The sequence below is a fragment of the Leucopleurus acutus genome, assembly GCF_964270905.1.
Source record: "Leucopleurus acutus genome assembly, chromosome: 12".
Taxonomy (NCBI): domain Eukaryota; kingdom Metazoa; phylum Chordata; class Mammalia; order Artiodactyla; family Delphinidae; genus Leucopleurus; species Leucopleurus acutus.
Window position 1 is genome coordinate 79389935 of NC_139154.1, and position 60948 is coordinate 79450882.

General features: G+C 37.6%; 1 protein-coding gene across 1 annotated transcript; it reads left to right on the top strand.

Moving 5' to 3' along the window:
• Nucleotides 1-27495: 27495 nt before the first annotated feature.
• On the top strand, nucleotides 27496-60488 carry REL (REL proto-oncogene, NF-kB subunit; the record flags this gene model as incomplete). Its single annotated transcript, XM_082851363.1, has 10 exons — nucleotides 27496-27570; nucleotides 37554-37696; nucleotides 40078-40226; nucleotides 43720-43811; nucleotides 55705-55845; nucleotides 56951-57055; nucleotides 57154-57366; nucleotides 57947-58015; nucleotides 58525-58596; nucleotides 59698-60488. Exons 1-10 carry the CDS (start codon nucleotides 27561-27563, stop codon nucleotides 60486-60488), a joined length of 1785 nt encoding a protein of 594 aa, XP_082707489.1. The 5' UTR covers nucleotides 27496-27560.
• Nucleotides 60489-60948: the final 460 nt, after the last annotated feature.

Below are 60948 nucleotides of genomic sequence, written 5' to 3' on the forward strand. Positions count from 1 at the left end.
CGTCCGGAGCCTGTGCTCCGCAACAGGAGAGGCCACAGCAGTGAGAAGCACGTGTACCGCAAAATAAATAAATAAATAAAAATAAAATAAAATATTCAGGGATGTAACCTTCAACTTTGGTAGCTTGAAACCTTCCACAGTGGGAGTATTTACACCAAGGAAATTGGCAAGTGCTATCAATCAGGGCTTTTTTTTCCTACACAGAGCTGGTTTACCAGCACACCATTGCAATGACTGCTCACAAGAGGAAATGTGGCTGTGTCCTTGGTTTGACAGGGACACAGGGGAAATAGAAATTAAGGGGGTTTTAAGTGGGGAAGAAATAAGCCTCCAATAAATCCTGGAGAGTCATTAAAAATTTCTAAATTTTGCAAGAGGCTGGGAAGGTTTCAGTTTCCAGATATGATATGGTAAATCTCGGCCATAATTAACATCTTGATGAAAGACTTCTCCCAACACCATGTAAAGTTAACAGGTCAAGGGACTTCCCTGGTGGCACAGTGGTTAAGAGTCCGCCTGCCAATGCAGGGGACACAGGTTCGAGCCCTGGTCAGGGAAGATCCCACATGCCACAGAGCAACTAAGCCCATGCGCCACAACTACTGAGCATGTGCTCTAGAGCCAGAGAGCCACAACGACTGAGCTCACGTGCCACAGCTACTGAAGCCTAGAGCCCGTGTGCCGCAAGAGAAGCCTCCCTGATGAGAAGCCCGTGCACCACAACAAAGAGTAGCCCCTGCTTGCCGCAACTAGAGAAAGCCCGCGCGCAGCAACAAGACCCAGTGCAGCCAAAAATAAATTAATTAAAAATTTTTTTTTAAAGTTCACAGGTCAAGAACTATAGAAAAGTGATATATAGACGGAGAGGCATTCAGACAAGGCTAATATCAATAAGGTTTTTTTTCTTTCGTGTTTTTTCAGCCTTCCCTCCTCCCCTCAGATTCTGCTGGACCTCTGCCTGGGTCTTCAGTTGGTGCCAGTACTATGTGTGTGTTCTGGGATTTCAAGAACTTTATTTTGACGGAAGTAGACATTCATCTCGATTTTTAGGTGCCCATCATCTACACCTCTTCCCACTCCTTAAGAGTCTTGGTTGGAGGCAGAGTCTATCTCCTTTTATAGAAGCAGAAAATGCTACTTACTCACATTCCCAGCTTCCTTGAAGCCATATGACAAGAGTGCGGCCATATGACCAAAGCTTATTCTGTGAGACCCACCCACCTTGGACTTTGAATCAGGAGTCAGTGACACACAGCCCCAGCCCCAGCAGAGAATTCCCCAAGTCTGTGGGTCCAGGGCTCAGCTGCTGACTACAGGGTCTTCTCAGGACCAGTTCATAGGTAACACCAGGTTTTCCAGTCTTCCCTGTGATTCCGCCAACTGCCTGAAGAACTACTAATACATTCCTTCTCTGCTTAAATCAGGCAGAGTTGATTTCTGCAGCTCAAAACCTAGAATCAAGACTGATACAACTGGTCTAAATGCCAGGTAGGGCCAGCAGATTTGACCCTGTTTTCTAAGTTTCTTGGGTGTGGGACTGGTGCTGGGAAATCTATGTCCTGTTAACCCTTTGGACTCTAAAAGTAGAGCATATAAGAGACTTTGCCTGCAACCGCTGAGGGAACTCCGCTCTTTCCAGGCACTGAATGATGCCCCTGGGCTGAGGCTGAACAGGATGAGAGTTTGTGTAGAAGATAACTGTGGACCTGAATGTCTGTGGTCTTTACCTTACCAGAGCAAGGAGATTTGATTTGGGAGCTTTTAGTCCTCTATGGGGATGTAATACTATGTTTCATAACATTTAACACACTACCAAGAGAGGGGGAGAAAATGCCCACTAAAGTTTGCACAACACTTGTCACTTAAAACGTTTATCTTATACTTTCTTAATAAGCTCTTTTAGACTTAGATCTTTATCATACATTGTTCTCATGCATATATTAAAAAGAATATGAGCAAAAAAAACTTAAAGTATTCTTAGAAGCTCTTTATATTCAGAATTCAAATATTCTGAATCATGCTTATTTTCAAAGTTGGAAAAGAGCTTTTGTTGAATATCCTTTTACTTTTTTCCCCTAAAAGATAGTTCACATGTCTATAAGCAGACTCTGAATACAGATATTTTTTCTCTTTCATATTCTTTTCCATTATAGGTTATTACAAGATATTGAATATAGTTCCCTGTGCTACACAGTAGGTCCTTGTTGGTTATCTATTTTATATATAGTAGTGTGTATCTGTTAATCCCAAACTCCTAATTTATCTCCCCTCCCCCCCCACTATCCCCTTTGGTAACCATAAGTTTGTTTTCTATATCTGTGAGTCTATTTGTTTTGTAAGTAAGTTCATTTGTATCATTTTTTTAGATTCCACATATAAGTGATATCATATGATATTTGTCTTTCTCTGCCTGACTTACTTCACTTAATATGATAATCTCCAGGTCCATCCATGTTGCTGCAAATGGCATTATTTCATTCTTTTTTATGGCTGAATAATATTCATATATATATATATGAATACACACACACACACCACATCTTCTTTATCCATTCATCTGTCAATGGACATTTATGTTGCTTCCATGTATTGGCTACTGTAAATAGTGCTGCTATGAACACTGGGGTGCATGTATCTTTCTGAAGTATGGTTTTCTCTAGAAATATGCCCAGGAGTGAGATTGCTGGATCATATGCTAACTCTATTTTTAGCTTTTTAAGGAACTTCCATACTGTTCTCCATAGTGGCTACACCAATTTACGTTCCCACCAACAGTGTAGGAGGGTTCCCTTTTCTCCACACCCTCTCCAGCATTTGTTATTTGTAGACATTTTAATGATGGCCATTCTGACCAGTGTGAGGTGGTACCTCATTGTGGTTTTGATTTGCATTTCTCTAATAATTAGCAATATTGAGCATCTTTTCATGTGCCTGTTGCCCATCTGTATGTTTTCTTTAGAGAAATGTCTATTTAGGTCTTCTGCCCATTCTCTGATTGGGTTGTTTGTTTTGTTTTGTTTTGATACTGAGCTGTATGGGCTGTTTGTATATTTTGGAAATTAATTCCTTGTTGGTTGCACTGTTTGCACATATTTTCTCCCAGTCTGTAGGTTGTCTTTTCATTTTGCCTATGGTTTCCTTTGTTGTGAAAAGCTTTTGATAAAATTTAATATTATTGAACTGAATACAGATTTTTAAAAATATAAGACCTCCATATTGGATGGTATTCCAAAAGGTACTTTTTAAAGCTTTTCACTTTGAAATAATTTTGGACTCACAATAACTTGCAAAAATAGTAAAAAGTGTTCCCATATATCCATTACCCAGCTTCTCTCGATGTTCTGGATCACTTTTTTAAAATAAGATACCATTCATATACCATAAAATTCACCCTTTAAAAGTGTACAATTCAATGGTTTTTAGCACATGCAAAATGCTGTGCAACCATCACCGCCACCTATTTCAGAACATTTCCATCATTCCCCAGAGAAACCCTGTATCCATTAGCAGTCACTCCCCAATCCGTTCCTCCCACTCTCCCAGCCCCTGCAACCACCGATCTACCTTCTGTCTCTATGACTGAATCACTTTTTAACTCAGAGTGGCCTGAATGATCTCAGATGGTATCACCATCTGTGTCATCAAGAGCACCTCGTGAGGGAGCATTTTATAACAACACTCTGCTCTGTCTGCTGGGTTTTCTTCCAAGCTGCTGACACCCATTCTGCCAGTTTTGATGCACATGGCAGGCAATGACACCTCCAACATAACAGCTGCCTGGCTGAGGAGACTGTAATATGACTCCCAATTTTAGAGAGGTTAAAATGTGGGAAAAAATTCACATCCTAGAATCAATGAGATTCTGTAATGGAAGAACGTTATTTGAGACATTTCAATTTTATTGGCATTGTATCATTGTCAAACATCATATTATCATAAGTTTATACTGTCATTTGATCCCATTGCATATCTTCTGGTAAACCAGTTGGACAATACAGCTGAGCAAATATGGGATAGGAAAGAGGACAGTGATGAGTTTTCACCCTAGGGTGCAGTGGGCATTGAAAACTTTATTAAATAACTGTTCTGCTCCCATTTCAGAGCCTTCTTGGAACAAAAGCTAAACGACCTAACAGTGGTTGAAGGAGGGACTCCAAGGAGCAGTGGATGGTAGGGGGCAGGGTATGGAAGTTAGTCTCATAAAGGTGAGGACAGAACCATGTGCTGGTTCTTTTCTTTTTCCTTTTCCTTTTTTTTTTTTTTTTTTTAAACTTCTTGGCCCTGTTGCCCAGCATGCAGGATCTTAGTCCCCTGACCAGGGATCGGGCTGCACCCCCTGCAGTGGAAGCGCACAGTCTTAACCACTGGACCGCCAGGGAAGTCCCTGTGCTGGTTATTTTCTGATTGCCCATTCCCACCCTTTTCTGCCCTACTTTGTACCTGGGTAGGCTGACTGCTTAACAGACTACATTCCTGGTCATTATAGTTCTCTGCGTTTTCCTGCGTTTCTGGTTCTCTGCGTTTCGTCAATGGGAGGGAGTTTAGACGGTGGGAAGAATGAGTAGGCTGGATATTTTCCCCCCTCACCGCCCCCAGCCCATCCTTACCGCTGGCAGTCAAGGGCACACTTTGGGCACTGACTCCTTCCCTCTGCCACATTCCTGTTGGGCAGCGCCTCTGCCTCAGCTACAACTCTCCTGAGTTCTGTACGAGCTCCCTCCTCTTGTCCCTAGAACTAGAACTTCCATGTAAATCCTGGATGCTTCCACATCACTTTTTTGTACCCTTAACCTTGCCCACACCTCTGCAAATAATCCCTTTGCTACATTCCCTTAAATTACCTCTTTAAGTATACCATTTATTTCCTGCTGAAACACTCAGTCCTTCCCCCAGGGGGAGTGACTCACCGACAGCTTGGGTGCTTCTTTCTCCTCTCCTCTCTCTCTCTCTCTCTCTGGATCCGTGCCCCCTGCAGCAGGCACCCAAGTCCTCTCTCCTACATGATACAATCTTACTGGGGCAGGCTCTATTTCTGAAATAGGGAGATAAGCAGTGCGGGGCAATAGGTTAAGTCCTCGGGGAAGATATTAAAAAGTCCAGTTTTGTCTACAGATCAAAACTATACTCTATAATCTAGCTTAATCAATTAACAAAAGTTAAGGTTTTGTTCCCTAAGGTCTATTTCTCAAGTTGCTTCTGAACTCAGAAGTTAGGGGGCATTATTCATTGGTCCCCTTAAATCCCAACAACCACTCTCAAATGTATATCTCCAGTTTCAGACCCATATAGACAGCTGTCCTGTCATTTTGCTCTTCCTCTTTCTATCCCAACCTGTTCCAGGTTCCCTATTTCATTCCATCTAACCACTCTCCACCCAAGTGCTCATGCTGCAAGTCATTCTTTTTTGTTTTCTGAGGGCCCTCTTCCAGGTTTATTTTATTTTTTAACATCTTAATTGCAGTATAATTGCTTTACATTGTTGTGTTAGTTGCTGCTGTATAACAAAGTGAAATCAGCTATATGTATACATGTATCCCCATATCCCCTCCCTCTTACGTCTCCCTCCACCCTCCCTATCCCACCCTTCTAGGTGGTCACAAAGCACCAAGCTGATCTCCCTGTGCTATGCGGCTGCTTCCCACTAGCTATCTATTTTACATTTGGTAGTGTATACATGTCCATGCCACTCTCTCACTTCATCCCAGCTTACCCTTCCCCCTTCCCATGTCCTCAAGTCCATTCTCTACATCTGCGTCTTTATTCCTGTCCTGCCCTTAGGTTCATCAGAACAATTATTTTTTTTTAGATTCCATATATATGTGTTAGCATACAGTATTTTTCTCTTTCTGACTTACTTCACTCTGTATGACAGACTCTAGGTCCATCCACCTCACTACAAATAACTCAATTTCATTTCTCTTTATGGCTGAGTAATATTCCATTGTATATATGTGCCACATCTTCTTTATCCACTCATCTGTAGATGGAACTTAGGTTGCTTCCATGTCCTGGCTATTGTAAATGGAGTTGCCATGAACATTGTGGTACATGACTCTTTTTGAATTATGGTCTTCTCAGGGTATATGCCCAGTAGTGGGATTGCTGGATCATATGGTAGTTCTGTTTTTAGTTTTTTAAGGAACCTCCATACTGTTCTCCATAGTGGCTGTATCAATTTACATTCCCACCAACAGTGGAAGAGGCTTCCCTTTTCTCCACACCCTCTCCAGCATTTATTGTTTGTAGATTTTTTGATGATGGCCATTCTGACCAGTGTGAGGTGATACCTCATGGTAGTTCTGATGTGCATTTCTCTAATGATTAGTGATGCTGAGCCTCCTTTCATGTGTTTGTTGGCAATCTGTATATCCTCTTTGGAGAAATGTCTATTTAGGTCTTCTGCCCATTTTTGGATTGGGTTGTTTGTTTTTTTGACATTGAGCTGCATGAGCTGCTTATATATTTTGGAGATTAATCCTTTGTCAGTTGCTTCGTTGGCAAATATTTTCTCCCATTCTGAGGGCTTTTTGTCTTGTTTATGGTTTCCTTGCTGTGCAATAGCTTTTAAGTTTCATTAGGTCCCATTTGTTTATTTTTGTTTTTATTTCCATTTCTCTACGAGGTGGGTCAAAAAGGATCTTGCTGTGATTTATGTCACAGAGTGTTCTGCCTATGTTTTCCTCTTAGAGTTTGATAGTGTCTGGCCTTACATTTAGGTCTTTAATCCATTTTGAGTTTATTTTTGTGTATGGCGTTAGGGAGTGTTCTAATTTCATTCTGAAAGTCATTCTTGACACCTTCTTCTCAACCTTATATACACGAATTTTCAAATACTGCAGATCCTGTCTATGAACAAATCATTAATCCATCCAACGCTCTCCATCAACACTGCTACAACCTTGGTACAAGCCACCGGTAACTCTTGCCCAGACCTTAGTAATAGCTTTTCTTAAAGTTTTAAGGGGGAGACAAACTAAAGAGACAAAAATTTGTCCATAAAGTTTCAAATGTATCATGAAGCTTCCAGGAAGTCCAAAATAATAGCTAAGAAATATTCATTCTAATACAGAATGAATTCTAGTCCTTTTTTCTAATAGTAAGTGACATATTTTTAAATGAAAGTGACTAACTAATATCTAAGGGCCTTAAAACAATAAAAAAATAAGTGTCCCAGGGTTTGGAGCTGTGGGAACCGTGAAGGGTGGTGCTCTCTATTTGCTCGATGTTTGCAAGTGCTCCCTAGGATGAGACCTGAGCCAAATCTGGTGGTCATCAGTAGCATCACTGTTCTAAGAAATACATGATAAGGAGGACATCTTTGACCCAAAGATCCTCCAGGGCTCTCTGCCCAAATCCATTGCTGTTGTGGGTTGAATTGTGTACCTCCAAAAGATATATTCAAGTCCTAACCCATAGTACAAATGAGTGTGATCTTACTCAGAAATAGGGTCGATGCAAATATATTTAGTTAAGATGAGATCATACTGAATTAGGGTATGACTGGTGTCCTTATAAGAAGAGAAGAAACACAAACACAGATACAGAGGGAAGAGAGCCATATGAAGATAAAGTCAGGGTTTGGAGTTATGCCGCCCCAAGCCAAGGAACACGTAGGAATACCAGAAGCTAGAGGAGGCAATGAAGTATCTTCCCTCAGAGGCTTTGGAGGGAGCAAGGCTCTACAACAGGTTGATTTCAGATTTCTGGCCTCTAGAACTGTGAGATAATAAGTTCCGCTGTTTTAAGCTACCCAGTCTGTGGTACCTTGTTACAGAAGCCCTAGGAAACTAATACGTCAGCCTTTAGGAACTTAGTCCTCTAGAGCAGGGGTTGGCAAACTGGCTCACTGACTTTTTATTTGGCCCATGAGCTAAGAACTTTTTTTTTTCAGAGGTACAATTTGCAATCAATTTGAGGATAGGAAACATTAACTTTGAACCTCAATTAAGTGAAATGTCATCTCCTAAAAAAGAATTCCGTTTTTCTCATTAGCAGACCTGTATTACAAAAAATACATATACTCAATTATTATTATATTTTTAATATCATTTTGAAATGTGCAGAAATTTGTTTTCTCTCTTATTATATGAATTCCTACATAGTATTTATGGTTTTGCCTCCTGGCCTGCAAAGCCTAAAATATTTTCTATCTGGCCTTTTACAGAAAATGTTTGCTAAACTCTGCCCTAGAGGAATCTCAGCAACGTCTTCTCATTTAGCCAAGGAAATTTCAAGCATCAGTGAAAACATTTTTTTAAAATATTTATTTAGGGGCTTCCCTGGTGGTGCAGTGGTTGAGAGTCCGCCTGCCGGTGCAGGGGACACGGGTTCGTGCCCCGGTCCGGGAAGATCCCACATGCCACGGAGCGGCTGGGCCCGTGAGCCATGGCCGCTGAGCCTGCGCGTCCAGAGCCTGTGCTCCACAACGGGAAAGGCCACAGCGGTGAGAGGCCCACGTACCGCACAAAAACAAACAAACGAACAAAAAATATATATACATATATTTGGCTGGCTGCGTTGGGTCTTAGTGGCGGTACATGGGCTTATCTCTAGTTGAGGCAAGTGGGCTCCAGAGTGCGTGGGCTTAGTTGCCCTGCGGCATGTGGGATCTTAGTTCCCCAACCAGGGATCAAACCCGCATCCCCGGCATTGGAAGGCAGATTCTTAAGCACTGGACCACCAGGGAAGTCCCAAAAACATTTAATTATGATTTTTATCTGTTTTCATTTGACATAAACTTTTTTCCCTTGTTACTTTTTTTTATAACAGCTTTATTGAGATATAATTCACACAACATACAATTCACCCACTTTATTAAAGTGTACAGTTCGATGGTTTTTAGTATCTTCACAGTTTTGCAATCATCACCACAATCAATTTTGGAGCATTTTCAGCACCCCATAAAGAAATTTCGTACTCATTGTACCCATTAGCAATTAGCCCCCATGTCCCACTAGCCCCACACTCTCCAGCCCTAGACAAGCATTAATCTACTTTCTGTGTCTATGGATTTGGACATTTCATACACATTTTCCATGTTACTTTTCTACATTTTCTTTGGTTGATCTTAATTTTTATTCATTTTCTTTCAATCCTTTAAACCAAGAACAAGAAGAATTAAGACCAGAGGTGTGAACCATAAAAAGCTTTTACTTCTCTGACATCCATCTTTCCCATCCTGATATTTAGCTCACACATATGGTCCCACTGGCAGCATGTCCCATGTAGACTAAAAATGTCCTGGACTTTACCCTACAGAAACATTACATGATTGAATGTCCTGAGGTCAGGAAACTGGAACTCAGTCCATAGAGTTCCTAAACCTCCCAGCTTGTAGCTTTTTGAGCTGCTGAATTGTGACAAGTCAGGAATCACCCCAAATATCTGTCATAGTTTGTTGATAATATGAATCTCTGAAATAGGAAGAAAAATTGGTAAAAAAAGAAAATTACTTACACAAATTGCCTTTGAGAAATACAACACAATCTTTAAACATTTCATGTTTACATAAAGTGAAGTTCTTTCAGAGTCAAGGTTTTTTAAGAATATTACTTGGCCTCACCAATTAATTATTTGCTTTAATTATCGGTAACAGATCCTCTGACTGGAAACCACCAGTTCATCTAGCTCGTTATAGTAATTAGCTATAATGACTTCTAATGGTCCTAGAGTTTTTTCCTTACTTATTAAAGAGCCATAGCATTTAAATCATCTCATCTATTGTTCCGGCTATCTATTGCTGCATAACAAACCACCCCAAAGCTCACTGGCTTAAAATGACAACAATCATTTTATTATCTCTCGTGGTTTCTGTGGGTCAAGAATTCAGGAAGAGCTCCACTGGGTGGTTCTGCCTTAGGTTCTGCAGTTGAAGTCATTCAGTGCCAGGAGCTGGAAGAGTGAGCACTGGGAGAGCTTGGGCTGGCTGAGCACCTCTCTCCATTTCAGAAGCTCTCTCCATATGGTCTGTCTGCAAGCACAAGCATGGGTTAGCTTATGCTTCCTCATAGCACGGTGGTCTCAGGGTGGTACTGCTTCTTACACAGTAGTTCATGTTTCTAATGCAGGGCCCAGCAAACCAGGTAGACTCTGTACCACCTTTTATGACCTACCCTGCGAAGTCACATAATATCAGTTTTTGCCACAGTTTACTCGTCAACCAGTCACTAAGGTTTAGCCCAGATTCAGAGAGGGGCCACAGAATTCACCTCTTTATGGGAGGTCAAAGGATTTGCAGAAAGTTCTTAAAGCTGTCATTGTCTATGCAGAAGACATTTTTTGGCTTATGCAATAATTACTCCAGTGAGAGACATTATTTCTCTCTTCCTTTTACTTCCTTGTGTTTTTTTCCTTCTTTCACAATCCCCTTAAAATGTTTCCAATTTAAAGATTTCAGCTCCACATACTTTGCTTGGTACTTCTGTGTTCTGCAGATAGACTAATTCTTGAGCCAGACCCAAATATTTCTGGCTGTTCTGTTCTACTCTGCCTACTTCCTGTTTGGTTGACTTTTATTTCCTGTACTCTTTGTCAAGGGCTTTGTCAAAACTGTAAACTTCCATTTTGGCCTAGGCACTGTGTTCTATTTCTGAATCTGCCAGTGGTCTTGAGCAATAGTATGCATACAGTAACTGCAAGTATAATACCAGAAGTGAAAATTAAAATACTATGTCTTAATATAGATAGAATTAAATACCCACTTTAAGGAAATACATATTTTAGTGGAGACCATTTTCCAGGAGATCAGACCTCAAAGAGTCAGCTCACCTTCTCAGGGGTGAACCGCTTTGAGCCATTGGTTGGACCATCGACGATCCAGCCCCAAAGATCTTACTTCCAAGGGATTACAAGGCTAGCTAGAATTCTTTCTTTTAGAGACAGTTCTATAGCTTTTAAATTGTTTTGGGCTGCAAACAACAGGAACCTCAACTCAACTGGCTTAAACCATAGGAGAATTGTTTAAGCAGCTAACCATGTCATCAAAAACTCAGATTTCCTCTAAATCTTTCTGCTGTAACATCTTCAGTATGTCGGCTTTATTTTTAACTCATGGTCTTAAAATGGCTTCTATAGTTCACTTGTCACTCGCAGACACAGCAAAGTCCAGTAAATTCCTAGATGTCTCTTTTTATTATGAATGAAAAAAAATTATTCCAGAATCTCCCTAGCAAATTTCCCATCTTGTTACATTGCTCAGAAATGTATCATTTGCCCATTCCTAAACCAGTCTGTGGCTCAAGAATGGGATTACCATGATTGGCTTAAAGATGCACTTGGCATTTGTAGCACAGTGAATTACCCAAACAAAATCAAGATTCTGCTAAAAAGGAGGAAGAGAAGAAAGAATGACAGATGGGGAGCTTTCTAATATTTGGATTTAATGTAATACAAAGGGAGAAATTCCCCTCCCGTGGAGTTCCTAGATCATTGAATGGGACCACAATTAATACAGTTGCTCAAAGCAGAAAGCTGGCAGTTCTCTTTACCTATGTCTCCCAATTATCTATTCCCCAAAGCCACTGTCTTAATTCAAGCACGTATATTCTCTCCCCTCCATTGTTACAATTATTTTCCTTACTGGTCACCTGCCTCTAGTCTTCCACTTCCCTTAATCCATCTTCCACATTGTTGAGAGGCTGAGCTTTCTTTCATGGATTATCAGGGTATTCTCAGTGGAGCACAAATGCTAAAAATGGAGTGACTTTCACCGTCCACTTCCTCCACACGAGTTGGTGAAATGTATTTTGTGGCTGCAGATGTATGAAACAGTTCTGGTGCAAGGGTGTTCAAGAGACAGGTGGGGAAGCAACAGAGGAGATGGGATGGCATTCGTTGCTATCATCAGCCTAATGATGGTATGGAGTCACAGAAGGGGTTAGAGCCGAAAGATAAAGATACTGTATTCATAGTAGATTCTGTGAGACTTCAGGCACAAGCAGTCTTTTGTGAGTCCCAGGTGACTGTGATACAGTGTTGGACAGAAGGGAAGGTCTTCTGAGCTCAGCAAAGCAGGAAAGAATATTTCATGATCTATTGTACTCTGTCCCTCCTATTTCAGTGATATACCAAGATCATATCAAAAGTCTAAGGCAACATGGATGGACCTAGAGATTACCATACCAAGTGAAGTAAGTCAGAAGGAGAAAGACAAATACCATATGATATCACTTATATGTGGAATATAAGTATGGCACAAATGAGCCTATCTGTGAAACAGAAACATACTCACAGACATAGAGAACATACTTGTGGTTACCAAGGTGGATGGGGGGTGGGGGAGGGATGGACCGGGAGTTAGGAGTTAGTATATGCAAACTATTATATATAGAATGGATGGATAACAAGGTCCTACTGTATAGCACAGGGAACTATATTCAATATCCTGGGATAAACCATAATGGAAAAGAATATAGAAAAGAATGTATATAGTGTGTAACTGAGTCATTTTGCTGTAATCAAAAATTAACACAACATTGTAAATCAACTATTCATCAATAAAAATAATAAAATTTAAAAAGTCTAAGGCAAAAAAATACTCAAAATATACCCAGTAATATGAAAGAAAACTTTATGATTTTTAATATTGATCTATAACATTGAGTAAGTACTAAATAAAAATAAATGTGTATATGTTTACTATGAAAAGGAAAAAGTTCCTTCTGGAATATCCAAAATTAGGTTTAATATAGTTTGAACCTCATTAGAGATTTTGATAGCTTGCTGTAAATATTAGATGAAATATTAACAATTATTATTAGATGAAAATTATGCTTTCTTCAATTTCAGTTGTTAGATAACAAAATACAAGTCTTTCTTATGCAATAATTTAAAAAGCCCAAATTTCTGCTCATAATTTCCTATTTTTCCAACTTTCCCACTCCATGGTCACACAAAATCTGTTTTTTAACCTCAGTAAGACCTACAAACCTTGGAACTATTCTCAGTTTGCTAGGACATCCATTTTCCAGCCAGCTTCCTTCCTGAAAGAACTTAGTATAAAAACTATGTAGCAACACAAGACAAAGTGGATGGTATAAATATCAAGTGGGAAAAAAAAAGGCTACCAAATTTTATGTATGCATAGTATTCATCGCTGTAGCTATATAAATTATGTAATAAAAGTTATCTGAGGATATACTCCAAACCATTACTCTTGGATAATTTTTTCCCAGGGTTGGAGGTAAAGTCAGTTTAACTGATTCGCATTTTCTCTGCTTTAATTTTTTACCATAATCAAGTAATAGCAGAAGAAATCAAAGTCTGCATATGAAAAAGTCCTGGAAGGAAACACATACACACACTCACACATGCACATAGGTGATATCTGTATTAGTAAGATAGAATTATAGGCCATTTTTCTTCTTTTCTATAACTTTTTTTAATGTTTTTTATATATATATATATATATATATATATATATATATATATATATATATAAAATTTTTGTTTCGACTGCACTGTGCAGCATGCAGGATCTTAGTTCCTCGACCAGGGATCAAACCCACGCCCGCTACAGTGGAAGCACAGAGTCTTAACCACTGGACTGCCAGGGAAGTCCCCTATATGTATAATTTTGATGGAATTTTAAAATAAAAATTTTAGCAAAAATTTAAGAACTTTGCATATTATTGAATAATTTAACTGGTTGGCTCAACTTGCTTCTATGATATTAATCCGTGATTTTGGTATTTGTCTTAATATAATCACTATTATGCCTCTCTGTGGGCATGGTTACTTACCTCTTCGGGGAGGGAGAGTTGAAGCCTTGTGTGTGTGTCTCTTTCTCTTTCTTTTTTAATAGTATCTCATGCCCAGTGGTAATAAATTGTTACTCATATCAATACTGGACTGATGCAATGTATAACAATTTATATTTCATTAGATATTTACTGAGCCTCTCAATACTCAGGGCACTGTACTGACCACTGTAGGGAATAAACGATGAATATGATTTTTACTTTTCCCATGGAGTTCAATTGAGGACTTTTGGGAAAACAGCATGAGGGTCTTCTTTTTTTTTTTAATTGAGGTATAGTTGATGTACAATATTACATAATGAGAGTCTTAAAAGATACAGAGCCTGTGAATGCTAAGAACTCCATATGTTAACATTTTTATTAGTAAGATTATGGCTGCTAAATTTTTTTTATATTGCTTTATATATTAGATCAGATTTGGAAATGCAATGTGACATACAGGACAAAGATCCAAACTATTAGTTTGGAGGTCTAGTTTCAAGTTCCAACTCAGCAACTAACTAGCTGTATGATGTGGGCATAGTACTAAAATTTTCTGTCCCTCAGTTTTTCCATGTATAAAATGGGTTCCTTCTAACCTTAAAATTTAACTGTCTTCTGTTGAGACATAACAGAAACATCATATGACTTTAAGGTGATGATGACTTTATTACCAGTTCTGAAAAATGCTAATTCTAAATCTGTGCAAGTAATTATTGGATCACATGCTTGTGAAACACCAGCTATTATTACTACCATGACAGAAACCAAGTTAGTATACTATGTCATACTTCCAAGCAGTGCTATACACATAAAACTAGCATATATAGAGCTATAGGGCCTTCACAATGTAAAGATTAAAAAGAGAGAGGTATTTTATAAATGAATGTTTTATGACTGCTTTTTAGAGTTTTCACATACTAAGATTTCATTTCTCTGGGTGTTCACAAATCTCATGTTTCAGTTCCTTAAATGAAAATAGGTGAGTGGGGAGGGTTTCCTCAGAGCTATAGGTTCTTACTTTAGGGACTGGTGTTAGGGAGAACAGGCAACACTGATGATGGCAGGATCTGGGTTTGCTGCCACACTCCAAACGATTTATGCATTTTTGAAGTTTATCTACATATTTCCATTTTCCTGACAGCAATTCCTGCTGTATCTGCAGTTTTCCAGATTAGAAATCTGGGACTTTTCTTTGACTTCTGGTTCTTCTCAATTCCCTATATCCAGTTGGTCACCAAGGCTTATTACTTTTCTTTGTAATACCTCTTATTTTCCTTCCTCTTCTTTTTTTACTTCATTTCCACATTCACCATCCTGGTCTGTTTCAGACTCATATTTGTTTCACTGCAATAACCGCTTAATGGAGCCTTTTTGTAAAAAATAAATTTACTTATTTATTTAATTTTTGGCTGCATTGGGTCTTCATTGCTGCAAGCGGGCTTTCTCTAGTTGCGGTGAGTGGGGGCTACTCTTCCTTGTGGTGCGTGGGCTTCTCATTGCAGTGGCTTCTCTTGTTGCAGAGCACGGGCTCTAGGCACATGGGCTCCAGTAGTTATGGCATGCGAGCTCAGTAGTTGTGGCTCACGGGCTCTAGAGCACAGGCTCAGTAGTTGTGGCTCATGGGCTTAGTTGCTTCGCGGCATGTGGGATCTTCCCGACCAAGGCTCAAACCCGTGTCCCCTATACTGGCAGGCGGATTCTTAACCATTGTGCCACCAGGGAAGCCCCATTATGTTTTTCAGTGTAGTCATGCCCAAGCATTTACATATCAAAGTCAATATTATTTTTTATAAATGACTTTTTTATTTCACCTCGATATTGTTATTATGGCATTATTTTTGTTTGAAAACATACATGGAAGGTAGATTATACATATGATTTTCACTTCAGGGGAGTAAAGGGGATGTTACAAATATCTGTTATAAAACAGTGGACACTGATCTGGTAAGGCAGAGAACCACTGCTCTTGATACTAAAGAACATGCATTAAACATTTTAAATCTTGTTGTTGGAAGAATGAAAAAGACACTTGGCATCAAACTGAATAGATGTAGTTATAACAAAGTTTTAGAATTAGATCAATTGTAGGCTCAGAAGAGCTATCCAAATGCAAGGTGTATGATATATAACACACTAAAGACCAGACCTGGTAGGATGTTCAATAACCCAACCAGGCTTGAGAAACAAAGGTGCTGATCTCTAGACAGGATAATTCATTCAACAGATGTTGAACATCGGCTATGTGCCAGCCACCTGGAATAAGTTTTCCTGCTTTCAAGGATTTTATAGTTTAGCAAGGGAGCCAGGCACATGACCAGATAACTGTAATTCAGTGTGGTAAACCGGCTGATAGATAATATGCTGGCTATTATGTTGTCCAGAGAAGAAATAGCCTATCTGGCCAGGGGAATCTGTAAAGGCTTCCTGTAAACTGAGTCTTAAAGGATGAGGAGGAATGAACCAAGTGAAGAAGTGTGTGTGGGGGGCAATATAGGGGTTGGGGAGTGGGAGGTACAAACTATTAGGTGTAAGATAGGCTCAAGGATATATTGTACAACACGGGGAATATAGCCAGTATTTTGTAATAAATGTAAATGGAAAGTAACCTTTCAAAATTGTATAAAATTTTTTTTAATGTATTACATTGTGAAAAAAATAAAATGAAAAAAGAGTACAAAAAAAAAAAGAAGTGTGTGTTAGGACACGGAGAGGAGGAAGGTGGTGAGGAAGGTCTCAAGGTAGGGCTGTGCTGGTTGTGTGGCCCTGGTGGGGAAAGGTATTCAAAAATCTTTTCAAGTATTTAAAAAAATTGAGATATAACGTACATAAAATAAACAAGTCTTTATACACCAGTATAGCTCAATTAACTTGTAAATATACGTAACCCATGGCAAAGGTAAACAAAGCCAGACACTAGTTACAGTGATAAAGACAGATTCTATTCAGTTCAGTAGGGAAGACAGCCCAGTGTAAACTGACTTCAACTTTCATTTGTGCAGAGGTAACTGGGCATTTTCAAGGGAGAATGAGGGAATAGGGAAGGAAATGAGCAGCATGAGGGAAGTGGAAATTTATAAAAAAGTGGGAAGGGGAGCTGGTCAGTATATTAGGCCATGCAGGTGTGTTAACTGGCACTTATGGAAGTAAGGCTCCCACTCTCCCACAGAGACTGGGAGATAGAGGCCCTGACTTTAGGTGTTGGTTGGAATAAACAGTAAATTCTTTTGGCAACCTTGAGTTTTCTCAAGCAGGAAACTATGGGGGCTGAACTTGTCATCTTAGGGATGTGGCCTTGAGCTATTAGAAAATTTGCTGGTGTTATTCAAGTCTCTTAGCAAGAGAGGATTGGCAAAATCATTTGTGCTGAGAGTCTTCAGTTGTTATAGGCCAAGGTTGAGGCTTAGTTGAGAAGCGGGCTCAGAGGAGCCTGCCAAGAGTTTGGTCAAGGAGAGAGCCTTTCTCACTCACCACCCAGATCAAGATATGGAAAATTTCTAGCAACTCAGAAGGCTCCCTCAGGGCCACTTCTTGTCAATTTCCATCCTTAAAGATACCTAATATTTTGCTGTCCATCACAATAATTAGTTTTATCTGTTTTTGAACTTGATATTGATGGATTCATATAGTATATACTCTATTGTATATGACTTTTCAACTTATAAGACCCACCCACATTGTTATGTGGCAATAGTACATTCTTTTTCATAACTGGGGAGAAATCTATGTTACGAATATAGTGCAGTTTATTTATCCATTCTGCTGCTGATGAACATTTAAGTTGCTTTCCTATTGCTGGATAATACAAATAAAGGTTCCCTTAAATATTCTTATCTGTCTTTTGGTAGATACAAGCACTTATTTCTGTTTGGAATATACCCAATAATAGTGCTGCTGGATCATTGGGTATTTATAGTTTAGGTTTAGTAGACACTGCCAATTTTCCAAGGTTGTTTTACCAATTTATATTCCCACAAAAAATTTTAAGAGAATTCCATATCCCCACCAACACTTGGTATTATCCTTTTATTTTTAGTCATTCTGATGAGGTGTAGCATTATTTTATTGTTTTTTTAATACATATTTTCCTGCTGACTAGTGATTCTGAGCATCTTTTTATATGCTTATTAGTCATTTGGCTATCCTCCTTTGTAAAGTGCCTATTTGAGTCTTTTGCCCACTTAAAAAAATTGAGCTATCTTTTTTTCTTATTGATTTGTAAAGTGGATATGAGTGTACCAGTTGGGTACTCTGGGAAGCAGATGCCAGTTGGGTACTCTGGGAAGCAGATGCCAATATGTAATGAGCAATGCAAGAGATTTATTGGGGTAACACCTACGAAAGACAAAGGGGAGAGAGAAGGAGTAGATAGGGAAAGTTCAGATGCAGGTCTGACACTTGTGAAAAGAAAAGGGGAAGGAAGGAGGAAGTGGACAGGAATAGAATTAGATTGGGGTGCATCTATGATAAAGTCTCAGCCAGCCCCATGGGGAGCTCTAACACAAAGATTGCCCACAGAGAAGTCCTGTGCTGGCCAGAGACAGCAAGCCTTTGTACCACCACTGTGCTTATAACTGGCTACGTGCTTCCAATGAAACACACGGCCTTGGCTTGAAAGCTGAGGTAGACCCTCTTGAGAAGGGAGATCTGAGCAGAGTATCTTCATGGATGCCATAGAGTTCTTTATCAGATGTATGTATTGCAAGTATCTTCTCCCAGTATGTGGCTTGCCTTTTCATTATCTTAGTGGCTTTTTTTTTTTTTGCAGTACGCGGGCCTCTCACTGTTGTGCCCTCTCCCGTTGTGAAGCGCAGGCTCAGTGGCCATGGCTCACGGGTCCAGCCGCTCCGCGGCATGTGGGATCTTCCCGGACCGGGGCACGAACCCGTGTCCCCTGCATCGGCAGGCAGACTCTCAACCACTGTGCCATCAGGGAAGCCCCTTAGTGGCATTTTTTAGTTAATTTTAATTAAGTCCAAGTTATCTATCTTTTCTTTGCTAGTTAGCACTTTTTGTGTAATGTTCAACAAGTCTTTGCTTATTCCAAGGTTATGAAGGTATTCTATGTTTTCTTCTAGAAGGTTAATTATTTTACTTTTCACATGGAGGTCTATGATCCATTTAAAATAATATTTTAGGTATGGTATAAGTTTGGGGTCAGGTTTCATTATTTTCCATATAGATGACAAATTTGTCCCAGCACCAGTTAATGAAAAGACCTCCTTTTCCCCCACAGAACTGCAGTGCAGACTGTTGTAACAAGTGACTGTATATGTATGGGTCTATTTCTGGATTTTCTAATCCAGCCCATTGTTCATTTGTCTAAAATTATGCCAATATCACTCTATCTTAATTTCTGTAGTTTTATAATAAATTTGTCTATCTGGTAAGGTACATTTTCCATCTTTATTTTTCAATATTGGCTTGGCTATTCTAGGACTTTGGTATTCCTAGATATATTTAAAAATTACTTTGTCAATTCCAACAAAAAATATGCTGTTTCTTTTTCCAATTTTTCAAAGACAGTTTTAATGCCATGGGGAAAATGCTCACGACGTTAAAATGGAAAAAGCAAGATACAGTACCATATATGCAGCATGAGCTCAACTATGAAATAATTTTAATATTTATACATTGAAAAAAAAGACTGGAAGAAAATGCACCAAACATTTAACTGTAGTTACCTCTGTATAGTGGGAAAACAAGATACTGAATTTTTTACTTTTTGAAAATTTTCAGATTTTCCAAGAAATCAGTATTTATAAATCAGAAAACCAGTAAAAAAAAAATTAAACTTAAATGTTAAACTGCTTCACAGCTAACTACCAATGGACTATTAAGGAAGTACTAGGTGAGTAAACTGGCTTTGAGGCATGGCTACATGGACTTTTTCACCTCAATGAAAAAAATGTCCAAGAAAATTTTATTGCAAATTCATAACAGTTTTGTATTATTAATGTTGGAAGCTTTAGTTAAGTTTTACCCACAGAAACTTCAGTAGCTAATATCTAATCTTAATATATAGAAAATGCCAACTTTTCATCAAAAATTTAATGCTATCTTAATTGCCTTAATTTGTTCAGAGGCTGGTCTGAACAAAGGGTATAATTTAAAAATTCCAGCCTTCAGAAGAGTTTCAATTAAAGAAGATTTAAAATAATCAATTTTGGGCTTCCCTGGTGGCGCACTGGTTGAGAATCTGCCTGCCAATGCAGGGGACACGGGTTCGAGCCCTGGTCTGGGAAGATCCCACATACCGTGGAGCAACTAGCCCTGTGAGCCATAATTACTGAGCCCGCGCGTCTGGAGCCTGTGCTCCGCAACAAGAGAGGCCGCGATAGTAAAAGGCCTGCGCACCGCGATGAGGAGTGGCCCCCACTTGCCGCAACTGGAGAAAGCCTCGCACAGAAACGAAGAGCCAACACAGCTATAAATAAATAAATAAATTTTTTAAAAAAATCAATTTTAAGCAATTAAGAGATGAGATTTGCTTTTGGTGCATTAATCTCTTACATCTTAATTTCCAAATAAGTTTTTAAAACATTTTACTGTTAAATAACTATTGACAGTTCTGTTATTTCAGGAAGATGCAGAATGCAACATTCAACAAACATTTATTATGAATCTACTGTGTTCCGCACTTTGTGCTAGGAGTGTGGGCAAGAGGAGGAAAAGGGATTCTGAAAGGTGGTTGGATATAAATCCCCCACAGGTCAGTTCTAATTAATTCTGTACAACAGAAAATTGCCAAGAAGTTTCTTTCATACTGTACCATTGGTTTAAAAGCACTTAACCTAAGTATTTGTGTGGCTGTCAACGTTTGTTTCTATATATTTAGCTTTATCAATGGATGGAATGAAGAGTGACAGAAAAGGGGAGAGACACAGAACCAAGTATAAATAATCAAATTTCTTCTTAAAGGTACAGATCTCAATTTTATCAGGAAGATTTGTTCTCACCAAAATTTGGGAACTTCTCTACTACACACAGGCCAAAGAATGTTCTGACAAAATAACAAAAGCTACAAAACTTGTGCTCAAAGGAGCAAGAAAATCCTATTGGTCCATGCTGCCTAAAATCACAGCTTTCCAAAACTCTAGGTGAAGAAGGGATCCATTTTATGACAAATTAGGAATCTGCCTTACATTTTTTTCTAAATAAAAATTCCTACCTGACCTTACACCCCTAAATATATCAAATGAATGCATTTATCTTATATGGCCCTATACTCAGTCTCTCCAGATCCAAGAATCTTGTCAAGCAACTTAATGATTTTAAGAGACTAAGGATCACCACATATACCAGAAAAAGACTTTGTTAGACCAAAAAGAGAAGCCAGATATGGAGCCTATTAACTCCTGAAGCGATGGCACCGTGCCTCAATCTGATTGCCTGGGATTACATGCTTCAAACTGTCTAATAATACAATTCTTTTAGACTAGAAACTCCTTGAGAGATTATGTGATTCATCTTTGTATCACCTGCCCTTATCACTAGCCTCTAATAAATAGAATGCTTGGCTGTTTACTGTGTTCACTAAATGTTGGGTAATAGGAAATGCTACAGAATGACAAGATACATTTGTATTTTTAAATGATCACACCTTCCACAGAAGGATTTTAATTGCAGAAATCAGAACTCATAACACCACATATGCTGGGTTTTTGATTGGAATCCATTAAATCTATAATTTGGAGAGAACTGACATTTAAACAATATTGAGTCTTTCAAACCACAAACATGGCATGTCTGTGGGAAGGAGCATTCTAGGCAGAAAGGAAAGCATGAACAGGGCAGAAAGACAAGAAATGGCATGGCTCATGGAATATGAGAAGCTATGAAGCAGTTCAGTGAGGTGTGAAGTGCAAGGTGTGGAGTGCAGAGGATGAGGCTAAAGAAATGGACAGAGGCCAGATTATGGGGGAACTTGTCAGCCATGTCCAAGTTTGGATCTAAGGCTAATGGGTGGCCTTAAAGCACAAGAGTGGTAGGTCTGATGTGAATTTGTCCAGAGGATTCAAGCGGCAATGGGTTTGAATATGATTGAGTGGCTTTCAAATGGGACAAAAGTATAGACAGGCATAATAGTTAGAAGTCCATTCCAGTAGTTCAGGTGAGATATGATGAAGATTTGAACAAGGACAATGGCAGTTAAGATGGAGAAGCAATGGATTCACACTGGACTGGTAAAATCAGCAGGACTTGATGATTAGACATTGTGGGTTTAGAAGATGATTAGAGAGAGAGTCAAAGATGGCTCCCAACTTTCTAACTTGTGTCTGGGTAGATGGTGGTACAAGGAATATGGGAATAAGAGTAAACCTGGAAGAGGAGATGCTGTGTTGATTGAGTCTGGGATGTCTATGAGTCTCCTAATAGACAACTGGATATACAGGTCTGAAACCCATGCAAAGATCCAGGCTGGATATATGGTCCTGGGACTATAGGTAAAATAATGGGAATGGGTGACATCACCCAGGGAGTGTGTGTGAGCTGAGAAGTACTTAACATCCCTCCCTCATATTCCCATTTAGACTTAAATTTTCCTAGTTCTTTGTCTTCTTCTTCAAAAATAAACCCACTGATATCCCCTGGGTTAAAAACCATACAAGAAATACTGTGTACTGGTCTGACATTATATTTATGACAACAAATTTCAAATGATTATTCAGTACAGCCAGACACATCTAATGTTCCACTCTCACAGACTGCATTTTCAGCTTCTCCTCTTGCTTGTTGCCCTCCACTCTCAGCTGAACATAACCTCATACCTCATACTTCACTAAAAAAAAAAAATGCAATTTGACTGACTACTTCATCTCTATACCATCAGGTCTACTAGGTTCTACTTTCCTTCTTGTTACCACAGAGGAAGTGTCCCCATTCCAATCTATGGCCAATCCTATAACCTGTGCTTTAGATTTCATTCTTTCTCCCTTACTCATTACTCCCTTCCTCTCAATCATCACCAATTTCTCCTTCACTAGTGAGTCAGTCTTATCTTTTACAAACACGCCTTAATCTGATCCTCTATAAACAAAACAAAACTGCAGTACCAGAGACTGCTAGTGATTACTCATATCCAATTTCTTCTCTACTTCCACGGCACATATTTAAAGTCCATTTCTCAAATTATATTTCTCAGCCCCCTTGTGGAGACCATATGGAAAACAGACTGTTACCAGAGGAATGTATTCCACTTTCAGGTCTGGCACATAAAAATCTCCCATTCGTGATTCTCTACCCTCTTTCCTTTTCCAAGATGACTTTAAAATCCACATGTTGGTGCTACAAGATAGAAGGCATCTAGGTTCCTGGATAACTTCTGGAAGAAAGCCACTCAACTCACATTGGACTGTGACACAAGTGATAAATAACCTTTGTGTTAACCTGGTGAGATGGAGGTTGTAGCACAGCCCTTAGCCTAAGACAACCCCACATCCCCCTCCAGCTATTGCCCCATTTGTTTCCTTTAACAGTCTTCAAAGAGTTGTGTATACTCATCCTTTCCATCATTCTCTTCTCAACCTCCTCCAATTCAGCTTTCATTCCCACCATTCCACAGACATGGCTCTCATCAAGGTTACTGATGACCTTCATCTTGCCGAATCCAAGGTCATTTCTTTATTCTCATCTTTTGCAGTCTCTCAGCATCATTTAACACAGCTGACCACTTCCATTCTTTTTGAAACAGTCTCTTGGTTTTCCTCTTCTTTCACTGGCAGCTCCTTCTTTTCTACCAGCCTTTTTGGGTTCTTTTAAATTTTTTTCCTCTGTGCTCCTTTTCTTTAAATGAAATGCTGCTGACTCACACATCTTTATTTCTACCTTTGACCTCTCCCCTTAGCTTAGTTCTATATATTCAACTACCTACTCAGATATCTAATAGGCACCTGTAACTTAACAAGTCTAAAACAACTCCTGGTTTTCCCTCTCAAACCTTTCTCTCACCAGCCTTCCTTTTTACCTTGTTGCTCGGACCAAAAATGTGAGTTATCCCTGATTCCTTTTTTTCCCCTTCCATCTGCATCCAATCCATCAGCAAGTCCTTCAGGCTCTGACACCTGAATCTTACTGAATATGACCCTTTTTCACCATCTCCTCTGCTAAAACATAAGTCCAAACGACTTTTACTTCTCCCTTAGACGACTGCAACAGCCTCTCTGCCACTCTGCCTTCACTCCTGCCCCTGGTTAGCATACAGTGCCCCTAGCAGTTTAACACATCAGCCAAAGTAAACACCTGGAAATGTAATCATAAATCAATCACATGCTTAAAACTTTCCAGTAGGTTCCTGTGTGCACCTGGAATAAAATCCATCCTCATTACCATGGCCTACAAAGCCCTACATGATCTGGCCCCTGCTTATCTCTTCAACCTCATTCAGTTTGGTTTGGTCCCAGTGGTGTTTCAGCCCCTCACGTAAGCTCTTTCCTGTCTCAAGGACTTCGTACTTGGTGTTCCTCGCACTGGAATGCTCTTTCCTTGAATCTTTCTGTGGATGTCTCTTTCTTATTCCTCAGGACTCCAGTCAAATGTCACCTCCTCAGAGTATCCCTCTCCCTCAGTCACTTTCTATCCCATCACCTCATTTTCTTGACAGCAATAAAGAAACAAAATGGTTTAATAATAGTATTTTAGATGATCTTATTTGCTAACACGCTTGATGTCTTTCATGCGAGACAGAGCTGCATGAAGGCAGAGATTTTGTCTTTTTTTTTTAATTGAGGAGTAGTTGATTATCTTGTTATTAGTGTTCGTGCCACAATCTAAAGAGCAACTGGCACAGAATATATATTTGTTGGACTGAATAAATAGTATCAAAAACTGTAAGCCCTTGAGGAATAATACCATGTGTTACATTATAATCCCCACCAATTAGCTGCCAATCATCTTTACAGTAATAAACTATTTTCCCCCCACATAAGTCTGAAAAAAAATAAAAACCACTACTCACATTTGTTGTTGTTTTTAGTCCATCCATCACCTTGTCTTGTAATCTTCCTTTTTTTTCTAATTAAGTTTATCCTGCACAAGTGAAATATTTTCACTTTTCAGATGTGGACTGGATCTTTGAAAAAACGGTTCAGCAAGTTTCTAAAATAGTGAAAGGATTTTCAAAAAAGCCTTTAAAAAGGTGAGATAATATAAATCTATAGCTTCTTTATGTGACAAATAGCCCTGGAAATAAATACAAACATGCCATCCTATTAGTGAGGAGGTTTAAATAAGTGAGTCATTGAAAAATAAAAATAAAATAAATTCAAAATTCTGTAGTGTTACTAAATCTCATAAGATCCAGCTTGTGATTTCATAGTCGGAGTGGTTTTAGGACTAGTTTGGGGTCCTGAAACTGGGACAGATTCTGTTTGGCCCAGAACTCTTCAGTAAGCAAACATTATTGTGTCCTATTAAGAAGCACCTATGGGCTTCCCTGGTGGCGCAGTGGTTGAGAATCTGCCTGCTAATGCAGGGGACACGGGTTTGAGCCCTGGTCTGGGAGGATCCCACATGCCCGTGAGCCACAACTACTGAGCCTGCGCGTCTGGAGTCTGTGCTACTCAACAAGAGAGGCCGCGCTAGTGAGAGGCCCGCGCACCGCGATTTAGAGCGGCCCCCGCTTGCCACAACTGGAGATAGCCCTCGCACAGAAACTAAGACCCAACACAGCAAAAATAAATAAATAAATAAATAAACTCCTACCCCCAACATCTTAAAAAAAAAGAAGCACCTAAAACCAATCAATTTCTGGAGGTGAAATATAAACAAATACAGGCAAACTATTTTCCATTCCTATTCGTCTCTCATCCTCCTGTTGGATTCTTAAACATTTATGCTTAGTTCATTCATATAGTTCTCACATTTGGGGTTGTAAGGGTGAATACAAGTCTAAAATAATTAAATTTAAAAATCTGCCTGGTGCCAAAAAGAACAAAGAACATTACCCCCTTACTTTTCATTTAGCAATTCTTTTAGAAAAACAGAAGCTATAAATGATTTCTCTGAGATGTATGTACACCTTTTAAAAAGCTAAACAAGTTTCTTGCCAGTTTTGTACCCCCTTAAGATCTTTCTTGGGGGCCTTTGAGCTATCTCTTTGAAATGTGAATATCAAGGAGGATGGTGCCCCATCTCTCTGTCTCTGTGGGAGTTTAAACCTTGGCTTTTGGCTCCAAGATGTAACTTCCTATTTTTTTTCCTTGGGAGAAGGACAACAGGTATGTAATTGATTGCATCTGTCTGATTATATAAACGAGTGAGATTTCTTCTCTTTGCAATCTCTTTAGTGCATCACAGTATGGTTTAATGCTTATTCTATAATAAAACTATTTCATTCTTTTCTACTTTTCTATATTTTGTGGAGAGGCTGTTTTGGGCGTGGCAGGAGAGTTTATTTTTAATTATTTCCCCAACTGGGTCCTCCAGTTTTGGCACTTGTATGGCTGATATTTCCCATTGCCCCTCCATACTTACTTTAGGCAGTAAAGGATAGTGGAAAGAGCATGGAGCTTTTGGAGCCAGAAAACCCTGAGTTTAAACTGTTCTTTTTTTTTTTTCAGTAGCATTCTGAGGTATGAACAAGTTACTTAACTTCTCTGAACCCTGACCGCCTCATCTATAAAATGAGGATAATACATTATAAGGTAACTAAACTGACACATAGAAGGTTATTTACACATGAAAGAAACAAAGTTAACTTAGATTCCTTTAGCATACTAAATTTTCGTCCTCCTTTCCACGTGGGTAACTCTGTCAAACCCCAAGGCAGTGTCCACGTCATTAATCTCGAGCACACTGAGTGATGAGGCAACGAACTCACACTGCGGACCTCAAGAGTTTAAAAAGTTTTAGTTTGTAAAGTACGTTAACAGAACAATTGAGATGATGCAAAGGGATAAGATCAGACTGCTGGGGTCCCCGTATGCAAATACCTTAATTACAGGCGCGCAGAGGCCGCTGCAGCTTCCGCACTTCCCCTCGAGTGCGCTCCGGGACGCCCGCCAGCGCGGGGGCGGGGATTTGCATGTGCGAAATCAGGAAGAGGGGGAACCACCCAACGAAAACCCCAGCTGTCCTTACCCCAGGCTGGGAGGACGGGCCCCACTTCGCCGCCCGGCCCGCCCCCAAGTGCTCGCGGGCGGCCGGCCCTCTAGACGTCACCGCACCCTCCCACCTGCTCCTGAACTTTAAGCCACGCGTCCAAGAACACCCTGGAGGAGGGGGATTTCTCAGGAGCCGGCGGCTTTCGCACGCTCGGGGCCGTCACCTCCCGGCTCCCAGCGTTCCCTGCGCTCCCGAAGGCCCCGCGCTCGCGCTTCCGCGACGAGGTCCCAAGCCCACCGGGGCTCCGGGAGAGCGGGCGGGGGCGGGGGCGGGGCACGGGCGGGGCACGGGCACGGGCGGGGCGGGGCGCGGGCCACTGAGGGCGGAAGCACGCGCGCCGGTCGCAGGACGCTCCGCCCCCGCCCCAGCCCGGGGGAAGCGGCGGTGAGGAGTTTACGTCAGCCGCGGGAAGTCCCCCCCCGCCGGGCTGTTCGCCTCTCGGGCCGACCTGCCCTCAGCTGTAGCAGCGCTCCGCCTCCTGGCTCCTGCAGCCGGGACGGGCAACGCCGGGTGACCGGAGCGCGAGAATTAAGCGGGTGGGAAGGTGTGAGCCGCAAACCCAGAGGAGGGCGGGAAGGAGGAAGAGGAGGACCCGGGGGTGGTCAGGGGGACTGGGGATCCCGCCGGCAGAGGTCCCTTGGCCGCCTGACTAACGGGCTGATTGACTGCAGCGGCTTCGGGTCCGGACGCTCGGAGCGGGGCGGCGCGGTGAGCTGAGCCATGGCCTCAGGTGAGTGTTCTCGGCGCGGGCTACCGAGGGCCGGGCGCGAGCCTGGCCCCGACGGCGGGGGCGGAGGAGGAGAGCGTCCGAGGGTCTTGCCGCTCAGGGTTTCGGGCGCTCAATTTTGGTTGTGACTCATTCTGTCTTTAAAATCGCCTCTGGCAAACTGTCAGCCTTTTAAAAAAGTAAGCTGGTTCAGGGTTTGCGTGCGAAATCAAAGTCACGCTCTGTAATTTGATGCCATTATAATAGCCGGAGCCTTAGAGTTTCCCAAAGACTTGGTTTTTGGATTAGGGAAGTAATAAGAATCTAAATAAAGGAGGACGAAGATTTCCCGTATTTAAAAATTGATTTAAATTGAAACGGTGGTTTTACGTTTTAGAACAGGAACGAGGAGCCTTCCGACCTCAGGAGAGGTCTATCTTTTTTAGTTTAATTTCATCAGTTGTCAAGAGGTGATCGCTGTCGTGCTGACAGTTGGACAAAATGCGGTGCGGCTTTAAAAATCACCAGTGGTATTTTAACAGGTCTTACGTGGAAATGTTGCTTCAACAAAGTGAATCATTTTTACTGTAAAGTGCGTACTTTCTAATTTATGGAACAGAAGTCGAGTTTTGTTTTGTTTTCCTTTGTTGGAAAGAAGGGAAAAGAGGATTTTTAGAATCCCCGTGCTTTAAAATATGAGTAAGAATGAAAACAACTTTCTATCACTTATGTGAATACTTACTTTTAGTCAATAAATGCGTGGATCTCTTGCTTTGGGGGAAACCAGTTTACCAAGAAACTGCTTAAAGGGTGAGGGAGGGAGCCTCACATCCAGCCATGGTTTAGGTCTGCCTGTAATCTAAGGGAAGTAAATCAGGTAGACTGCATTCGAGTGGGATCTTTACAGAAGTCTGGCAAGGTTTATGGGGGCACTTTCCCGGCAGAGGGAGCAGCGTGAGCAGAGGCTGGGGGGCCTAAAAGTGTGGATTAACCCTGTGCTAGGAGGCTACAGAGGGAGGCTTGTTTATGCTTGACCCGCATCCTCCCAACTCCCTGGTTCAGTGACCCTCAGTAGAAGGCTGATGACTAGCGGAGAAGAGGAAGTAGAAAGCATAAAGGACTTTTTTTTTTTAAAGGGTTGAGCAGAACAAATCCATAGCTAGTGCTGTAGGCTGAGAAGGAAATTGGGGTGGTTCACATGACATTTGATTTCAGTTTGTCTGTGGTTTTCATGTGAGAATACAAATGTAGTTTAACATATTTCAACTTTCTCTTTAGCCACCTAAGTGACCCTGAACTTTCAGATAATCTTGTAAATTCATAAATTCAAACCGTGTATAAATTAAAAGTGCAAAGTGACTTGAAACACTTGGTTAATTTATTGATTATCAGAAAGATTTTGTATGAAAGTTAAAGAAGAGCCAGCATTATAAGAAAAAAAAAATCAGCCTTCTGGTAATTTAACCAAACTTTGTTGATATATGGCATGAATGTAATACTCCTAATTCTTTCAAAAGAGAAAGAAAATAATTAGCCATTTATATAGAGTATCCTAAGACCCACATCATTTAAAAATGTGATACAATTTAAACTTGTTTAATGACACTATATTTTGTTCTGTTGTGAGGACTGATTTCCTAAATTGAAGGGGAAAAAATTTAAAGGAGTGGAAAGTTGTAGGGTAATTTTCTTTTCTTGTTTTTCCTGTTTTCTGGAGTTGCATTAAAATGGGACTGTTTAAAATATAACAAGTTATTTAAGTTGTAATTCAGTTGTCTGAAAACTGCTGAGGAAAAGTCTGGGTGTCCTTAATCACTCAGTAAAGACCTTAGACAAAAAGATTCACAAAATTATAAACTCCCATCCTGTTTTGAAATAGTAATTTAACCGAAAGAGTAACAACAACGACAAAAAAACTTTTGCTTAATTAGTTTACCATTGTCTAGTTTAGAGTCTGTTTGTAGTAAAGTTGTATAAAACCTCAAAAAGTATTTTTATTGATTACCAAGCATTTAAGACCATTTCTTACCGGATGTAATATGTAAATAGGTGTCTGTAGTTGAATATATGATCTGTATAACGTGAAAGTAACAGATCATTATTTCATAAATAAAATTATATAAGTACCATGAATAACTGGGACTTTATGTATGATTCTAAATTTTGTTCAATTAAATTATGTTATTTAGGATTTCACAGCTCAAGTTCTATTAAGCTGTCTTTATTGCTTTTTAAAAAAAAATTACACCTTGGTTCCAGTCTTTTGACACAATTAATGAGGACAGGCATTAAGAAAAATGTTCTCAGTCCTATCCAAGGTATGCATAGACAGTCATTACTCTTGTATATTTATGATTCTATCCTGTTTAGTATAAATAAAATTAGCTCTTTTTTTGTCTGAATTTAAAGCTTCTCATTGTTCCAGTAGAAAGTGCAAATGTTCCTGTGTGCGCATAGCTCTGTTTACTAATAAATAGTACTGTATTTGGTAAAATATGTTTTAAAATTTAGGTAATTTATTTTTATTTACAGTTTTAAAAATTATTATTTTTTAAATTGGCGTATAATTGATTTACAGTATTGTTTAGTTTCACATGTACAGCATAGTGATTCGGGTTTTTTTTTGCATATTCGGGTATATTCCATTATGGGTTATTACAAAATATTGGGTATAATTCCCTGTGCTATACAGTAAATCCTTGTTGCTTATCTATTTTATGTATAGCATATTCACAGTTTTCTTTAGTATAGTTCTGCTACGTCACATAATAGGAAGTACATGAAGATATCGTGTACTACTTACCAACTTTGCACTACTTACCAACTTTGTAGTGTAAATTGCAAGAGAACTGTTTGTCTTGAGTAAAGGGGAAAAACTCAGTGTAGTACGACACAATTTAATCTTTAATGAAAAACTGGAGCTGGAATTGATAGGTAAAGACAGTGATTTATTGTTTTTAGTAGAAGACTGAACACATAAACATGAAGGCTGCTTCAGAAGTGCAACACATGAAAATGTAGAGATAACAGTAGTATAAAAGAATTAAGATGATATATGATAGACATAGAGTGAAGGGAATGAGCAAGTGAAATGACTAGGGAGGAATCATGATGACTCATAATTGGGAACATCTGGGGTGTGTGTAGTATCTTTCTCAAATATAATTTGAGGGACTCAGAATTTCCTTTTGTTCCATCTTTCTTTCATCTGTGTTTTCTGCAAATGATTGTGTTTGTAGGCACATGACCCAAATAATTGCATGGGATATACTTACAGTAAAAAATTATTTGTTTAATTCATATTTAAATGGGCATCCTATAATTTTTATTTTTAAATCTGATGGTCTTAATCCAGACAGATGATTTGGCCCTGCCATCTGTTTTTAATTTCGTTTCTCTACTTTTTTCACCCTGGAAGTTAAAATTTTTTTTCAGGACTTATTCTTCCACCCCACACCCCAATGGCAGTGGAATCTCTAGCAGTAAAATCTCTTTGCCAAAATTTTTTACATATTTTATTTACCTTGTGGTGCATACATCAGGCAAATACTCATCTGCAAATTCCCTTACTTGGATTCTTAAAGCCCAGATGAGAGAGTCAGCCTGATATATTAGAGTAAACCTGGATTTTAGTCCATGATGGACCTGGGTTGGTTTTTATTCCAGTTCTGCCACTCTATGATTTGAAAATGGGTATAACAACTGCAGAGTCTTAATAGGAGCAAATGAGGTAATGCATGCCCATAAATGTTAGTTTTCTTCTGTACTGGAGCTCTTTTGGGACTCAGACCTCTAGGAAACAGGAGCTCCTAGAAACACTTGGCACTTAATACTGTTTAAGTATCCTGATGATTCTAGAATTTTACGAAACCTTAAGGTTTCATAAAAATAGACTAGACCAGATGCTAGATAGAAAATATATCTTTCAAGAATATGTAAGCATGCCCATTTACTTTTAAATAATTTGAAGTAGTTTTGCGTATATTTAAACTAGGGGAGTAGAAGTTGACAGTGATGTTTGGAGGCAGTCTCCTTTGTCCACTTAAATGATAGTAAGCATTCTGAAGAAGAAAGTAAATAAAAAATTGCTTAGTAAATAAACCACGTGTCCTTTTGCTAATTTGATTGATATAACTTATCCTTCCTTTGATTTCTTTTGCACCTTCTGTGTTAGTCTTTTTCTGTCTTTATGGGAATAGGCTTGAGTTTTCCTTGCCCTTTTGTTAATTGGATACAATTCTGTGTAGGAAGTGGTAACTCTAAATTTTTATCATAATTGGGAAGAAATGGAAAAACTCACCTGTGTCTTAAGGTAAAGAAGGTCATCAACATAATTCAGTTGGGTTTGAGGAAAGAAGAACAGGTCTTTTCTTTTTCTCCAAAGTGAGTAGAGGTGATATTTAGAAAAGAATATATTGGTAACTCCATTTGCTCCTTTGGGTCTCAGGCAATCTGTTATCCTGTACTTCAGTGAATGAGATTCAGTCTCTAGTCAGTTATTCAAAACTGTGGTGTTCACACATTGGCATGCTGTCTTGTAAGAAGTGTTACTGATGATAGTTAAAATATTAATTTTGTAAAAGATTTATTTTAAATATCAGTGCAGTTGAAGGCTATCTCTGTAATAGTGCTTTTTTTCTCTTGCTTGCATTTGGGTAAGCTTTTTAGAGTGGGAGAGAGTTACAAGTAGTCAGAATTCCTCCACCTAGTCTGTCCATCACCCGGCTCATCCTTGTACATGAATTTTGGGGTTGCTTCTCCAGATATGTGCGTTGTTGTTTCCACTTCTTTGTGTTTTAGGGCAATGGTTCTTAATCAGGAGTGTGTTCAAATTGCTTGGGAAGTTTTTTTCAGAAACAAGTCTGGGCTTTAGATGGATTTCTATCTCTATTCAGCAGATCTCAGGTGGGGTCAGGACATGTATGTTTTTTGAAAAAGCTACCTAGGTGATTCTGATATATAGCCCCAATATGAACTTTGTTCCAGGAATTTCATTGCATCTAAATACTCACTTGCCTGTGCCAAGATGCATTATCTTCTTAAACTAATTTGCATTTATTTTAGCTTATTTGCTATATCAGTTATTGTGACTTTATCCACAGCTGCTTTTATGCTGCTTGTTCTCTGAATTTGACCCCCCTGGGATCCCAGCTGTCATATTTGCTAATGTCATTCATAATTTCTTTTTCTTATAACTTTATATAATTTTGAACTTTAGTTTTAGCAACTGTAAAATGGGATAATAATTCCTGTCCTGTTTTTATGAGACTAAAGTTAAAAGGATCAAATGAGAAATGTATATTAAAGTGCCTTAGAACAGTGTTTTAATTACTATAATTAACATCTTTTCACTGTGCAATTAATGCTGGTTCCCAGTGCTAGCTGTCTGACAGTTGATCATCCACTTTTATCTTTTATTTCAATGTACGTTCTTTTTTTTTCTTTTTTTTCCAATGTACTTTCTTTTTTTAATCTTAAAAACTCAAATAGCACTCTTTCTTGCCTAAGTGCAAATAAAAACATAAATATATCTTGCAGACATTTTGGCTATATTTCAAATGTTATTCTGGTCTGTATGAGCATTTTACAATACTGTTAAAAATTTAGGGGTCAATCCCAGCTGTGCATAATATTGGTTAAAGAAAAGTACAGTAATCAGCTTGTTTAGAACCAACTTTTGAAGACGTTTCTATGATTTTCAAAACTGTAGTGATTTGAGATAATCTTAGTTAAGAGTACTCATTTTCTCTACAGTTCCCTGATTTATGTTTTACCAACTTCCACTCCATACATGATTGCATTTCACCACTTTTTATCTTCAGGAAGGATGGCACTTCAGAACAGGGTACTGAGGAAGGAAGTAACTGATACACTGTACTGATGCATGATATTATAAACGATTTATAGCTGGGAATTTTTTTTAAATTATAAATAGAGGTAAAGAAATTAGAATATGAATAGGTATGAGGAGTATGAAGGTGTAGCGATTTTAGTACTTACAAAGCACTGTTTTTTTCCTTAGTAGTACAACCTAATAAGGAAAATGTGAATAATTATTAATATAGTCTTTCAATGTTTGCATAATGTAGACAAACAAAAAGATCTTTAGATTTTCAGTCATTCATTCCACAGATATTTACTGAATATCTGTGCAAGGCACTGATGAGTAGGACACAATTCCTGCCTTTAGGTAGCTTGAAGAAATAAAACAAGTTGTTTGAAGAAATAAAACAAGTAGCTTTTTTTCAAGAAGAAATAAAACAGTGAGTCTTCCCTAACTTACAGTTATTTGCAATAATTGCCATAAATAAAACGCTGTGATAGTTTAGAGGAGGGGAAGATTATTTCCAGCTGGGGGAATGGAGAATATTACAGGAAACTCTGGTTGTTAGACTTTTTACCAATAAAGAGCTTCTACAATAGAAAGAATAGAGTTCAAGGGTTTTTTTAAGTACTTGATGTTATATGATAACTAATATTTGTCATTTTTAGAATTTAAAAATCTTTAAAAAATGTTTTATTTAATCTTTCAGCAACTGCTTTTCTGTTCTCTTGTCTACAGACTTTTTTCTTAAACACACTTTCTAGTTTAAGGAAGTGTTGTATAACCAATGAAATATTTGAGTGCTCACTTTAAGCCTAGCACTTTTATTCACACTCCTCCCTCAAAAGTTAGCCACTTACCATTAGTGATGTCATTCTATATCAACTTCCCACTAAGACACCTTTAAATAAGCAGTGGGCAGGGATTTATTTGACCTTTAGTTCAACCACAAAGATGATTTAAGATATTACTTAAAAAATACTGTTGAGTATTTTGAACTTCGTTTTCAGAGGAAAATGTACTTTCTTTTAAATACTCCTACAAGGATATATAAGGTTGTGAAATTTTTTGTCTTTTTTTATTATAGTTCACTTACAATGTTGTGTTAGTTTCTCTTGTACAGCAAAGTGAATCATATATATATATATATATATATACACATATATATACAAATATATATCCACTCTTTTTTAGATTCTTTTCTCATATAAGTCATTACACAGTATTGAGTAGAGTTCCCTGTGCTATACAGTAGGTTCTATTTTTGTGGCTGCGCTGGGTCTTTGTTGCTGCGCACGGGCTTTCTCTAGTTGCGGCGAGCAGGGGCTACTCTTCTTGCAGTGCACGGGCTTCTCATTGCAGTGGCTTCTCTTGTTGCAGAGCATGGGCTGTAGGCGTGAGGGCTTCAGTAGTTGCAGCACACAGGCTCAGTAGTTGCGACACATGGGCCCCAGAGGGCATGGGCTTCAGTAGTTGTGGCGCATGGGCTCAGTAGTTGCGGCGCACAGGCTCTAGAGCACAGGCTCAGTAGTTGCCCCGCAGCATGTGGGATCTTCCCAGACCAGGGATCGAACCTGTGTCCCCTGCATTGGCAGGCGGATTCTTAACCACTGGACCACCAGAGAAGTCCTATAGAGTAGGTTCTTATTTGTTATCTATTTCATATATAGTAGTGTGTATATGTCAATCCCAATCTCCCAGTTTATCCTTCCCAAGGATGCAAAATTGAAATACTCATCTGCGTGCGTTACATTTTTCAGTAAAATTGAAATAAATATTATTAACTTGATTAGGTTAAAGTCAGTTTTCCCTGGCTCTTTGCCTTTTGAATAAACAAATAGGTAGTAAATTCAAGCACAAGGAGTCTAAACCAAACAGAATCAAATTAAAGATACCAGTAATACTTTACTTAGTAACACAAAGTAGAAAATATGGAGCCATCAATGATTCTTTACTTTCTCTTAACCCTAATGTTCGTTCAGTCACCAAGTACTGTCAATTTCATCTTTTAAATAATCCTTCATTCCTATTATCACTACCAAATTTCAGAAATACTCTCATCATTGCCCACATTACTGTAACAGCCTCTAAATTGATCACCTTACTTTCTCTTTTCCTTTTAATCTGTTCACTGCCACCAGAATTCTTACTCTAAAATGTCAATCAGATCATGTGATTCCCCTGCATAAAACCTTACATTGATTCTCTGTCGCTCATAGAATGAAATCCAAATCTCCAAATGTACTCTGGCTTTGGTTCTCTTTCTAAGGGTGGAAGTATACTTCATTTCCATTGGGGCTGTATTGTGATTCTCTGGCTCTTTTTTACTGTGCCTCCACCTTTGGACACACTCTTCCCTTTCTCTAGAATGCCTGCGTTTCTCCCTTCCCCCTCCCCACCCTTTTGCTTCGGTACCTCTTTTTTTCCTTTGACATAGGTTTTCCTGACTCTTTTGTTCTTATTACAATTTTATGCAGAATTTTGTTAGCATAAACAAAATTTTGTTCCTTCCTCTATAGTCTAATAATTTGTGTTGTTTGCCTCACTATTCTGTAAGATCCTTGAAAGAAGCAGTTGTGTATATACTGTCATGGTATCACTATAAATCATTGTTTTCAAGAAAGCATTCAAAATAATAATAGACCATTTACTGAATATTTGTTATATGTCTGATACTTGGTAAGAACCTAACACATGTTATCTCTAATACTCACAACAACCCTATGTGGTAGGTGCTATTGTTATTATCTCCATTTTATAGAGTAGGAAACTTAAGAGATATGATATTTCCAGGATCTTCAATGTTAAGATGTGGCTGAGGAGTACTCAAAAGGCCTCTTCCCCATACTGCACTGATAATACCCACTGTGTTACCCTTTCTGAAGATTTGCTTGCATCATAACAGAGGATAAGCCTTTAGTCAAATAAATGGATATCTTAATTGTGGGAATTTAGAAATCACTAAACTGATTGAGGGAGGGTTTTTTGGGGGGTTTTGGGTTTTGATTTGGGGTTTTTTTTTAGTGGAAGGCATCTTTATACCCCTGAAATAAAGATACATTGCTAAGTACCCTACTTGTAAGCACACTTGAGTGTCTTTATTAAACTGTCATTTCCATGATTTGGATCATTTCCATGATTTGGATAATAAGAGGGGGCAAAAGTGCATATGTTTTAGACAGCTTTATTGACATATAACTAATGTACAATAAATTACACATGTTTAAAGTATGCAATTTTATAACTTTTGACGTATTTATACAATTTTGAGATCATCACCACAATCAAGTAATTAACATATCTGTCATTCCCCAAAGTTCCCCATCCACTCCACACCCCTATGCTCAGGCAACCAGTGATCTGCTTTCTATCATTATAGATTAGTTTACATATTCTAGAGTTTTATATAAATGGAATCATAACAGTATGTGCACTTTTGATCTGGCTTCTTTCACTCAGCGTATTTATTTTGAGATTCATCCATGTTGTTCTGTGTATCCGTATTGATTCTAAAGGTATATATTTTGAATTACATTTGCTATAGAAAGTAAATAGTTTTCTTTTCCTCTGTTGTGTCTTATACTTTAGGTGGGACTGACTGAAAATTCTTTTGAGCATAAAGTCCCTTCTGAAACTTGTTTTGCTGTACTATGTATAAGTCCTTTAAGATTCCAATGGAGATATAAAAAACTTAACATTTCCTTCTGCGAGGATTTAAATACATTTTCATTTTCAATGAACAGTCTTTTAGTCCACTGTTAAGTCTAATGTAAAATCAAGCAAAGTCACTTTTGGAATATAATATTGTACTTCTGAAGACTATCTTCTTGACCCATTTGGGAGAATTTTGGGGAAAAACCCTTCTACTTGGTCTCATGTAAGTGGGTATCTCTGAAGTGGTTATCACAGAACTTCACTCTGGCATTAGTTATAGATATTAAACAATAAAGTGCTAACCAGTAAATATGATTTGAATGACTTGTGTTTACACTGTACGGGAGCTCAATTTGAATGAGAGAGAAGAGTGTCTTTGCCACCCAATCTTTGATAATTATATTTCAACCTTGTTATTTAATATTGAGAGGGAAAATTTTTTAGTCTACTGTTTTATAAAAAACAAAATGGTCGATATCCATTATCATTCCTATTTTAATCTCACCCTCCCCCCTTTTAAAATTTTCAGGTGGTAATGAACCACGTATAGAGATAATTGAACAACCCAGGCAGAGGGGAATGCGTTTTAGATACAAATGTGAAGGGCGATCAGCAGGCAGCATTCCAGGGGAACACAGCACAGACAACAACCGAACATACCCATCTATCCAGGTAATAGACCATTCTCCTGTGTGTGTCTGTCTCTTAGTTGCTTCATATTTTAGCTACAGCAACTATGTTAAAGACCCAGCTTCTTCACAGTGATCTCCAGCAGCTTTTCTTCCTTTTTTTTCTTTTTAATTGATCTATATACTGCATAGAATTCTAGGGACATTTATTAAGTACAGCATGGATTCTTCATCCCTGTGGATAGTTATACATTGTGTGTTAATCTAAGTAGAGTGATTCCCAGTGCTTAGTATACATTGGCAGCTTTTGGATGATGATCCCTTTCACGGAACAAAAAGCTAATGAGGAAAAAGCATTCTCTCCTTGCAGAGGTGATCAGAATTGTTCTGTAGATTGAAAACATGTATTTGGGAATTCAATTAGAATTCTTCCTGCAGTCACTTGGTTAATCTAGGGTCTATGTAAAAAGAGAACATTTTTTGTCTTCTTTCCTCCTTACCTTTATTGCCTATCCCTGATACTCTGGGTTGCCTTGACTGATTTGAAATATTGTCACTTTTTAAATATAGTTTTTTCATATTAGCATAAATTTCGAAAGCAGTTTGACTTTGGTAATATACTATAATTATAAACTATACCATATTTGTATTTTATATTTATATACATTTCCTTCAGTTTTTAATGATTTTTTTTTATTCTTTAAATGCCAATTTAAAACCTTAATGGCAGAGTGGATTTTTGAAAAGTTTTATTCAATGTTTCATCAGCAGATCTGAATTCACTATTTTATAACTAGATTATTTACAGAGTTTACTCTATTGAACTTAAAGGAAATGCTAAGTTATATAACAAGCCAATGGCAAAATTACATATTGAATTACAAATTCCAATCTTCTATCACATTTTTTTGTTAGCAATATGGATTTGAGTTAGATCTAAGTCTTTTTATATAATGTTAAAATGGGAGAGGTGCTAATAAAAGGTAAATAAGAAAACAGTAATCTTCTATTCCTTTAAGAGCGAATTTTAGCTCTTCTCCATAATTCAGCTTATTCTATACATTCTCTTTAATATTTCTAAGGTCTATATCCTTACCATTCCAGTATGTTCTAAACAACTTTGCAGCTTGAGTTCTACATTAGCCTACCTTATGCTTTTTTCTTTTTTCTTTTTTTTTTGGCTGCACCACACGGCTTACAGGATCTTAGTTCCCCAACCAGGGATCGAACCTGTGCCCCCGCAATGGAAGCACAGAACCCTAACCACTGGACCGCCAGGGAATTCCCAGCCTTACACATTTAAGTTGTTACCTTCTCTTTTATTCAGAAAAGCAATAAATACTTTCTGGTTACTGTTCAAATTAAGTTTAAATTCAAAATTATGAATTTTAATGCCCTTTTACCTGTGAAACCACCTATTCTTACTTAACTGCCTTGTCATTTGTGCTTGCAAATTTGCCAGCTTCCAACCTAAACATTAGCTCATCCCCACATGCTTCCGTCCTCTCCCATGTTTAACTCTTCTTTTCTTTCTCAGTGTTCTGTGTGAAAACTTAATTTTGCAAAACTCAACTTGATTTATTGCCTGTTATACAGTGAACACTTGCAGTATGCTTACTGATTAACAAATATTTTTTTAAATGGAATGTAATGTATTAAGTAAAATGATCATATTTGTGTGCTATCATTTCCATTATGGCTTAAATATATACTTTTTTGTTTTTTGGCTGCATTGGGTCTTCATTGCTGCGTGTGGGCTTTCTCTAGTTGCGGCGAGTGAGGGCTACTCTTCGTTGCGGTGCGTGGGCGTCTTATTGCCGTGGCTTCTCTTGTGGAGCACAGGCTCTGGGCGCACCGGCTTCAGTAGTTGCAGCACGCGGGCTCAGTAGTTGTATCTTGCGGGCTCTAGAGCATAGCCTCAGTAGTTGTGGTGCACGGGCTTAGTTGCTCCGTGGCATGTGGGATCTTCCCAGACCAGGGCTCCAACCCGTGTCCCCTGCATTGGCAGGTGGATTCTTAGCCACTGTGCCACCAGGGAAGCCCTAAATATATACTTTGAAGGGATGTTTATGGTATGACAATGAATATAAGAGCATGGCATTCAGTGACTCAACATCTTAGAATTTCTTCATGCTCTGTGATAATATTTTGGTGTAATTTTACTTGTTTTCAAAGGAAAATAAGCAGAAATCAGATGATATGACCAATTGAATTAGGGCACAAAATAATATGCCAAGGAACTGAGAGGTAAAATTCTCCTCTACTGGTATTCTCTGTGAAGTTTCATCCAAACTGCAGTTGCCAGTCAATTGGACTTTATTTATCCAGTGCTAACTATATTATATAAATTGAACTCTCATTTTGTAGATCAGTTCTTAATGAGATGTATTTATGGATCATATATTTAATTTCCCCCCTTTTCAGATTATGAACTACTATGGAAAAGGAAAAGTGAGAATTACATTAGTAACAAAGAATATCCCACATAAACCTCATCCTCATGATTTAGTAGGAAAAGACTGCAGAGATGGCTACTATGAAGCAGAATTTGGACAAGAACGCAGACCTTTGTTGTAAGTACACAGTCACAGACATTTTTAGGAATAGGATAAGCATAGAATGAATGCTCTTGATTCCTATCCATGTACATCTGTTATTTTTTAGCAGAATAAACTAATTCCTCATTGTACTTCTACTTACTATAGTATACATTTACATTTTCTTATCATTTGCATTGGAACTACCCTTTCATTCTTTATTAGTAGACACAGTCCATGATGGTAGCAGGAATACTTCTTTATTGTAACTAAAAGTAAACAAACTTATTTTATGCTGCGATTTTCTTTCTTAGTTTGAACAACTTATGAAATATTTTCTTTCATAAATTTTTACTCTCTTTTCATTGATAGTTAACTTAAAAATTGCCAGATGTGAGAAAATCAACTGGAAAACTGGAATTATTATTTGAAAAGGGCAGTTATAAAATTAACATACAGCAATAGTTCTAAGATTTTAAAAAAGTATGTAATACTTTGTGTTTGAGGCTGCTGGATGGATCCATTCATCCTATTGGTGAGAGTGTAAATAAATATAATCTTTCTGGTAGGCATTTTAACAACTACATACAAAAGCCTGAAAAATATGAATGTCTCTTGAACTAGCAATTCTATTTCTAGGAATTTATCCTGAGGAAATAATTTCTAATTAAGCATGTTCAGAAATTTAGCTATAACGATGTTCATTGAAGCTTTGTTTGTGATGGCAAAAAGTTAGAAGCAATCCAGATAATAAACAAAGGGGGATTAGTTAAATAAACTGGTATATCCATGCAGTGTACTCCTATGTAGCCTTAAAAATAACCTTGCAAATATGTCTTTGTATAGAATGATATTCCCAATATTTAGATAAATAAAATAGGGCTTTAAAACAATGTGTGATAAATAATTTTTTTAATTTTCATTTTATATTGGAGCATCGTTGATTAACAATGTTGTTTTAGTTTCAGGTGTACGTGATAAATAATTTTTTCAAAAGTAAATGTGTACATACACATAGTAATATAAACACTAAGGTATTGATAGTAGTTGTCTCTGGGTGGGAAGAATTGTGGGGTTTTATGTTCTTTTAACTGGTGTTTATTTTATAATTCATTTTTTGTAACGAACATGTGTTGCCTTTGAGGAAAAATGAAACCAATTGCAACAGGAAAAGATTAGTAGCCTCCTTAAATACTAGCAGTAACCATTTAGAAAGTGTACTTTAAAAACTGAAATCTTCAGTTGTTTCTAAGGATCCCTGGTTTCTTTCAGTAGGGAATGGTAATAAGGGTGATTGCCTTTTTGACATATTCTCTTAAATAGCTCAAAAGCACCTCAAATAGAATATGCCCCAAACCATGATTTTACCCTGATCATATATACCTCTTTCCTCTCAAAATTGGTCTTCCAGTGTACCTTGTTTTACTAGTTGCTGTAAAAGCCCCAAACATAGGTGTCATCCTTGACACCTCCTCACAGAGGTGCACACGTTGAATTCACTAACAGGTACCTCCTAAATAGGTCTTGAATCTATCCACTTCTCTCCATGACTCCATCACCAACATACTAATTGATCAACTCTCTCCCATCATAGGTTCCTGTGACATAATGTGTATCTCCTTTATAAAACTTGTCATGATTTCAGTTTAGCATCTTGGTGTGTGATTACTTCATGTCTGTTTTACTAGAAAAAAAGTTTCAGCAAACTTTTTCTGTAAAGGACCAGACAGTAAATATTTTAGGCTTTGCAGGCCCTGTGGTCTCTACTGTACCTGCTCAACTCTACTGTTGTGGCATGAAAGTACCTGTAGATAATATGCCAACAAATAAGTTTGTTCGAGTAAAACTTTATTTACAAGAACAGGTAGGTGGTGGGCCAGATTTAGTCCATGGGCTATAGTTTGCCAACCCCTGCTCTAGACTGTAAGCTCCACGAGAGGAGGGATTGTATACTCCCATTACTTACCAGAGTTTTTGGTACGTAGTAGGAACCCCAGAACTTGTTGAATGACTATGAATGAATGAGTAATTGATTCAGATAATCTCTGTGATCCTTGGTTTCCTCATGTCAGAATTTCAGTGTGTGAATAGGAGTCAAATATGATTATTCAGATGAAACTGTCAAGTAGTGTATAAATATATAAAAACAAAGAGTTCTTTAAAATCTTTTGTCAAAGAAAAAGTGAGAACCAACCTAAGAATCTTTCAAAGAAGTGGAATACTTTTGAGGAAGACAATCATGATTTCAGGGTTTCGAGAAAGGATTACAAGTTCAAGATTGACTTTTTAATTATTGGAGGCAGAAGAAGGAAATGTTAAAGATATTTTAGGTGCTAACAAAATCACAGGTGTGGTGAATGTGAAGAGCATGAACAATAAGACAACAGTGCATGGAGGGGGCAAACAAGGCAAGCGACCTCCTGGTGCAAAGGGCCATGTCAAGTTTGAACAAATAGTAATGTTAGTATAACCAAGTTTTGCTTCCTTATTCACACCCACCCAACTTTAATGATGTCATGGTTTTTCCATGTGGGAACAAGTATGACTGGTGGTGGTAGGGGAGTTCCCCCCACCATCATCTGTACTACACATATGCAAATTAGTAATATTTGTAGCAGTTGAGAAATTTTCCATAAATGACATTTTGAAACTTTTGTTAAATATTATTGTTGGTATTAAATATCTTTCTAATGAAAAAAATATGTAGTTTGATGCTTTCTTATGATGAATGATTATTATAACTTCATATGATAAGGCACAAAACATATTCCACTGCTGCTGGCCGTGAAGTCATTTGAAGTCAAAAACCAGATGTCCATGGAGTGGAGAGGTTGAGGTGTAAGAGGATTAGCAGGCACTGTAGCGAACTGCAGAGCCCCGTGTAAATGGGGCTGCAGGTGCTTAGCTCCAGCCAGGTGTTTCTGTGCCAATCTGCTGTTGCCAGACCTTTAAAATGTTCAAGAGAAGCCAGAAATCCAGAATGTTTATATGCAGTTACCTGGTTTTTAAATGTTGGTAGTCTACGCACATTTTTTAAAAATGTAGTCAACACTTTTATGAGCTCAGCAAAACTATACCTGTAGGTGTCAGCCTGTGGGCATCTTTTTACAACTTTTGCTTTACATTATCAAATGTACAGATTTTATTGATTTGATTATGAATTCGTTTAGGAGGTGAATTTTAGCTTTTTGGTGTTGCTTTCCTCTTAATCTTTGTCCACTTTGGTATATTTGATGCAGGAATATTAGTAAGATCTAACCATAAAATACTGTATGTAAAAGTGATAAAGTATACACTGCTTTTCTTTTAACAGTTCTCTTAGAAATATAGCCCCATTTTTTTATCCTCACATCTTTATCATAGCAATTGGAAATGTACTTCATGTTTTTAATATCTCCATCTGACATTATGATGACCTTTCAGTGCTGGTTATATGCTTGATTTTTGCAGTATCCTTTAATAAAACCTCATTTATGTGTCCTTGTATTCAGCTATAAGGAAATTTGAAAGTTCTGTGTTTTCCTTCTAGTTTTCAAAATTTGGGTATTCGATGTGTAAAAAAAAAAGAAGTAAAAGAAGCTATTATTTCAAGAATAAGGGCAGGAATCAATCCTTTCAATGGTAAGTATGTTTGATTTAATTAATTCTATTATTTGGATATTGACTTATTGTGATAAATGATTTCTATTTGTATCTTCAACCTGTGCTTTAAAAGCTGTCTTAAGTTCTGTGTTAACTTATATACTTGTCTTACACCTGTAAATGAGGATTGAAGTATATTTAAAATGCTTCAGTATTGAAAAAAAAAATCTTATTCACACAAGGCTTTCTACTATCAGTGAAGAGTTTCATTGTTTTCTATAAGAAAACCCTCTCAAAAATATTCTGATTCTTTTGGAATGTGGCCTTCCTTTTGCCACTCCAGCAGATAATATATACTCCCCCCTCTGAATATTGAATAGGCACTGTGGTTATAAGGTATTGGAGTGCATTTAACTCAAGGGCATATTCAACAGTGAAACTTAAACTAATCCCAATGTGGAAGTAGTATAGAAATAGTAGAGGCTATACAAAATATTTTCATAGTATATTTGTGTGTACGGCTAGATATTTACTGTTCAGTGGATTTTGTTGGGGATGGCACTGTCTGGTGTAGCACCTGGTAATGATGCCACAATTGCTACAGAATAGGTGAGGGCTATATTTCTTGAATAGAAAAATGACTACCAAGCTGACACCCTACACTACAGTGGTCTCCATTGTAAAGTCATCTGCAGCCACTTAAATCTGCATGATTCAGGTATTGAACAACTATAAAATTTTCAAAGAATAGATTTCTTTGTCATATTTAAGATATCCTTATATTGTTAGTTTGTGTTTTTTGTGGTAGTTTAAAAATAATTTCAGGGATATGATGATAATTTAAAGAATATCCTCATAGACAAGTAGTGTTTTTATGAATTATAAGGTCTGCATCTCTTTTCTCTAGGTCTTTATTTTTCATACTATTTAGTATAACGCAAAAGTTCCCTTCTTTCTCTTCAGTATTACTCACTGTAAGAGACTACTGTTAAATTCGATGTAAGGTTTTCTAGAATTTTCTTTATACATGTGTCATGTATATATATACACACACATGTACTTTTTATACAAATGGAGTCATGTTACACTTCCTAATCTACTACTTCGTACTTTTCACTCAGGAATATATCTTAAACATCTTTCCATATTAGTACTTATAAATCTAGTTTACTTTTTAACAGTATTCTGTGGTTTGGGTAGGCTTTAATTTGTTTATCTAGTCATCTATTAATAAACATTTAAGTTATTTTCAATTTACTAAAAAAACTCCATTGAATATAGACTTTGAACTCTTGTGTGATTTTTTTAAAAAAAATAAATTTATTTATTTATTTATTTTTGGCTGTGTTGGGTCTTCGTTGCTGCGCGCGGGCTTTCTCTAGTTGCAGTGAGCAGGGGCTACTCTTCGTTGTGGTGTGTGGGCTTTTCATTGTGGTGGCTTCTCTCGTTGTAGAGCATGGGCTCTAGGCGCGCGGGCTTCAGTAGTAGTGGCATACAGGCTCAGTAGTTGTGGTGCATGGTCTTAGTTACTTAGTTGCTCTGCGGCATGTGGGATCTTCCCGGACCAGGGCTCAAACCTGTGTCCCCTGCATTGGCAGGCGGATTCTTAACCACTGGGCCACCAGGGAAGTCCCGCTTGTGTAATTATTTTTTTTTCCTTAAATATTTTCTATGCCTTCATTTCCTTATTTATAAAGTAGAGATAATAATAGTACCTACTTCATATGTTGTTATAAGAATTAAATGAACTAAAATATGTAAAACACTTATTATGTACTAGGAACTATTCTAAGTGCTGTATGAGTATATGTTATTAATATCATGCCTTGTTCTGGATTGGTAAAAACAAAAATCAGAAAACCCCCCAAACTTCCACAGATGGCCCATCTGCCTTTTGACTCCTGCATTTTCCGTTTTAATGCCCTTTCCACTGGAGTCAGGAGATCTGGATTTGAATTCCAGCATTGCCACTTGTACATGCTATGTGACTTGGGAAAGTTAAGTAACCAAAGCTTTGGTTTTCTCTTCTGTAAAGCAGAGATTAAATAAAATAGTGTACATAAAGTACTTAACATTTACTCCTTGACATACAAATAATACTTAATAAATGGTAGCTATTATTTATAATCTCCTTGTTTTATACTGCATTATCCCTGTTTCATACTATGCCTAGACTTGATGGCCAGTTTAATTTAAAAGTTGGCCTTTTACTTTAGCAATAAATCAAAATTTTAAATGAGCATACTCTTGACCCAGAAATTTTCCACTTTTGAAAATTATCCTAAGGAAATAATACCTGGTGGAGCTAGGATTTGAAAACAGGTAGCCTGGCTCTCAGGCACATTGCTTTATCTCAACTATGCTTGTTGTATTAACTGTTGTATTAACTCCCCGCCCCCACCCATTAGAATAATCTTAGAACAGTGCTTTAGCATATCATTGTGATTAAAAAGTTGCAGTGGCTCCTTAAATAGTTTAAAAACGAAATGGCCCTAAATTGGAAATCTTCCACATGTAGCTCCAACATATCTTTCCTACCTTCTTGTCCACTGCTCCTCTTCATGAACCATTCTCTATTCCAGAAAAACTGTTTTGTTCATCTACCCTGACCATCTCTCAGTCGTCTCTGTTCTTCTCACTACCATTGTAGGAATGTAAGCTTACGTCAGTTTTTAGCCTGGACTGTTATTGATAGCCTCTAAACTTGTGTTCCTGCCTCTATTCTAGATCACCCTCCAAGCAGTTTATACACGCTACATCCAAAAAGATTCTTCTGAAACCAATATGAATCAGTTCAGAACTCTGCTTATTATCCTTCAGTGACTCCACATCATCTTCACCAGTGACTCTCAATTTGAATGTGCATAGGAATCCCTTAGTACTTGATAAAAATGTAGAATCCAGGCCACATTTCCCCTAATTTGATAGGTCTGATGTGGGGCCTTGGGCTCTGCATTTTAAGAAGCCTCTAGATCCGTGTTTCTTAACTGCAACTCACAGTAGGAAATAGATTTTATTTGTCTACTCAATACATACACATGCACACGTACACACATAGATAAAAAACTATTCTTACTACATGCAGTATACTCTCTAATCCATTCCTTTCCATTTGATTTTTTTTTTTAAAGAAAATGCATGTCCAACCCAGTAAATTAATTTTATGACCAATGGGTCCTAAACTCTTAGTACATGCAGTATGCTTTCTATTCTATTCAATTCCATTTCGTTTTCTTTTTTTTTAAGACAATGCTTAATGAAGCCACTAAATTAATTTTATGACCATTGGGTCTCAAACTACAATTTGAAAATCCCTGCCCTAGATGATTCTAATGCAAGTGATCCATGGACCACACTTTGAGAAACCCTGATATACTTGCTAGATTCAGTTTCTCAAGCATGGCATTTAAAGCCCTTCATAATCTGATCCTTGTTTTCCATTCCAGCGTCATTTCTAGCTGTCATCCTCTGCCTCAACTTCCTGTCCGTCCTTCCCCTAGCACTGAGTGTACACATGCCATCTGAACTTTTGGCCATTCTGAATTACTTGTCATGTTGGAAGAGCCATATTTTTTCTTGCTACTGTGTTCTTATACGTGCAGTTCCTAGCATGAAATACCTTAATCTACATGGTGAATTCTTTCTGCTCATCCCTCAAGTTTAAGGGACACTTCTTTCAAGCTATCTGTGACCTTCTCAGAGCAAAGTATTGTTTTCCCAAAGTGCTGTACATATTCTAATATGGTTAATCCCCCTGAAAAAACTCAAAACCCTAAAAACTAATTAAAATAATCTGAACTCAGCTATAGACCTTTCTTGGTTGTTTATTCTATGCTATTTTTAGGATATACTGTTAAATTCTACCACTTATATAGGAATTTGTCAGAGCTGAACTGACACTTTTTTATAGATGTATCACTTAACACAGGAAAATTATACTGGTAAAGATAACAAGATACTAGCCGACTTTGTGTTATATCTTTATGATATATAGAAACAATGGAATTGGAAATGTTTAGCAGAATAGGGTCTACAAATTCTGGTCTATAGACTATCTCATTATGACAGTCTGTTCCCTAAAGATCAAATATGTGAAAATGCAAAGACTATTAAAAATTATTTTTACTTTGCATGTATCTAGGATGTTTTAAGGCGAGTCCTTATCTTTCTTGCCATTAGTTCTTTAAAACAGGAACTGTCTCTTGCAGATAGGGACATATAACAGTCAAGTAGTATTAAACTTGAGGCTTCACGTAAAATACCTGTTCAAATTATCTAATAACGTGCTGAAGTCTAAATTGTGTGAGGAATTTATTTAAGGGCTCCATTATCAAATTTTAACAGTGTCCATTTAGCTGGCACCAAAAAAATGTCAGTTGGACTTCATAGGGGACTCTTACTGCAAAAGCAGGGAAAAAATTTTTAATTGTCACTTTCTAACTATGTATTTAATGACATATAAGGAATTCTAATATTCAGTGATTAAAATCCATAAGATTTTTACAATAAAGTATTTGCAATTCTGTTTTATTAGTCACTTTACTTTTTTTCCATGTACAGAGGACATTGAGTTTTTGTGAGAGCACAAAGGCTGTTTTGCAGTTGGGTTTGGGGGGATTATTTTATTTTGGTAGTCTGAAAGAGAATACAGTTTAAAAAGACAGGTAGTCTCTTAACAGATTCTTGTCTCTAAAAGTCTGGTTTAATACAAGAAAATAAGAGCCTTTCCTCACCACTTAAAACTTAAAGCCTAAACAGCAAGAAGAAAAAAAAGCTCTTGTGTACTTCATTATCCTTCATTGCAGTCATTTTAGAAAGCCTTCTTTATTACGCTGTGCAGAACTTGGGGCACTTTTATGCCTTCAGTACTCCTTGAACATACTCCCATTATAACACTTTGCACGTTACATTATGTAATTTTAGTCTATGCATCTGTTTCTCATCCAGACACTAATCTCACTAAGGGCAGGCTGTCGTTTCATATCTCTGTCTAGCATTTGTTTTAGCACATAATAGAAGCCCAATAAATACGTTGAAAGAATGAGTAATTAATGATAGACTGCTATGACCATTTACCTTTTGCCTGGCACACAAGCGCTTAAATGTTAGCTTTTATTATAACTATACATTTTAAGTAACAGAAATTAAAAGAATTATAACTAAACTTTGTTTTTTTCCCCTTAAATAAGACATAGCTCTTAAAATTGTTAATCTATATACTGTACATTTTTGCCCTGTTAATTACTTTTTAAATTTTAGTAATATTTAGCAATAATTAAAATTTTAGAAAAGTCACATCTCTAGAGCTAGTAGGTGTTATAATTGATTTAAAAAATTTAATCCCTACTTTGAAAACAAATAAATCATGATCATATCTTTTTCATAAAAATGAAATTCTTATTGCATATACACTGCTCTTAGGACTAAGGAGTGACATTTATTGCTAAAGATAGATTAAGGAGAATAATTGTTACCTTGTATGTATCTTTTTGATCACATATAAAGGGAAATTTTAAACTAGTTTAAGAGAAATTTAAGAGAATTTGATTGGTCTCATGCTTTCTTTTGCTAGATTTTTCAACTATCATTTTTCACATTGCAGAATTTTAAAAATAAGACATTCTGTATCATGCTATATATTTAAAAGCCTACTGCAAGCATTATCTAAGTGGAGGAAACATCCAGAGCATTCACTTTAAAGTTAGGAATGAGAAAAGGATGTGCACTCTTGCCACTTCTATTCCACATTGTACTGGAGATTGTAACCAGTGCACAGAGCTGATCAAAAATGAAGAAATAAAACTGTAATTATTGGAAGCTATTATTTACAGTGAAAACTCGAAAGGATATACAGATTATTAATATAATGTTTAAAAGGGTGAATGCATTGTACAATTAACATACAAAATTCAGTTACATTTCTATACATCAGCAGCAAATAATTAAAGAAAATATTGTCAGAAAATATAAAATACCTAGCAACAACTCTAAGAAATGATGATCAAGATTTCTTTAGAGAAAATTATAAAATTTTATTATGAGATAATAGAGAACACCTAAATAGATGGAGAGGTCTATCATATTCTTTAATATCAATATTATAAACATTGCATTTTTTCCCAAATTAATATATGGGTTCAGTGAAATTCCAAACAGCTCCCAACAAGATTTTTCACTAAAGTGATAAGATGATTCTGAACAGGAAAAGGAGGATAATTTATAGAGGAGGAATAGTGATGAAAAACTGACCTTATCAGATATTAGGGTTTATTCTGAAGAAATACTTATGAGATATTAGGGTTTCTTATGAATAAGTACTAATTAAGTAATATTGGGGTAACAATAGGCAAATTGACCAGTGGAGTAAAATTGAGAGCCCAGAAACAGACTTAAGAAAATATGAAACTTTAGTAAATGACAGTGGTGGCATGTCAGATCAAGAGAAAGGGAGGAAATATTTGATAAGCAAAGCTGGAAAAAATGATTAAGTTGGATTCCCACCTCTCGCCATATATAAAAATCAGCTTTCAAATGGATTAAAGACTTTAATGTAAATCAACACTTAGAAAACTCTTAGTATAAAATATTGGTAAATAGATTTTAGTCCTTGGTTTATATAGAAAGACAAGACACAAAGTGTTTCCTATAAAACAGTTGATAAATCTGATGACGTTTAAAATTTCAGTTTACTGTATTTTTCAGTTCTAGAATTTTGTTTGGTTCCTTTTCCAATAGTTTCAAGTACTCTACTAAACTCTCAATATTGTCTTTAACTCCTTACATTTATTAAGTGTAGTTATTTTAAATCATGTATCTGAAAACTTCATTATTTGGAACCTTTGTGGTCTGTTTCTGTAGTCTGTTGTTTTTCTTTTCTTTAAAAAAAAATTACTTTGTCTCTTCTTATGCCTGCTTATTTAAAATAGAATACCAGTCATCCTATATGCAAAGTTGTTTAGGTCCAGGGTGTTTTCTCCCTTCAGAAGACTTTGTTGTGGTGGGTGGCTTGTCACACTAGCAGTCCCAGATCATCTAAAATTAGTGAATGATTTAGGTGAGGTCTGGTATCTCTGCATCCAGTTCACCCTTACTCCTAGGGTATAGCTCCCCCAGAGCCCCAACCAAAGCACTGGGCATTTATCAGATTCTCCATCCTTAGCAGACCCTGAACTCCTTTATTTTTTGCCTGTAGTCTATTGAGAGTTCAACTTGGTTTCTCATCGTCTTAGATACCTCTTACAAAATTGGCAAGCTATATCTGGAAAAAAGAGTCCTCTTACTCTGAACTTACCTCTCTGGGTTTCTGTGATATTGTGATTTATAATAAATATATCTTCATTCCCATTCCTGGTTTATTAACGAGTTTATTTTTCTTTTATGTGCTATTTTAAAAGATTTTAAATAAACTTTTCTTGAGGTCTCATTTACATACAGTAGGATCCACCCAGATATATGTAACACCACCACAATCAAGATAAGGAATATTTCTACTACTGCCACTATTAACTACAAAATTTCGTTGTCCACTTCCTGGTCAATTCCCTCTCCCATCTCTGGCTCCAGTCAGCTATTAATTTGCTTTCTGTTGCCATCAATTAATCTTTTCTAGAATTTTCATATAAATGGATCATGTGGTATATATTTTATATCTAGTTCCTTTTGCTCACATAATGTTTTCGAGATGCGTACATTTTTGCGTATATATCCATAGTTCTTTTTTATTGTATAGCTGTCACAGTTTATCCATTCACATAGGTTTGTTTTTAAACTTGTCAGTTTATTTTTGTGTTTATTGATTACTCATCTTTGGAATTGGGAAACACTAATGTCTTCACCTCTAAATTTATAATGCTATAAAAAATTATTTTGAAGAGGTAGATCTCTCATTGCATACCTAATTGTGCCAGGAGAGTATGCTGCTGTGGTACAGGTGTTTGTATCATAACATTTGACCTTTTAGTTGTACAAATATGTTTTTGTAGGCTCTTTGAAATGCTAGGCTTAAGATTGCTGACAATGGAATAATTTCTAATGTTGTGATAGCTACTGAGTGTAGTTTAAAAAAAAAACAGTCAAAAGTACATATGGAGGTTCCTTAAAAAACTAAAAATAGAACTACCATATGACCCAGCAATCCCACTGCTGGGCATATACCCTGAGAAAACCATAATTCAAAACGAGTCATGTACCAAAATGTTAAGTATGGAAACACAAAAGACCCCGAATAGCCAAAGCAATCTTGAGAACGAAAAACGGAGCTGGAGGAATCAGGCTCCATGACTTCAGACTATACTACAAGGCTACAGTAATCAAGACAGTATGGTACTGGCACAAAAACAGAAAGATAGATCAATGGAACAGGATAGAAAGCCCAGAGATAAACCCACGCACATATGGTCACCTTATCTTTGATAAAGGATGCAGGAATGTACAGTGGAGAAAGGACAGCCTCTTCAATAAGTGGTGCTGGGAAAACTGGACAGGTACATGTAAAAGTATGAGATTAGAACACTCCCTAACACCATACACAAAAATAAGCTCAAAATGGATTAAAGACCTAAATGTAAGGCCAGAAACTATCAAACTCTTAGAGGAAAACATAGGCAGGACACTGTATGACATAAATCACAGCAAGATCCTTTTTGACCCACTTCCTAGAGAAATGGAAATAAAAACAAAAATAAACAAATGGGGGCTTCCCTGGTGGCGCAGTGGTTGAGAGTCCGCCTGCTGATGCAGAGGACGCGGGTTCATGCCCCGGTCCGGGAGGATCCCACGTGCCGCGGAGTGGCTGGGTCTGTGGGCCATGGCCACTGGGCCTGCGCATCCGGAGCCTGTGCTCTGCAGCGGGAGGGGCCGTGGCAGTGAGAGGCCCACGTACCACAAAAAAATTAAAAAAAAATAGAAAAATGGGACCTAATGAAACTTCAAAGCTTTTGCACAGAAAGGAAACCATAAACAAGACCAAAAGACAACCCTCAGAATGGGAGAAAATATTTGCAAATGAAGCAACTGACAAAGGATTAATCCCCAAAATTTACAAGCAGCTCATGCAGCTCAATAACAAAAAACCAAACAACCCAATCCAAAAATGGGCAGAAGACCTAAATAGACATTTCTCCAAAGAAGATACACAGATTGCCAACAAACACATGAAAGAATGCTCAACATCATTAATCATTAGAGAAATGCAAATCAAAACTACAATGAGATATCATCTCACACCAGTCAGAATGGCCATCATCAAAAAATCTAGAAACAATAAATGCTGGAGAGGGTGTGGAGAAAAGGAAACACTCTTGCACTGCTGGTGGGAATGTGAATTGGTACAGCCAGTATGGAGAACAGTATGGCGGTTCCTTAAAAAACTACAAAGAGAACTACCATATGACCCAGCAATCCCACTACTGGGCATATACCCTGAGAAAACCATAATTCAAAAATAGTCATATACCAAAATGTTCATTGCAGCTCTATTTACAATAGCCAGGAGATGGAAGCAACCTAAGTGTCCATCATCGGATGAATGGATAAAGAAGATGTGGCACATATATACAATGGAATATTACTCAGCCATAAAAAGAAACGAAGCTGAGTTATTTGTAGTGAGGTGGATGGACCTAGAGTCTGTCATACAGAGTGAAGTAAGTCAGAAAGAGAAAGACAAATACCGTATACTAACACATATATATGGAATCTAAGGGAAAAAAATGTCATGAAGAACCTAGGGATAAGATGGGAATAAAGACACAGACCTACTAGAGAATGGACTTGAGGATATGGGGAGGGGGAAGGGTGAGCTGTGACAAAGCGAGAGAGAGGCATGGACATATATACACTACCAAATGTAAAATGGATAGCTAGTGGGAAGCAGCCGCATAGCACAGGGAGATCGGCTTGGTGCTTTGTGACCGCCTAGAGGGGTGGGATAAGGGAGGGTGGGAAGGAGGGAGATGCGAGAGGGAGGAGATATGGGAACATATGTGTATGTGTAACTGATTCACTTTGTTATAAAGCAGAAACTAACACACCATTGTAAAGCAATTATACTCCAATAAAGATATAAAAAAAAGATGTTAAAAGAAGATAAATAAATAAATGTATGTATGTATGTATGTATGTATGTATGTAATAGGACTAAATACTGCAAGTAAAAGATCAATATTATCAGACTAGATTTAAAAAAAAAAAGGTACATTGTCATTTTTATTAGTTATTGCTAATTGTAAAGAATTGGGGTTTTGGCCTTCCGTGTTGGTGCAGTGGTTAAGAATCCGCCTGCCAATGCAGGGGACACGGGTTCGAGCCCTGGTCTGGGAAGATCCCACATGCCGCAGAGCAGCTAAGCCTGTGTGCCACAACTACTGAGCCTGCGCTCTAGAGCCCACGAACCACTACTGAGCCCGCGTGCCACAACTACTGAAGCCCGCGTGCCTAGAGCCCATGCTCCACAACAAGAGAAGCCACTGAAATGAGAAGGCCGCACACCGCAACGAAGAGTGGCCCCCACTCGCCGCAACTAGAGAAAGCCTGTGTGCAGCAATGAAAACCCAACACAGCCAAAAATAAATAAATTAATTAATTAAAAAAAAAAAAGAATTGGGGTTTTAACTGTTTTCAAACTTAGTGTTTCAAATTTCAATACTTTCTGAAAACTAAAAATGTTCATATAATTTAATATGTGTATTTCATGCTTTTTAAAAATACGGCTATGTTAGTTATGGTTGATTGCTGCACCTTATAGTATCTTTGAAAAGGCAGTAATATTCTCCTTTGGAACTGGATTTCTTTTAAATAGCAATTTAACAAACTGTCATTATATTCTGTAATAAAGAATGTTTAAAAACTTTTTTTTCAGAACTGTAAAATTTTCCTGCTGTAGCTTTTTTTTTTTTTTAAGCAAACCTAGTTTGCACATAAAACTTCTTATGGAAACTAGCTGACTTACCTCCTCTAGTATCCTCTTGGTATTTAATCCCTAAAATATTGATCTAAGTTTTTGTAGATATTCCTGTGTATGTCATTTTTATGCAAAACATATGTAAAATTTTCTAATAGAGTTCAGTTTTTAAGAGCATAGGCTCTGGATTCAGTGGCCTGAGTCTGAATTCTTCTGTGCCACTTCTTAGCTGTGAAATGTTGGACAAGTAATTTAATTTAATTTTTTTTTTTTTTAGTAAATTGATTTATTTTGGCTGCGTTGCTGCATGAGGGCTTTCTCTAGTTGCGGCGAGCGGGGGCTACTCTTCGTTGTGGTGCACAGGCTTCTCATTGCAATGGCTTCTCTTGTTGTGGAGCACAGGCTCTAGGCTCACGGGCTTCAGTAGTAGTGGCTCGCAGGCTCTAGAGTGCAGGCTCAGTAGTTTGGCTCATGGGCTTAGTTGCTCCGCAGCATGTGGGATCTCCCCAGACCAGGGATCGAACCTGTGTTTCTTGCATTGGCAGGCAGATTCTTAACCACTGCGCCACCTGGGAAGTCCCAATTTCATTTCTTTAAAATCAGTTCCTCATCTGTAAAATGGAGTAATTCTTATATAGATTTTGGAGATAATTTACAGAGTCCTTAATACATGACTGGACTAAATACATATTTGTTGAATTAATGAATGAATGCCTATTCTCTATTGTGTATAACCTGCAACCATTTTTGTAAAAATTTGATTTATGTCAAGTTCGGATTCTGCTCTAAATTTCACATGACTGGGGTAGTTACTTCCTGACCATGGTCATAACTTAACAAATTATGTTGGATAGTGACTATATGATGAAAAGGTTAAAAAGCAGTCTTGAGATTGTGTACCATTCTATTTTTGTTAGGACAGATTTGGATGCTACTAAAGGTTATAGGCTATATTGGGCAGGGAGGAGGACTTAGCAGGATTTTAGTTCTATGTGACTATTCTGTATTCTTAAAAATATATATACTTTTCAGTCTCTGAGCAAGAGCTGCTTGATATTGAAGACTGTGACCTCAATGTCGTGAGATTATGTTTTCAAGTTTTCCTCCCTGACGAACGTGGTAATTTGACAACTGCTCTACGTCCTATTGTCTCTAACCCAATTTATGACAACCGTAAGTAATTTATTTTCTTGTATTTGTAGGCTTAGCTCTTTAAAATGATTTTTTAAAGTTTTTTTGTAATTAGAAAAAGTGTTCATTATAGGAAAAATTCAAACATTACGGGGTAGACGTTATTTATCTGAAGTAGATAATGAGGAGAGTAAACCTCCTATACATCTCATCCTCCAAAGATATTTCACCGGCTTCTTCTTCATATATATACAAATACCTCGTTTCATCATCATCACCATCATTCACACAATATATTTTTGGCAACTTTTTGAAAAATCGTCATTGATTTTTTTTTTTTAACTTTTTTTTTTCTCCTCTTAGCAACATATCTTGAACCTCTTTACCTTTCAGGTACCTTATTCTTTTCGGTAGCTGCATATTTCCGTATATCATAATTTTACTAAATCATTACCCTATTACAAGACATTTGGTTTGTTTCCTTCTCAGTTCTTTTCTTTTTGCTTTAGCAAATTGTTTTGCAGTAAATATCCCACATGTGCATATCTTGTGCAAATGTCTCTAGCATAAATTTGTAGAAATGTTGGCAAATGCTAGATCAAAGGATATGGATATTTATAGTGTTAAAAGATTATGAAATTGCCCTCAAATATTTGTGTGTTTGTATGCTCTTATATATGCACCCACCAGTGGTGTATGACTATACCAGTTTTACATGTAGAAGGATAGTGGGACATAGAACTATAAAGGTAAATCAGAATATCCTCATCATGGAGAGCTTTGAATGCCAGGGAATTATTGGAATAATGTTGACCAGATAATAGGAAGCATGAAAACTGCATTGCCACAGGGTTATGGTCATGATTTAAAAAGACTAATCTGATGACAGTGTATAGGATGGATAGGACGAATCAGAATTTAGAAGCAAGGAGATTTAATTAGAGGACATGTCATTGCCTAGAAATGAAGTCATAACACTCTAAACCAGGGGACAGATGTGGATGATTAAGGTATTGAGTGCCCTTAATTTATTTATACTCTAAAGCTTTTATCTATCCTGTAAGTTGTTTTCCTAAAATTCTCCATCAGAAAGGAATAAGACATATTACTAAGGTAGCAACCCATTAAAAATATCCTTTATATTTAGGTGCTCCTAATACTGCAGAATTAAGGATCTGTCGTGTAAACAAGAACTGTGGAAGTGTCAGAGGAGGAGATGAAATATTTCTACTCTGTGACAAAGTTCAGAAAGGTATTTTTTTGTTGTTTCATTGAATTCAGAATATATTTTAGATTGATAGATACATTTTACTTTCTTTTCCCATTGTTACTTGCTTTCGTATTCACTAGATGACATAGAAGTTCGGTTTGTGTTGAACGATTGGGAAGCAAAAGGTATCTTTTCACAAGCTGATGTACACCGTCAAGTAGCCATTGTTTTCAAGACTCCACCATATTGCAAAGCTATAACGGAACCGGTAACAGTAAAAATGCAGTTGCGAAGACCTTCTGACCAGGAAGTTAGTGAATCTATGGATTTTAGATATCTGCCAGACGAAAAAGGTATGACTTTTTCATGGTAATGTTTTATATATTTCTTGAAGTTAGTCCTGCTAAGAACATTTTCTTGTAAGATACACTTGAATACAGTTGTGTTTATTCATAATTTATGTTTCTTTTCCTGAAAGTTTTTGGTTGATTTTTGACTGATCTTTGTGATCTTTGAAGCTCTTCCTTAGGAAAGGTATCTGGAATAATTTCAAAGTATTCTAAACTGTTTATCAAAATTTGTTTTACATTTGAGATTCTATTTTGGTCCTTATTGTGCCCTCTTGATAGATGGCATACTTGCCACTCAGAAAGTGGTCTCCATTTCGGTCCTTATCTGCCATTATTGCATTAATTGACATTGGTGACTTGTAGGTGTTATAAGAAAACAAGATGAATATTATAAACTATTTTTTACTAAGAAAAATATCCTTTATTACTGACTTGGGATGTAGTTTGTGACACTTATAAATCCATCTTATGTACATTTATTTAAAGCATTTTCTATGTAGGAGTAAAACATCTGTATATTTATTAAAGGAGAGGAAGCATAATCCCATGATGAATCACGTTTTCTCGGTTTCTGTCTAACCAGATACATATGGCAATAAAGCAAAGAAACAAAAAACAACTCTCCTTTTCCAGAAACTGTGGCAGGATTGTGGTAAGAATATTTTGTCATTGTTGTTCTTAATAAATTTATTTATTTATTTTTGGCTGCATTTGTCTTCGTTGCTGCCCGTGGGCTTTCTCTAGTTGCGGCGAGTGGGGGCTACTCTTCGTTGCAATGCGCGGGCTTCTCATTGCAGTGGCTTCTCTTGTTGCAGAGCACAGCCTCTAGGTGCACGGGCTTCAGTAGTTGTGGCATGCAGCCTCAGTAGTTGTGGCTCGCGGGCTCTAGAGCGCAGGCTCCGTAGTCGTGGCGCATGGGCTTATTTCCTCCACGGCATGTGGGATCTTCCCAGACCAGGGCTTGAACCTGTGTCCCCTGCCTTGGCAGGTGGATTCTTCACCACCGCTCCACTAGGGAGGTCCCTGAACATTTTGGATTGATTTGTATTTAAGTAAATTTGTTTTGTTTTGTTTTGTTTTGCTTTATTCAGTTTTTCAAATTTTAACTGATATACTGTTGTTTTTCAAATTACATTTAATAATGGAAAAAATTTATCATAGGAGTTAATTTTCCTGAAAGACCTAGACCTAGTCCCTTAGGATCAACTGGAGAAGGAAGATTCATCAAAAAAGGTATTTTATTCCCTATAGAGTATTCCTTGTGATTAGAGAGACCAGTGCTTTGCACAGTATATTGGAATTCCATTCTTAGGAATGAAAACTGCCTCTTTGATTTATTCCACTCCTACATACTTTTTATGCTATGAATATTGAATGAATTGATCTCAGCTTCCGAAAGACCTGTTGGCAACTATGATTATGTTTTGGGGATTTATTGTTTGAGAAATTACATTTCATTCATATGGTGGTAATTTTACTAATTACAGTGTGTCATGGAAGAAATGATTTCGATCTGGCCAGTTGCCTATCTTTATTTATTTATTTGTAAAATTTTACTGGAACACAGCTCATTTGATTGCATATTGTCTATGATTGCTTTTCTTGTACTATAGCAGCAGAGTTGAGTAGTTCCAACAGAGGTTATATGGCCCACAAAGTCTAAAATACTTACTCTCTGGCCCTTTATGGAAAAAAAAGTTGCCAAATTCTGGTTTAGATCATTCAACCAGGGTTAATTAGAAGACTTTTTTTCTTTTTACATTCTTAAATCAGAGCTTTTTCTTGGTTTAATATGTACAGCAGTCATATAACATGTAAATAAATACAGACTCGTTCATTTTTTTTCTGACTGGGAATTTTGTAGTACCTTAGAGTGAGTAGTATCTTAATATAGCTTGGAAATTTATGTAGATTTTTAAGTCATCCCTAATGAATGTTTCCTCCATCCCTCCATATTCTCCTAAAGAGGAGAATATGAAATGATTTTGAATATTTAGAGGCCCATTAACTGAAATTCTGATATTTATCTTTCACATTTCAAAAATACCTTTATAGAGCCTCAGAAGCTAGATTTCCACATTTAACTGGAGTGAAATTTTCAATGCCAAAGTAACTTACCAAAATTATTTTATAGGTATTTGTAAAACAATTAGTATTAAAGAATTCAATTTTGGACTCGTAATAATTTTTAGTGCTATTTAACATTTCTATTTGAAGCGTTACATTGGTTTCCTTTAAAATTTTTTATGTGTTTATGTAATTTTAATTTAGAAGTAATGCTTTTTATAATTTTGTTCATTTCCGTTTTGTACAAATACATTTCCTACCCCACAGAACCAGTCTTGTTTTCGCATGGTGCAGTTTTGACAGAAACATCCGGGCCAGTTTCAAGTCAAGCAGAATCCTACTATTCCTCATCTGCGCCCATCTCCAGTGCATTGCCACATCATGCTTCAGCCATACCCCCAATGGTACCTCAGCCTTCTTCAAGCTGGTCATCAGTGGCCCACGCCACCTCACGTTCAGTCAATACAAATTCACTGAGTAGTTTTTCGACAGGGACACTTTGCTCTAATTCACAAGTTATCCCACCATTCCTGGAAATGTCTGTTGTGAGTGATTTGAATGTGTCTAATGCTTGCATTTATAACAATACTAATGACATAGGCAGAATGGAAGCATCATCCGTGTCACCAGCTGACTTATATGGTATTTCTGATGCCAGCATGCTGCCTAATTGCCCTGTGAACATGATAACGCCCAGTAATGACAGCATGAGGGAGACTGATAATCCAAGACTTGTGAGCATGAATCTTGAAAATCCTGCTTGTACTTCAGTGTTAGACCCAAGAGACTTAAGACAGCTCCATCAGATGTCCTCTTCCAGGATGTCAGCAGTCGCCAGTTCTAGTACTACTGCTTTTGTTTCACAGTCAGAGGCATTTGAGGGATCTGACTTTAATTGTGCAGATAACAGTATGATAAATGAGTCAGGACCATCAAACGGTACTAATCCAAACAGTCATAGTTTTGTTCAAAATAGTCAGTATTCAGGTATTGGCAGTATGCAGAATGAACAATTGAGTGACTCATTTGCATTCGAATTTTTTCAGGTTAACTTGTAAGATATAAATGGTGATTGAAGAATTAAATCCCTTTAAAGGTAACCCTTTTGATATTACCTTTATAAATACAACATTATATATTTCTCTAAGACTATACTACAGTATATCGTGGACCCTTGAACAACACGGGTGTGAACTGTGCGGGCAGGTCCAGTTAATACTCACATTTTCTTCACTAAATATGTAGTGCAGTACTACACGATTTGAGGTTGGTTGAATTCATGGATGCAGAAGACATCCATGGAGACAGAGGGCCGACTGTACGTTTTTTTTTTTTTTTTGGCGGTACGCGGGCCTCTCACTGCTGTGGCCTCTCCCGTTGCGGAGCACAGGCTCCGGACGCGCAGGCTCAGCGGCCATGGCTCACGGGCCCAGCCGCTTCGCGGCATGTGGGATCCTCCCGGACCGGGGCACAAACCCGTGTCCCCTGCATCGGCAGGCGGACTCTCAACCACTGCGC